Source organism: Lampetra fluviatilis, chromosome 3, assembly GCF_964198595.1.
Source record: "Lampetra fluviatilis chromosome 3, kcLamFluv1.1, whole genome shotgun sequence".
NCBI lineage: Eukaryota > Metazoa > Chordata > Hyperoartia > Petromyzontiformes > Petromyzontidae > Lampetra > Lampetra fluviatilis.
This window is the reverse complement of record NC_136277.1, coordinates 16,796,213-16,868,301: the sequence shown is the minus strand read 5'-3', so window position 1 is coordinate 16,868,301 and position 72,089 is coordinate 16,796,213. Positions and strand designations below refer to the sequence as shown.

General features: G+C 41.0%; 2 protein-coding genes across 4 annotated transcripts; one reads left to right on the top strand and one right to left on the bottom strand.

Annotated features, from left to right (window-relative positions):
- Positions 1-27,380: 27,380 nt before the first annotated feature.
- On the bottom strand, positions 27,381-33,704 carry LSM6 (LSM6 homolog, U6 small nuclear RNA and mRNA degradation associated). The gene is made up of 4 exons (XM_078879099.1): positions 33,633-33,704; positions 30,415-30,532; positions 29,142-29,255; positions 27,381-27,793 (listed from the first exon to the last, which is right to left on the bottom strand). Exons 2-4 carry the CDS (start codon positions 30,506-30,508, stop codon positions 27,759-27,761), a joined length of 243 nt encoding a protein of 80 aa, XP_078735225.1. The 5' UTR covers positions 30,509-30,532; positions 33,633-33,704; the 3' UTR covers positions 27,381-27,758.
- Positions 33,705-38,612: 4,908 nt separating this feature from the next.
- Positions 38,613-70,403, top strand: LOC144953529 (inactive tyrosine-protein kinase PEAK1-like). 3 transcript variants are annotated; one of them, XM_078884077.1, is made up of 7 exons: positions 38,613-38,896; positions 51,197-54,492; positions 58,059-58,228; positions 58,518-59,455; positions 60,797-61,153; positions 62,351-62,740; positions 66,027-70,403. In XM_078884077.1, the coding sequence occupies exons 2-7, from the start codon at positions 51,254-51,256 to the stop codon at positions 66,522-66,524; spliced, it is 5,592 nt and encodes a 1,863-aa protein (XP_078740203.1). In that variant the 5' UTR covers positions 38,613-38,896; positions 51,197-51,253; the 3' UTR covers positions 66,525-70,403. The 3 variants fall into 3 exon arrangements, with proteins under 3 accessions (XP_078740203.1, XP_078740196.1, XP_078740213.1); XM_078884070.1 differs by having other exon boundaries at positions 38,613-38,924; XM_078884087.1 differs by lacking the exons at positions 38,613-38,896; positions 51,197-54,492 and having other exon boundaries at positions 57,807-58,228.
- The last annotated feature ends 1,686 nt before the right edge of the window (positions 70,404-72,089 follow it).

Here is a 72,089-nt window from a genome sequence, read left to right as displayed (position 1 = left end):
TGAATAAGATTCTTATTTGATGTTGTGGAGATGTCTGAGGGTCTACCCCGAAGGTCCAGGGCTCATTGAATTAAAGCCAGGTGTTTTGACTGAAAATTCCTACTGAGTTCCCGTATCGTGCAGACGACAAATCACACAAGAGGTCGCTCAGACATTGACGAGGTTGAGCTCGCAGAATTCCAGGTGCAGGGTCACTCAGGCAGGTGACAAAGTTAAACTCTCGGGTGGTTCCCATATAAATTCACCCCAGGCATACATAAGCTAGGATGAGGCAAGTACGCCACAATTATCTTGTAAGTTGACACGAGTGCACCTAGAATTTCCTTTTGAAGGCTGTAAACTTTTTGTTGACGATAACAGCACTCAGACCTTCTTTAAATAATTGTATTCACTGAGGAAGATGGCAACTGCATTACACTATAAATGTAGACCACCATATTAATCAAGAAAGCACACTTTTATTTTTCCTGTGCGTGATGCCATTGAAATGTCACATGATGTGCCTCATATTAAACATATAATACTTGACTCTGTAGTTGATTTCCTTATTCGGTACCTAACTAACATGTGTAGTCAAAGATTCAGGACGGTCTGTTAACAATCTAATTATTTAATAATAATAAAGCAAATTAGATGCTCACACTTTTATTTGCACTCTAAAGTGCAAAATACATTATTTTGACCCCAGAATAAATCACATTTGATGTGCTGAATAAAAGTGGGTGGCGTCCTTTCGATGTTTAATTTTCTTTATGCAAGCCACCCACTTTTATTCAGAACGTCAAATATGATCAAATCTGGGGTGAACAGAATGTATTTTGCACTTTAGAGTGCAAATAAAAGGCTGTGCATTGAAAAATAGTTTTTTACCAAATAATGATCATGACCCTGTAGAGATAACAATGATGGCTTGCCGATGTCAATCGTTGTCCATATGTAGTGTGGGGTTTTACGAGGGTGGAGACGGACGGTTAGAGGCAACACGTTTATTAACAATTGCTACGTTACAGCACGTAGCAGACCCTAACACTTGAAGGGGTAATGGCTCCTTCAAGTGCTGCCTAAGGAGGTACTGCCTCCGGACTGACGTGCCCTACTATTGGGGCTACGGTCTCTGGGTCCTCCGGCTAAGGGTGACCTAGGGGAGGCTATTCTGACCTGACCCGGTACAGGTCCCGACCACTGGGCCGCTCGGTCCCGGCCCTTACAAGGACGTCGGGCCCCGAGGATTTCAGGGTCGCACCACTGGCCCACTCAGACCCGGCCCTTACAAGGACGGCGGGTCAGGGGAGTCCCAGGGTCCTGGCTAGCTGGTCTTCAGTCTTCAACTGGCTGCCCGACCCGTCCAGAGGTCCGGTTTTTATACACCCCCGGCCACGCCTCCCTTCCAGAGAGTTCCAAGGGGGGTCCCCTATCCCGGTCCAAGGTATTGCCCCTGGTGGACCCCGTCTGCAACTGCAAGTAAGTAGCGCGACCCATTTAGTATATATATAGCCCTATTTACAGCGCTACACATACAATAAATGAAAGCATGCGCATTGCTACACAACGGTCTACATAATGAAAGTTTGATAGCAGGCATCACCACGGCTATTACAATTAGAATAACGGTCATGCCGATTGCAAAGTCGTGAAATGACATTTAGAACAACACAATACGTTTAACGCGTTTAATTGTCGTATTTGCGATCGTACTGTACTATATGGAAGACGGCAAGACACATAGACTGCAATGCTATAACAATGCACGCATATGAACAGTGCATATCGCGAGACTGTATTCAATGTGCACAGATTCAGAACTTTCATTAAAAGCATTTATATCAACAATCATCATTAGAATGTTTTGTTAAACAAAAAAGGGATAACATAAAATTAATTGTAAAACATGATCACGGTTCTCACCTGCTCGCTCAATTTCCACATAACCATTCTGCACTCAGCGCGTCGGAACGGGCGTGGCAAAGTAAACGTTAATACTATTTATTAATAGTATAATGATATAATTATTTTAGCAATAGCAGTCATTATTATTGTAATTGTTGGTCTCGCGCTGAGAGAACTACAGCGGCCGCTCCGGCGCCATGACGAGCGGCGATGTAAATGCTCCTTTCATTGGTCAGAGGCTCCCCAACAACAGCCGCTCTGATTGGCGCAACCATTCGACATTTCAAAAAGGGGGGTAAAATGTGTGAGTGTTAATTATTAACATTAAGTAAAAAAAAGATGAAAAGGCTCAGGATCGGCGGGACCTGGACCGGTTTTTATTTCTTTATGAAATCTTGAATTGTCACGCGAGGCGAGTATGTGTACAACATTTAGCTTGTTAGGCTTCGTAGATCCGAAGATATTAAACGTCAAAGATTTGAAATAATATAAACAGACAACACGGCAAGTTCAATAAAAGTGTGTAACTAAAAGTGTGTAATAAAAATAATAAGTGTAAATACGGGAACAACAACGAAATGGCTTACTCCAAATCACACCATAGCTCCGCCCTCACCATGACAACAGATGTTAGTTATCTACACTCAGCCTTTTCTGACAGTTATATAGGCATCGATTTCAAATTAAACTAGAACTAACATTCATATTAATAGCAAAACAAATATTTCAATGCTATACACCGGCAACGTAGACCACATTATGGTGCAAAAGCACTTCTGCTTTTATTTGAACACATAGTGCTCAAGTTTTGCCAGTGGGTGGTGTTGACACTGGTATGTATGTCCAATGGTGCGGAGGGTGAAGTCTCCAGCGTAATGTCTGTAGAAATCTCCATCTCATCAACACAGCTCGTCTCCGACTGATGCTGTTGCAATGGTGTTTCAGGTGACACCTCCTCACTAGAGCTGTCGCTTTTGTCTTCTCGTCAAACTCAGTCAGGACATGCCATGTGATGTATCTGCGGTTGGCTTCTTCATTTAACTTCTCAAGGTGATATGTGTCGGCAGGCAGTGGTGACTACTTTGGTGACTATTAACGGACCTTTGTACTTGAGCTGCACGTGCATCGGCTCCCATCACATGAAAACAATATCACCCATGGCAAACTTTGTATTGCTGTGGTGACACATCATATACTGCTGTTTCTGTTCGATCTGTTGGTGCAACCACTTGAAGCTCAGCTGGTGGTTGCCAAGGCTCGACATCGTCCACGTCTGTCAAAACTTACAGGGCTCAATCGTCAAACTGCAGTATCTAGCCATGGACCAGTTGGAATGGTTCTTCCCTATTGTCTGGTTCAGAGCACAGTATAGATTGTGTTCAATGATTTTAATATTGTTGTCCCAATCATGATCATCTTCCATTTGGATCAGGTTCGCGATGAGAGGTGCAGCCATTGTATTAACACACTCCACTTGTCAATTTCCTTGTGGGTGTTTTGTCGAATTGAGCATATTCTTAATTCCATTTGTTTCGCAGAACTTGGTAAACTCCCTTGAGGTGAAACAGACAGCTCGGTTTCTGATGATGCAAGCAGGTAGTCCGTGCTCATTAATGAAATATGTCAGCGCTTTGAATACATCTTGTGATGAGGTGTCGCGGGTAAGATATAGCTGCAACACTGGTTCTTGGATAAGCACGGCTCAGAGGTCCTCGAAGGCTGCCTGTTACTCATATGTTCAGTTAAAGTCGACATTTTCCTGCATGAATCTGCTCATATTGCTCTACAAAGTGATGAAATAAGCTTGTAAGTCCAAGGAAACAACTGACTTCATGCACATTCGTAGGCTTGAAATACGCGGTGATTGCTTGGACTGTACTTGGTCCTTGCTTCAATTTTCAGGCATTTAGAATTAATCCCAACTATTGAATAGTTGTCTGGCCAAATTGGCACTTGCTGCTTTTGTAGGTTAACTTGGCATCTTGCAGCACTTACAGAAGAGCTTCTCGGTTTTCTAGCTTGTGCCGAAAATCCTTAGCTGCGATCAGAACATAATTTAAGTAGCACATAGCCACCCAGTTGCGTAATTGACCAAAGACTCAGTTCATGACCCACTGAAACTCCGCGGGACCATTGGTCAAGCTGAAAATGAGACGCTCAAATTGTCCAGTTTCATCTGGTGTAACAAAAAGTGTTTTCGCCTTTGCCTCTTCGGTTCGTGGTATCTGTAAGTAGACGTGTGCCAGATCCAGTACAGTGTACAACGTGGAGCCTGACAGTTGTTCAAGTTTATCTATATTAGGGAGAAGGTATTTATCTTCTTGAGTTTGCTGGTTTAATTCCTGGTCGTCAATTTCAAGATGGGACTCCCCAGTCTTTTTACGGATCAATAGGACAGAACTTGAATAAGGGGATCTCGTGATAATTGGTTTTTTACCCTTCTATCTGGCAACAAAACTGACACCTTTTTTACAAGGAGTCATGTTTACATAGTCAGTTTTGTTGCCAGATAGAAGGGTAAAAAACCAATTATCATATTTTTTACTGGCAAATGAGGTTCCAATGGTGTAAGGGAATGTCGTTTCTGTTATGATGACATGATCCTTCCATTCCTGGATGATGCGTGATATCGCTTGCCTTTCCCCCCCATGGTTGTGTAAAATACAGGTCCTCACATCTGTGCAACGGTGAGTGTTCACATGTGTGTGTGTGCATGGGTGTGTGCACTGGTGTGTATACACGGGTATGTGTGCGCTATTGTGTGGCAATTGTGCTGGGTGCGAGCATGCGCGTTAATTTCTAAGGCCTTGCGTGTCGTGCATGCTTAGGCCATTTTGAAGAAGGGCTTTATAAACAGTGGCAATGTCTAGTTTCCCTATTGTGATGGTGGTGGTGTAGGTGGCCTCTTCTTTAGTTGGGGGAAAGATGTTGAAATCCGTGATGGTGTTCTTCAAATATCTGGCCAGGCCATATTTCGGGTGGTAGTGGCTAGTCGTGAGGTTGTATCCAGGCTTGCAGCATTAGTGTTTAAAACTGCATCTTCAGGATCCAGGTCTAATGACCAATAATCCATCTACCTATATGCTTCACGAGAGCCTAATCAAATATTTTTACAGGCAAGGGCATACTTACATTCCATGCTTACTAACTCCCCAAAGTGTGCCTTTTATTTTCCCTCATGTATATCAGTATTTTACACAAAATCGCGACAGTCAATCCTCTGCCAGACTTGCGTAAGATGCAAATTGCAGTAAGACAGTTTAACACGCAGACTTTCGCGACCAATATCATCCATAATACAGAGGCGGAGCAGGTGGGGTTAAATAATGCATATAAATTACAATTGGTATCCATTACCGGTTGGGTTATTCATATGGTAATGAATATGAATAACCCAACCGGTAATGCACATAGATGCATTCATTTATGTGGATTAATTAACCACCCCTCCCCCTCTGGCCTTCGCACGTGAGAGGCTCACAAGTGACGCCATCACATCTATTCCTCACAAGTGACGCCATCACATCTATCCATTTAAGGAATGACACAGGAGGATTTTTCCACAAATCAGCATGTCACCTGATGATGCTAGTTGTAATTACTGGAGAAACGTCGTAATCAGATTGTAAATGTTGTGGATTTACTCTCCAACACACCAGTAACGAATTGGCGTGTTCTGTTTACGTGACAAGCCTTACTAATTGGCTGTGTCGGGTGGTGAAGGGTTTAACGACACATTTAGATTTACACGATCTAACCCAAAAAAAACCTGTATTATGAACTCGAGTGCTAGAACGGGAGGGAAGTTCTATTTGCATAAGGTGGTGCCATACGCAAATTCTCAAGGAACGGTGGCTTGTAAATTGGCAGGATGCTCCATATTGTGCCCCTAGGCCTGATGACGCTGCTTTGCTCTTCCGCACGTATGCGTATGTACAGTTTAGCTCGACAGTCTGCAGCTGCGCCAAGAACGTACGCATCATCTCTTTTGCAATGCTCTTCGCTTATTTTTGGGATCAGAATTTGCAGTCAATGGAAGCGTTTTCTATCTGCCGCGGTGTGTGGTGTATTATGGGAGCGGTTGCAAAGTGCCAATAATCCATGAATTGCAGGATTCACGAATTATTGGATCGCAAATTATTTGATGTCTGCTGTAATTGCAGCGTTGCTGACATTCCACATAACTGGAAAGGATTTCTTCCCAATTATACAGCAAAAACGTTGTTATCCGGCATTCTACCGTCTGGAATGCTCTATTAACCGGTATCTGTCATAGACGGCAATACAAATCTTATTCTTGGATGTCTCGGTAAAGTCACGTAGATAGGTTCAAAGAAAATAAAGTATTTTTTTTTATTTTAGTTTAAAATCAAACAACAAAGTAGTTTTTGTTATTTTCTTTTAACCTATCTACGTGATTTTACCGAAAGACCCAAGAATATTAATTCCTGCAGTCACGAAAGCTTTAAGTCAAGATTTAATACAAATCTTCCTTCACATATCCGTAAAAACTCCAACAGATATGTGAGAGGTGACACTCGTGGAAATCTGCACAAAGGGTACTGTACTTCTCTATAGTGTACTGTAAACGGCCCACTGCTTCTCTACAATTAACGTAGAATGTTCCACAACTGACTGGTGAGTACCTCTGTAAAGCAATACATTATTACTTTTATCGGAGTAAAAATGTAGGCTTGGTTTATTTCTTGAAAAGTGTTATGTTGCAAAAGTTGGTGAATCGTAAGTATAACTCTCCCATCACCGGCAAATTTGATTAACGGGAACCCTCCATTCCCCATGGATGCTGGATAACAAAGGTTTTGCTGTACTGTAGTTGTCAACAGTTGATTGATTTATTTTTTCTACCTGGTGGATTTTTAGTTTATTATGATTTGTGCTTTCATGGCAGTGTTTCAGAAATAAACGTTGTTTATCAATGCTTCTTTACCCAGCAATTTCAGATATAAGCTAAAGTGAATGACAAACGATCTGTGCCTGCATCCAAATAGTCGCAAACATGGCACATTTCTCGGCAATTGAAAACAGGCAACCTCATTAAAATACCTTTCAAAGCTCAAAAATGTTTGCATCACTGTTATGTTTTTTGTATGTGCATGATGACTACGTATTTCAAACCCTCATTCAGCAAGTATCTCCAAAATATGAAACTATTTCATGTTGAGGTGGAAATAAATATAATAGCCAGAACATATATATGGCCAGTTCACCAGGCTAATTACGAGAATTATGAGCCCATCTTCAAGTAAGATATCGCCACCTAATGGTGCCTTCACAATATATACTTTTGGTTTTGCTGAAAAAGAAAAGCAGTGCCTTGCAGTCTCATTTGACATGCCATGCTCAAAAAATAAATGACAAGTTTACATTAGAATGTGGCTTTCAAATACAATGAATATGACATGAAAAATAGTGAGATCATAATGGAATCTTGGGCATTGAACCAAACACATGCACAAACGACTGTTGCCCTCTCAAGGTGAATTGTGCCTCCCACTGCTTTAAAACGAGTACCATGCTTGATACGTAACCCACTGTGCCATACTTTCTGACTGTCACAATGCAATATCCCTTACAAACAATTCTAATGCCTCATCCAGCAAAATATTCTTACGATCAATAACATCTCATGAAGGACATGGTCGGGAGTTAATGTACCTGGTCATGGCTACATGAACAAAGCATCCAATGGGTCGAAAGAATATAGCAAATGAAAATAGATATTTCCAAGGTAAACAGCCCACAACATGTGGTCCCTCTTCACAAACTGTACCATCTACAACATCTCGATTAAATGTCATTTCACAGGTGAAATCAATCATAAATGGCATGAATGTTTTAGAGATGTAATGTTGGCAATAATCTTATTCTTGGTTATTTCGGTAAAGTCATGTAAATAGAAAACCAAAAATAAAAATAATAAAATAAAAATTTTTGGAAAATAATAAAAGCAAACAACCACAATTAAAATGGTAAAATTAAGTTATTTTTTTTTATAAAAAATAAAAATGTATTGAAAATACATCCACACTGCTGACGGTAGAGGTTGACAAGAAAACACAAATCAAGTCATGACCCAAAGTGGTTGATGACATCTTTCCAATGATTGCTGAGTTTAAAACCGTAGTCTCAGTTGAAATTGTGTCTGTATATATGGATAGCTTTGTGAACGAATCTTTGTTGATAGCCAGTCGGCATGCAAAGTACCATCGTCTTAGAGAAATCAATTTATTGTGAGCCAGCCGCATTAAAGTAATGATCAGCCACGGCAGAAGTATTGGTCCTGCTGTGTTTTAGATCTGCCTTATGTTCACAAACACGGTCCGAGACATGTCGTTTAGTTTTCCCACTGTAACTGCTGCCGCAGATACAGCTTAGTTTGTAGACACCGGGATATTGCATGTCAGGAATCTTGTCCTTCACAGATGGGATCAGGTCACGAATTTTATGCACTGTGTTAAATCGGACCTGGATCTTGTGTTTGTTAACACATTTTTTTTTATCTTTTTGGTTATCCCTGCTATGTAAGGGAAGGTGATGGTTCAGCAGTTCCACTGCTGGATTCTTCTTCCGCTTGAGGACGACCGCTTGTGTTGCGACCGAAACGTCGTGATATATTGTTTTTTGTTTTATTAAATTTTTCTACCTACGTGACTTTACCGAAAGAACCAAAGAGTAATTGATAAAACCAGGTGAAATGAGTTAAGAACAGAAGGTGGTCTTACCAGTGAATGGCTGCAAGGTCTCCAACAGATATCGGGCCAGTTTGTAGGTGGGTGAGCCAATGGTGGTGACGATGGAACGAAGGGGTGTACTTTCTTTATGGATTTTTGGTAAGCCATATAGTCTGACATGCGTTTTTCTGGATTTTTGTTGTTGTTATTCTGTCTCTCACTGTTCAAATAAACCTACTATTAAAATTATAGACTGATCATTTCTTTGTCAGTGGGCAAACGTACAAAATCAGCAGGGGATCAAATACTTTCTTCCCTCACTGTATATGTTCTGTGACCTCTTGTCAGTGAGCCTTCGAAACTTTACGTGGCCTCGAAGTGCACCTGGCCTCGCACAAGTGCAGTGGTGATGTCACCGCCACTTAGTGGCGAATGGCAGTTGTTGTGTGTGGACGTGAGTAATGATGGTTTAAAGGGTGGTTCGGACCAATTTATATAATTGCCTAAGTTCAGTACTCAGTTCCAGACCTGTGTGGTGATGTCAGCATGCTCACGTCACCAACAGACCAATCAGGTTACTTTTGTCTCACACACATGCTACAGTAAAGAGTAAAAATAAGTGCAGTTAAGAGTACTTTTGGAAAGCTGAACTTTATTATAAAAACTGACCTGCGAATGTGCCTAAAAAAATTAGTTTTTAAATGAATGCATATGACCCGCAATGTTCAAGTTTATGTTTATTTTGTTTAACCAGGTGAAAACACAATTGATCAGGATATCCTCATTTGGAAGGGTTACCTGGGTGAAAAGAATGAAAAATGCAAAACAAATCAAATAAAGTGCAGCAATAATTTTATCACATAAGGAATCAAATATATTTCAGACATGATTCTATGTAAAATAAAAGTTAAATATGATATCCCATGCAGTGCAAATTGTCTTTGGCAGATTACCTCCAGATTGATCATAGCACAACATCCAAAACTAGACACAGATATAGGTCAACTACAGTACTAATACATAAACAAACACGAATATGTGGCAATGACTTTGCGATTTAAATTATCGTACAGAATCAACAAGATAGTATCATATTGTAACTTAGATGGTAGAGTAACAAAGCAATTAATACAGAATTAGTGAGAGCCATATGAGGTTTTTTTTCACTTCGGTGAAATGTAGCTTCGTGATGTGGAACATTTCAGATTTTGAAAATTTTTGTCCTAAATGATTTGGATAGGTAAGGGAGTGAGTTATGTGTGTATACATTAAAGATCAACTTGGCCCAATGAATCTCTCTCTGCGTTCAAAGAGGATGATCACTGGTCTTAGAGTACATATCACATTGATGAGTGCAATAACTTGTAAGATAAAGCAGTTGATTTGTATATGTCAGCATAGTCTAGGAGAGGTATAAAGGTAGTAGTTATACAATGTGTATTTGTAGCAGATGAGAAACAGGATTGGGTTATATAAAAAGTTCCTAGGGTTTATTCTAAACATTTTATTCAAACATTTCATGCGAGTTTAGAAATTGAGATGATAATTGAGCTGGATGCCAAGATACTTCTTTGAAGAAACATTTTCAATTGCTGTATTGCAGGGAGTCGCTATTGACAAAGTGCAGTGGCTCCGATCTGTAGTAATTGGCGCTCATGTATGATCATCTTCTAAATTTAGTTGTACATTATCAAACGAAAATCCTGGGGTATTTAAATCATGTCATTGACATAAAGTTTTATTTTATAATCAGATAGATGTGATGCTATATTGTTTATATCGATTGAATAGAATAGCATTAGACTGAACACAAGACCCTGCGGAGCACCTTTCCTTAGTGGAATGAAGTCAGAGAAAATATTTCTCAGTCTTACGCACTGTTTTCTGCCATTTGAATAATTTAAAAAACAATCTGTTGCTTTTTCACAGGCCAGAATCGAAGGCTGCTGAGCAGATGTTCCTTTTGTGAAAGTGTGTATATATGTTGTCTAAAACTGTAAGGTTTGAAGCGGGATTGATGTTCTGTGAATTTTTGTTAATGCTCCAAATTAGCGGTTCTCGGCATATAGTTCATGGACCCCTGGTGGTCCACAAGCCTATTACAGGGGGTCCGCGGAAAAAAAGAATAACATCCTCACCAAGGAAATATACAATTTCGAACAGCTAGGAGCATGTGGTGGTCTGCGAAATGTTTGGAGGTTGAAAAGGGGTCCACAAACTCAAAAAGGTTGGCTCTAAGTAGTTGGTCAACTATTTATAAACTGTTTTTTTAAGTTTTAGACAATATACAGAGATTAGAGATGAGCCGGTAACTAGACGGGTTATTTTAATCCACAGTCAATGGAATATACAGTTGGAACATATTGACAAATTAAACAGATAATGTATTGAGGGTGCGAGGGCATTGGCACCTAGATTGTATTTTATTGGAGCAATGCCGTCTTGTCCAGTAATATTTTAGGGGTTATGATTTGTAATGATTGTTTCTACTTCTCTGAATCCGAATGTTCTGAAATAGACTAGAGGGGGTAACTAATTGGGGTTGGGAGTAAAAAGATGAGTGGCATGAAATGATCTCTTGTTTTAAAAGTATTCGTTGTTCGTACAGTGCCCTTGTTAAAAGTGTCAAGGATTCTAGATTTGAAGTTTTCGTGACTGCAAGGGTCCATACTCTTTGGTTTTTTCGGCAAGTAATTTTGCTGTGATGGTGCCACCTGAAGACGGAAGCTTGTGTTGCCTCCGAAACGTCGTGATTTAATTTATTTTTATTAAATTTTTTACCTACGTAACTTTACCAAAAAAACCAAAGAGTAGTGTCAAGGATGTTATTTTGACCAGAAAATTCACTTCCATCTATAAATAGACTACGAATAGTGGGGCATTTAGTTCTTAAATTCTGAAGAAATGTTAAGGAAAACCAACATTTTTTAGGATTGTCTTTGGAACCATATATTAATTGTTTAGAGTGTTCATATTTGTCTTTTTTTATTTCAGCAGTACACAAATACATGCTTTTTTACATTTATTAGTAGCTTCCGAACTTTTTGGTTTCCTTGCTATGGAAAATGCCTTGTTTCTTTTCGGAAGAGGTCACTTAGTTCAAAAGTGAGCGAGGGGTTATTTTGATTCTTTACTCTATCGTGGATATACCCTTATATTTAAATATATATAGTGTGAAGAAAGATTCCATTCTCATTGTCTCAATTATATTGTCTTTTCATATGAATCAAAATGATCGTGGAAAATTATAATTGAATAGTTAATGGTTGTTTGAGTATATATGTTCTTTTGTTAAGGAAACTTGGCACAACAGATATGAGTGTAATTGACTTAAGAGGTCTGGAAATCGAAACAAACATATATTAACTATACTCTTTGGTTCTTTCGGTAAAGTCACATAGGTATCAAATAAGATAAATCACGACGTTATGGGCGCAATACAAGCGTCCGTCATCAGGTGGGAAAGCATGGTCTGCTGCTGAGGCAGACTGTTTTAAAAGGTTTGAAATGGGTGTAGCCCAAGGGTCATATAAAGAAGTGGCCGGGGCTAGTGATGTTAATGTGAAAAATTTGCATGTAACTGTAAGATAGGAGAGCGGCCTCCTAGACGAGGGCACGGAAGTGGCTATGTTAAGGTGAGAGATTAACATGATGTTAATGTGAAAATTTTGCATGTTAATGTTAAAATTCTTGCTGTAGTTTTCCCACCTGATGATGATTGCTTGTGTTGCAATCGAAACGTCGTGATTTATTTTATTTTATTTCTAACTACGTGACTTTACCTAAAGAACCAAAGAGTATGGATTCCTGCAGTCACGAAAGCTTCAAATCAAGATTGCAATTGTACTGTAGCTGCAAGGTGCTTAAGTCATTTCAGACCATGTTTATGATTCTTACGTAAATTTCAAGGCTCCAATAGCCAACAAAAGTAACTTATGAAAGATCCTAAGGTGGGAGATACATCCTAAACTGTGCTGTAAGGCTGTATTTTTATATTGATCTATTTTTACACTTTGTTAAAAGTATTTTTAGATGCTTTTATGCAATGTCTAAAAGTTACGTCCTTATATAATGTGGAAAAGTCATTTTTAAAATATATATATATATAACTTGCATATTGTTGTATTTTTAAGAGTTGAAAAGAAATAGCAGGGCTCCAAATAAACATTTAATATCTTGAACTGATATACAGTATTGTCTAAATATTAATATGCAAAACGACAAATTATCTGAAAAACCCCACACACTATGCTATTGAGGGACATTAGTGCTCATTGCTAAAGAAACAGATGTTAATATGTATACCACAGAAAAGATTAGAGTTTTACAGAAATAATTTTTCATATGTTTTTTTAAGTTAACAATATTTCTTAATATAATCTTTCATTCTTTGGTTCTTTCGGTTAAGTCACGTCTAAAGATAAAATAATCAATTAAATAATAGCATATTACGACGTTTCGATTGCAACACAAGCAATCATCATCAGGCATAAAAGAAATAGCAACAAAAATCTAACTAGAAAACTATAGACAGACATACAAGCAGACAGACATCACAAGTGCCGATATGTGTCCTCTCTCTGTGTGTCCTTGTGATGTCTGTCTGCTTGTATGTCTGTCTATAGTTTTCTAGTTAGATTTCTGTTGCTATTTCTTTTATGCCTGATGATGATTGCTTGTGTTGCAATCGAAACGTCGTAATATGCTATTATTTAATTGATTATTTTATCTTTAGACGTGACTTAACCGAAAGAACCAAAGAATAATTCCTGCAGTCACGAAAGCTCCAAAATTAAGATATAATCTTTCATATTTACATTTAGTATTTACAATTAAACATGCAGTGCTGATTTGATAAGCAAGCACTGCACAAAAACACCACTGTGTTTTTTGTTGTTCATATAAATTAACTTTATCGAAATGTGAAGGCTAATAAGTATTTGATTACTCAATATGGGGGGGTGTAATGAAAAGGTTAATCATCACATCATCACGGGTCATTGTGATTAATTGCAGTTACCTTCAGAAGAACTAGGTTAATGGCAGGCTTTGCTCAACACGGATGGGATCAATAACCCTTTTAGCATTTCTACCATCGACTAAGACAGTGCAGTCAATTGCTGAAATGTGGATTTTGTCCCAAAAAAATCTTTAAGCAATAATTGAAAAGGAATGCATGCTACGTTTAAGTGTTTATAGAAATCATTACTGACACAAAGAGAGCTAAGACCCCTTGTGACTAGCTATTCATCTGTTGGAAAGGATCAATTTCCATCAGCCCTCAGGTTGCCTTGAACCCCAATGCAAAGTCAGACTTCCTAATCAGCTTTATACAGGAGCATTTTAATATGATGTTTGGTCATAATATATGTATGTCAAATGTAGAATTACCATTGATTTACATAAATACATAAAAATGTATGATTGGAAAGCTACTACGTAAATAACAAGGAACACTTGCGATGTTTCATTGTACAATTCCATGTTGCTCACAGATGTCTACTTCCCAGAACATCAGGGAATCCAGTGGCATTGGTTTAACAGACTACACCTTGCTGATGATTTATTGATGTAGACGCTGATTACTTTGTTTTAAAACATACTGATTAAAATGTACTTCATTGTTTTCATATTATTTCCTTTAAACAAATTAACTAACCGTTTAATGTATATATTGATTTAAGATTTAGCTTTAAATAAATCTAGGACGATTGTGATGCTTTGTTCATCTTCAGGGGTGGCCAGTGACGGATATTGGACATTACTGTGGTAGGCAATAGTCTTTGCATAGGAAAATTACTGTCGACTTAGATGTGACTAAATAACTTAAGTAGGCAAGCACAATACATATTTATGAGTGTTGGGAAAAATCGGGCAAGTTAAACTTTAGGACCTCAAAGGGTAAATGTGAGGAAAGCGTAAGGGGCTCGGCCTATCCATTTACATATTTAACTGTTAATAATGTGTATGACTGCTTATTAAGATGGTTGGCGATGTACAGGGCGAAGTATTTTTTTACATAATTACGACGATTATGTTATTATTCATAAATATATTTTTACAAGGACAATCACAGAATACACATTCCCAGAGTGATATATATATCCACTCGTCCACCAACTACCATAGTTCCAATTACAAGCTCTCAAATTTGTATGTCGCTGATGCAGATACTGGTTACACTTAGAAAAAAACACATTAAATTCAGAAGCTATCACATATGTCTCGTGCCATTTTCTATCTTATGCATTTGTGTAGCCTTTTTTGGAAATGCACATGAAATCATATCTGAATGTCAGTGCATATCTAGATAAGCAACAATATGGTTTATTTCAGAGGATTAACAAAAGTCTACGAGGCTAAAGACTGTCAGAATATGAATTATTTGAACAAAATCATGCTGACGAAAATCAGTTTTAATTAACTAAAAAATATTTGTGGGTATTGTGGGCTATTTCTTTTTACGTGCAAATCATATATGGCAGGCGTCAATGTATTCACATTTTGAATAATAGTTAAACAAAATACAATGCAAATCTAGAAAAAGAAAGTTTAACAATGTTGCACTTTGCGTGCAGTAGTAGCTGCAAGCCTTCCATGTGTCAAAATAGGTATCGTTTCACGTCACAAATGGGTGATACAAAGAGCGGAGGAAAATTACCTACAACGTCAAACAAGTCTGTTAATGCTCATACAAGTATTGGGGCAGCAAGCATTTCTGGTGGCGGCCCTGAGCCCACTCATGGGAATTCCACATTCTCATGGTGGATGCCCCGATCTGTTGAATTTCCATAAAATGCTATTTACTTCATCCACCCCAGGGGCATAATGAGCGAAGTCAATACCTCACTGGAAATTGATCTGGCAACCTATCTACTGGCAGCCCAGTGCTCTATAAACAGCACCACACAACTAGATGTTAAATTTCGATTTAAAGCTTTCGTGACTGCAGGGATTCATCTTCTTGGTTCTTTCGGTAAAGTCACGTAGAAGGGAAATAATAAAATATTAAAAATAAAACATAATAAAATACAATTCTCACGACGTTTCGGCCACAACGCAAGCAGCCGTCCTCAGGTGAAGAACAGGTCTGTCGGAAAGACAGCGTCTGAATGAGCACCACCAAGCTTTGCAGCGTATATTTAAGCTGGGTTAGGGGAGGAAGGGCGCCTTGACAAAGTAATTTGCATATCAACAGATGAATTTAGCATATTTATGGCAAATGCACCGATCTACCCCGTACTATATACTGCCATAGACAAACCCAACATTAAATTATATACTGCATTACTATACACCACCCTATACCTTAGACTATACATTGTAATATTACACTATATATTATTCTACCCACTCTACTGTATACCACACTGCTGTATATTCACTATACAATTACGATACTATATATTACCTTATACATTATATTAAACATTACACTTTTATACTATTTATTATTATACAATCTGCTATACACTATACCAACTGATTCAACCGCATTAATTGATCAAACCAAACAGTTCTCGTTGAAACCTTCTGCAGCCAGACCACCAAGATTATATGGCTTGCCAAAGATACATAAAGAAGATACACCCCTTCGTCCCATTGTCTCTACTATCAACTCCCCCAGCTACAAACTGGCTCGTTTTTTGTCTGAAATCCTGCGGCCTTTCACTGGAAAAACCACCTCTGCGGTACTAAACTCTACTCACCCCCTGAGGGGTACTTCTAAAAGTGTATCTTTAACTGGCCAGCAAGATTGAGGCAAATAGCTTGCCAGGGCAGGAGAGTAGTGTGCTGCCATAGTTATTGCACTCATGTCTGCTCTGCTTGCCCTTGTAGAAGGGAAGGAAGCCTTTCTTCCACTCTGCTGGTATTGAGCCTGTCCTCCACGTGTGCTGGAAGATACTGGTTAACGATTTGATTACAGCTGGGCATCAGGACTTCAGCATTTCAGCCAATATATTGCTATATGTGGATGCCCTGCTATTTTTTTTAAAGCAGCCCTCACTTCATCCTCAGATGGCTTGGAGCAGGAGATGTTGGGGGTTTCAGTTGTTGTTGCTGCAGCCTGCAAGAGTTCTTCAGAGGAGGATAAAAGAGGGCGAATCAGCAGCTGAGAGTAGAATTATTTCCAGCGTCATAGTTTCTGCCTCCTATCGCTGACCAGGAGGCCACTAGAGTCCATGATTGGGCTGGAAACTGTGCCTGAAGTTAGCAAATACATCCTTAACTTGGCCATTTAGCGCACTCTCGCTCGCTCTGCTGCTGCAGCGCTCTCATTTTCCCACCTCTGGCAGTCGCCCCAGATGTGGTTCTTGCATTGATTTTTCAGGTCCTTGTAGTCTTGATCAGATCCTGCTAGCCATGCTTTACGGTTTTTGCTAATTGAGTTCCATGTCTCGTTGCTGATCCGCTATTTTTTTAACATTTCTATGGTTCCAATGCAGATTTTGGCAGCGTTATTGGCTGAGTCTCGAAACCAGTCCCAATCTGCCAGCTCTTATTGGAGAGGGCGGAAAATTGGTTGTTAATGGTGACTGAATTGCTGTTCAAAAGATGGGTTTGAAAGTGTTTTGATGTTGTAGCAGGTAGATGGAGACAAAATCCTACTGGACAATCATTCAAGGTTGCAATAACCAGTCGATAATCTGTGTCGAACTCCATGCTTCGGTAAACTCTGCAATTTTGCAGATCTTTCCATCTGGAGTTAATTCGGATGTGGTCGATTTTTTTCTTCGTGTGTCCCTCATTTGAAAACATGTGAATGTCGCGGTACTGGAACCAACAGCCACCTATTCTAAGCTAATTTCCTACACAAATATGCAGGAGCCTTTCTGAGTTATCATTAAGTATGCCACTGCCATGTGGGCCGATCATAGTTTGCAGGTCATCTCTAGAAGTGCCAGAGCCTGTATTGAAATTTCCGAGGTTTAGTGACTGTTCCAGATACTGGTCGAAGTGATATTTGATGTGGTCGCAGCAATGGATAGATCACCTAGAGTGTGCCTGAATCTAGAAACCAGTAGCGTGTCATTCACTGGGTGCCATGCTATTAGGGCTAATTTTGGTGTCCGATCAAGGGAAATAGCCACCCGAGCAAGCCGGGGAGAGCCATCTGGAGGTCCCAACCACAGAACTGTGTAGTTTCCTGCAGCGGTTTCATCAGTCCCAAGCCAACGCACCCATGATGTTGATTCTTCCTCTCACGAGTTATTTTGAATGTGCATCGCACCTGGTTGGCAGGCGGTTCTGATGTTCCAGGTGCCAACGCAAATGGTTTGTGCATGTTTAGGCAATTCCGCATCAGAGGTCCACAATCCAATGGATATCTGAGCCAGTCCCAAGCCTTGATAAAAAGGAGGGTAGGGCGAAAAGGTGCTGATACTCTGACCATGAAGAAAATGTCATTGAATGCACAACGACTACAAAAGGCTTGAATGTCACCCAGTTCAACAAGGTCCACGTCTCCAATGAAGTATCCAGGATTGGGTAAAAAAGAGCTACCAGAAAGCAGCAGCAGCTACACCATCAGGAATGAAAAAATTGGGAAGGATAACATCATATGGGAACGCATCATCGACATGGAGAAAGAAATGAAAGAGGCGAGAAACTGCTAGAATTTGCTCCAAATTACATGCTAATATGTAATACTAAGTTTAAATTAAAATACTTCAGAAAATGGACAGAGAACACTGGATGGAAAACAAACATATGACAGATCTGGTAATGGTCGACAGAAGCTGGAAAAATATAAGTTTGACTATACAGAACATTCCAAGGAGCCGATGTCATCAGACCACAACTTAGTAGCATGCAACCTACAACTAAAACGTATATCCAAAACGCAATATGAGAAGAGGAACATAGATGCACTCGAGAACGAGAAGATAAGGAGGAAATATAAGGAGGAAATAGAGTAGAATCAGAGGGACAAAAATTGAACACCTTAGCATAGACAGCAAGGCATTGGCACTAAATAAGATAGTGAGGCAAGCAGTAGAAGCAGCAATAGCCTAAGCTGTAAAACCTAAAAGAAAATTATTAACTGAGATAACATTGGAACTAGCACAGGAAAATAAAAAAAATTAAGCTTAAAGGAATCGCATGAGATGGAGTACAAAAAGCTATGCAATGAGTTAAGGACATCGGCAAGAAAAGATAAACAGAAATAGCTGGAAAATCAATGAAGCGACATTGAATACTACGCTGGAGAATACAAGACCAGGGAGGTGGACAAACTAGTCAAGAACACAAATAGGAAGTGGCAACCATGGCAAACAGCAATAAAAGGCAAGGACGGTAAGATCTTGATAAAGAATAGACAAAAAAAGAGATGGACCGAGTATTGCAGAGATTTGTATAGGGATACGGATCAATAGAATAAAGAGCTGCTGGATGAACTAGAAATAATATCCCCACCACCGAGGAATGATGAATATGATATATTGTACGAAGAGGTAGAAACGTCAATAAAACATTTGAAGAAAAACAAAAGTCCAGGAGTGGACAGCATTAGGAGAGAATTTATAAAGGCTGGAGGGAAGAAACTTATCAAACAAATCCATGAGCTATGCAAGAAAGTATGGAGAGAAAGAAAAATACCAGCGAAGTCGACAAAATCCATACTTGGGACGATACCCAAGAAAGATCTGACCGATTGTAAAAATTACAGAACCATCGCACTGAGCCACATGGGAAAGATACCAATGATAGTACTATTTAATTGATTGAAAGTGCAGACTGATTATTTGGCGGATGAACAGGCAAGCTGGAGGAAAGGAACACAGTACAGCAAATCTTGAAGTTAAGGCTTAAAGTGTACATAACTGGCACCCCACCACGACACCCCGGGGAGCAGGGCTTTCGTTTGCAGTTTTTAAATTGGTTTTCTGGCGCTGGCGCGGATATTCAAGTTCAAGTTTCATTTATTAGGTATAGCCCTGTGAGCCATGCGGCTCTTGAGTCGGGTACAACCGCAACAAACAAAATATGAACAGAAAACATCTTAAAGCGACGACGCGCAACAGAAACATCCTGGATAAACCAGCAAATCTTCCAGAAAAAAAAAACCGTATTACAACGCTGTGTGCAAAAATCCCAGTGTGATGCAAGTCAAACAATAACAACCATAAGATAATTTAGATTAAAGATATCAGGCCAACTCCGCACTTCCGCAAGAAACATGGCTTAACCATGTTTTCGAAATCACCAAAATAAAGCTACAAAAACAATGTAACAACAGTAATCATAGGAACTGTGATTCAAATTTAATAATAAACTATATACATAACATGTACAACCAAACTTGCAGCCATAGTTGGCAGCATGACACTCCCAGTGTATGATGTGTGAGTGAGTCAGTGGTAGTGTGAGTCAGTGTATGTGTGAGTCAACGTATGATGAGTGAGTCAGTGTATGATGTGTGAGTGAGTCAATGGTAGTGTGAGTGTATGATGTGAGTCAGCGTATGATGAGTGAGTGTATGATGAGTGAATCAGTGTATGATGATTGAATGGGTCAGTGGTTGTGTGATTGAGAGTATGATGTGTGAGTCAGCGTATGAGTGAGTCAGTGTATGATGTGTGAGTGAGTCAGTGTAAGATGAGTGAGTGTATCACGGCATCCACCGCGCCATCACGGCCTCCTCCACGCCATGACGGATATGGCATATTCATCTCTTCATAATAGTGAAGTCTGGCGGTGGCCACCGGTTGAGCAAAACACCATATTCATCACAAACATGATTGCTCATTTATGTCTTTTCATATTATTTTACATCGAGTAATACTTGTGTAATAAAATACTCGACCACGGTATCTGGCTTGGTGTCCTTTATTCGGGTTCGTCTACTTTTCCCACACGGCTCTCTCTCTGAGACCCTCCGCTCGGCGGCCGACGCTGCCGTCGCTCCCGTAGCCTTCCTCCGTCCCCTAGCAGCCTCGCTGCTGATCTCCTCGTGCAGCCTCTCCGGCTGCTCTCGCTGCAGCCCCACCGCTGCTCTCTCTCCTCCGAACAGTCCCACTGCTGCCTCTTCGTGCAGCCTCCCCGGCTGCCCTCGCTGCAGCCTCACCGCTGCTCCTTGGGTTGGTCACCGCTGGCCGACGGTGCCGATCCGCTCTCTGTGTGTGTGTGGCGATCTCGCCACTCCTCCCAGCCTTCGCCCTGCGTGGCCTTACTCTAGCCCAGTCTCCAACAACCTCCCCTCCTCTTCCGGTTTCTCCCCTTAAAGACCCGAACCCTTCTCCCACGTGACGTAACTCCTCCCCCCCGTGACGTCACATCCGGAAGGTCGTTTACACCCGCATTACACCACCCTCCCCCGTAGAGAAAACCCAGCCGACCTCGGCTGAACAAGAACTCCGACAAGTAATGCGAGCGAAACCGACCCAGACACACTAAAGGACACGAAGCATGCAAAAAATATAACAGTAAGAACAATAACACAACATAAACAATCAACGAAACGTAAGAGATTTAGAACGTGTGCGGGTCGCCGCACACGTTCTAAATCTCTTACGTTCTTATCTTCTCGTTCTCGAGTGCATCTATGTTCCTCTTCTCATATTGCGTTTTGGATATACGTTTTAGTTGTAGGTTGCATGCTACTAAGTTGTGGTCTGATGACATCGGCTCCTTGGAATGTTCTGTATAGTCAAACTTATATTTTTCCAGCTTCTGTCGACCATTACCAGATCTGTCATATGTTTGTTTTCCATCCAGTGTTCTCTGTCCATTTTCTGAAGTATTTTAATTTAAACTTAGTATTACATATTAGCATGTAATTTGGAGCAAATTCTAGCAGTTTCTCGCCTCTTTCATTTCTGTCCTTTTTCTTGACCAAAACAACAGGCGCGCCCCATGGGCTGTTAGATGGAGATATCATGTCCGCAGCCAACATGTCATCCACTGCCCCCCGAACGTGTTCTCGCTCGGCCGGACTCATCCGGAGCGAGTTCAACCGAATAGGGGCAGCGTCCCCTGTGTCAATATGATGGTAAAGCAACGAGGTGCGTCCCAAATCCAAATCGTCGGAGCTAAACACATCCGAATAAGTCAATAACAATTTACGAATCGCACAACGTTGTTCCTCGGACAAGGAAGAATTTTCCTTACATAAGTCGGCAATCCAGCGATTATCCGAAGCTACCGGCGTGAAACACCAGCAACCACGCCCTGGCTGTGCAGGCAATTCTGTGCCGTAAATGCCGTAGTGGCATGTGCCACAACCGTACCAGCCGGGACACACACGTTCTCGGTACTCGCATTGAGCACCTGCAAAAACGGTAATTGGTCCGGCCGGACGATGGTCTGCGCCCCAACCAGCGCCAATCCGGCCGTTATGGTGGCGGACGGTGACAACAAGACCCCAACCGCACCTTGCCGATCAGGCAGGGGCTTCCGATACCGCAAAGGGATAAGCATCTGTGAGCCAGGTGGAATGTCAACAGATACTACGGATAACGCCTGCACCTGGGCGGCAGGAGCAGGTCGCCCCCAGGGCGACGGCAGAAACGAGATTTGACGGCCACCCGGCAATTCAATACAATTCTCATTAATTTTGATCAAAATGGGCATCTTAGCCAGAAAATCAGTTCCCAATAAACAAGGAACTGCCAGAGATCTTGAAATTAACACAATTCCCGAGGCCGACACTTCCCCGATAGATATTTTAGCGTCCACCTGGCCCACAATGCCCATGCTACCCCCGTTCGCAGCGACGCACGACCCGTAAACCGGACGCACGACCCCCGGTGGGATGCCCAAAAGATGGAAAATGACATCCGATATAATAGTCGCGGACGCTCCGGAATCAACCAAAATACGCACGTCCACCCCTTGTATAGACCCCGGTACAGTGGACGAACCCGTAGCGGCCGCGACGACCCTCCGTGCCAATTTACGCCACTGCGTCACCGAGCGACAAGGCCCCGTCGATGGCCTCCCATTAATAACAACACCCGGATCGCACGACAACGGTGATGGGTGAGGTGCAAAGCCTTGCCGGGTGTCTGGTGCGCACCGACTTGCCTGTCTTGGAGGTTCCTTCTTTGGCGCGTCCGTTGACGATGCCTCCTGCTGGGGCGGACCCGGGGCGCGGGCCCAGCAGTCCCTGGCGTAATGGCCCTTACGCCCGCAGCGGAAGCAGTCAACGTCGTTGCGCCGCAGCGCAGGCCCCCCGTCCCGCCGGGCCCGTGCCGGTGGTGCAGCGCGCGGGACCGGCCCACCGCGGCCCGACCATGGACCAGAGGCGGCCGTCAGCTCCTGCGGGCACCCCCCATCCGGCACGTACACCGTCTTCTTAGGGTCCCAACCCACGGCACCTCCCTCGACGATGGGCCCCCCCGTCCACGCCGCGACTTGCTTCCACCGGCGGAGGTTAAACTGTGCATCCAGACATTTTGCTGCCGCCCGGGACGTCAGCTTCTCGTGGCCACACACAGGCATGGGAATCCCCAGATCCCGGGACAGCTCGAGCATCTTACCTAAGATGAGAGGCTCGAGCAGGTCAGGCTTCGTCTCCGGATATGCGGCCATAGCCAACTCCAGTACCGCACCCCTATATGCCACCGGCGACTCCTCAGGCGCTCGCTGTCGTTGAGCAAATCGGCGATGAGCATCATCAGGTGGCTCGTAAGCATCCGCCATTTCGTCAAAAACTCCACGTAATGTTTTCTTCTTTTCGGCCGTTATAGAACGAAAGAATCTGACCGACTCGTCATCAAGAAGAGTCGGCAAAACTTCCAAAGCCTCAGCGTCAGTCCACCTAGCAGAGCGTACCGCCGCCAAAAATCTGCAGGCGAAAGCGCTCCAATCGCCCCCGATGGAGAATTCTTTGACCGTAGTAAGATGACGACTGCGACTCCTTAGAACGCCGTCCTCAAGCGATGGTTCATCCGGTGGTAGGTTCAAAATGGCGTCGAATCGCGGCGTGGTCAAGATGGCGGCTTCCCGTCGCGGAGCGCGCAAGATGGCGGCTTCGTGCCGCGTGGCTGATGGCGTCGACAGCGAAGGCAAGGCGGCGGCCTGTGGACCACCCTCGGCTCTCCCCATCGCCGTCCTCGGCGTGACGAGGTGACATAACTGCGCCAGTACGTTCTTGAGAGTCTCAAGCTGCTCCGCTATCTGTTCCCATCGGAAATCCGCGTCCGTTGGTGCCGACGGGCCCGCCGACGCGGCGACATCTTCAACTCCCGGACCCGTACTCGCTCCAGCATGGGTCTCCTCCACCAACGCAGCTGGGTCCATCGTTGGAGGAAGGTCGTCGTCGTCGGACGAATAAGCAGATGATGGCGTCAGAATATTATTTTTCTTAGTTGCTTTGACATGCCGTTACACTTCCAACACCAGTGTAATAAAAGACTCGACCACGGTATCTGGCTTGGTGTCCTTTATTCGGGTTCGTCTACTTTTCCCACACGGCTCTCTCTCTGAGACCCTCCGCTCGGCGGCCGACGCTGCCGTCGCTCCCGTAGCCTTCCTCCGTCCCCTAGCAGCCTCGCTGCTGATCTCCTCGTGCAGCCTCTCCGGCTGCTCTCGCTGCAGCCCCACCGCTGCTCTCTCTCCTCCGAACAGTCCCACTGCTGCCTCTTCGTGCAGCCTCCCCGGCTGCCCTCGCTGCAGCCTCACCGCTGCTCCTTGGGTTGGTCACCGCTGGCCGACGGTGCCGATCCGCTCTCTGTGTGTGTGTGGCGATCTCGCCACTCCTCCCAGCCTTCGCCCTGCGTGGCCTTACTCTAGCCCAGTCTCCAACAACCTCCCCTCCTCTTCCGGTTTCTCCCCTTAAAGACCCGAACCCTTCTCCCACGTGACGTAACTCCTCCCCCCCGTGACGTCACATCCGGAAGGTCGTTTACACCCGCATTACACCACCCTCCCCCGTAGAGAAAACCCAGCCGACCTCTGCTGAACAAGAACTCCGACAAGTAATGCGAGCGAAACCGACCCAGACACACTAAAGGACACGAAGCATGCAAAAAATATAACAGTAAGAACAATAACACAACATAAACAATCAACGAAACGTAAGAGATTTAGAACGTGTGCGGGTCGCCGCACACGTTCTAAATCTCTTACGTCCTTATCTTCTCGTTCTCGAGTGCATCTATGTTCCTCTTCTCATATTGCGTTTTGGATATACGTTTTAGTTGTAGGTTGCATGCTACTAAGTTGTGGTCTGATGACATCGGCTCCTTGGAATGTTCTGTATAGTCAAACTTATATTTTTCCAGCTTCTGTCGACCATTACCAGATCTGTCATATGTTTGTTTTCCATCCAGTGTTCTCTGTCCATTTTCTGAAGTATTTTAATTTAAACTTAGTATTACATATTAGCATGTAATTTGGAGCAAATTCTAGCAGTTTCTCGCCTCTTTCATTTCTGTCCTTTTTCTTGACCAAAACAACAGGCGCGCCCCATGGGCTGTTAGATGGAGATATCATGTCCGCAGCCAACATGTCATCCACTGCCCCCCCGAACGTGTTCTCGCTCGGCCGGACTCATCCGGAGCGAGTTCAACCGAATAGGGGCTGCGTCCCCTGTGTCAATATGATGGTAAAGCAACGAGGTGCGTCCCAAATCCAAATCGTCGGAGCTAAACACATCCGAATAAGTCAATAACAATTTACGAATCGCACAACGTTGTTCCTCGGACAAGGAAGAATTTTCCTTACATAAGTCGGCAATCCAGCGATTATCCGAAGCTACCGGCTCCGAAACACCAGCAACCACGCCCTGGCTGTGCAGGCAATTCTGTGCCGTAAATGCCGTAGTGGCATGTGCCACAACCGTACCAGCCGGGACACACACGTTCTCGGTACTCGCATTGAGCACCTGCAAAAACGGTAATTGGTCCGGCCGGACGATGGTCTGCGCCCCAACCAGCGCCAATCCGGCCGTTATGGTGGCGGACGGTGACAACAAGACCCCAACCGCACCTTGCCGATCAGGCAGGGGCTTCCGATACCGCAAAGGGATAAGCATCTGTGAGCCAGGTGGAATGTCAACAGATACTACGGATAACGCCTGCACCTGGGCGGCAGGAGCAGGTCGCCCCCAGGGCGACGGCAGAAACGAGATTTGACGGCCACCCGGCAATTCAATACAATTCTCATTAATTTTGATCAAAATGGGCATCTTAGCCAGAAAATCAGTTCCCAATAAACAAGGAACTGCCAGAGATCTTGAAATTAACACAATTCCCGAGGCCGACACTTCCCCGATAGATATTTTAGCGTCCACCTGGCCCACAATGCCCATGCTACCCCCGTTCGCAGCGACGCACGACCCGTAAACCGGACGCACGGCCCCCGGTGGGATGCCCAAAAGATGGAAAATGACATCCGATATAATAGTCGCGGACGCTCCGGAATCAACCAAAATACGCACGTCCACCCCTTGTATAGACTCTCTCTCCTCCGAACAGTCCCACTGCTGCCTCTTCGTGCAGCCTCCCCGGCTGCCCTCGCTGCAGCCTCACCGCTGCTCCTTGGGTTGGTCACCGCTGGCCGACGGTGCCGATCCGCTCTCTGTGTGTGTGTGGCGATCTCGCCACTCCTCCCAGCCTTCGCCCTGCGTGGCCTTACTCTAGCCCAGTCTCCAACAACCTCCCCTCCTCTTCCGGTTTCTCCCCTTAAAGACCCGAACCCTTCTCCCACGTGACGTAACTCCTCCCCCCCGTGACATCACATCCGGAAGGTCGTTTACGCCCGCATTACACTTGTGTAAAACCTAATTCGGTTTCAAATCCTAAGCTAAAGTTTGGAATTGATTCGGCTCCCAATGGATTAGTCCCGTTTCTAATACCTTTAGCCTTTATCATTCAAGTTCATTATGTACAGCATACAGTGTCACCCGTAGCTAGAGGCACTTCAGTTGTTGAAAGCAAGATGATTAAATTGGACATGTCATTCAAGCATAAAGTTGTGATCAAATACCTCGTAAAATAAAGTGAAGGCACTTGAGATGCAGATTGCGTGGTCTTTAGAAGGATAGCTGTATGTGTAAAAAATGTCAGCTAGTTGACCAAGTGATTGCGAGTGAAATACATAAGACTTTATCTCCAAAAATATAAAAGGTAAAGTTGTGAATGTGTCTGTTCAAAAGGTTTAGCTACTTCTCGACATGCAACAAACTGGAAATTTGCCATGTGAATACTTTCCAGACTGTACACCATGCAAAAATTATTTAAAAAATACACTTTTGATTTTATTTTAGGGGGGGGAAGCTCAATAATATATATATTTTGCACGGCAAGTGAGCTGACGTCAAATCTGTCATGTGACCCACACATGTGGAAGCGTAACGCATTGTAGTGTAGTGGTTAGCGCGCTGCGCTACGAACCTGGTGACCCGAGTTCGATTCCCGCTCACGGCCACCACCAGTGACGATTATTTGAACTGGTCCTGGGCCTCGCCGAGGTCGAATCAGCCTCCAACGAGTAACTGCTGTGGTGTGTGAACATCGCCACTGGGGGGACAAAGGCGGCCGGGCGTGCTGCTGTCACCTACCCCCTCGTAACTGTATATAGAGGAAATTATTTTGATCAGTGAGCGAGGAACATGGTGGGTGCAGATTGGCCCCGAGCAGTGCAAGATGTCCGAATACCACGGATGTGTGCACAATTGGTACAAATTGTATGCTAAATTGGTACTAAATAGGAAGTGCGACAATGTAATTTTTAAGTTGGAGTTTAAATGGCACCAGTGTCATTGTGGTGATTAGGTGGAGAAATTACCATGGCCTAATGGATTGCATTGACAGATCCAGGCCCTGTCATTGTAAATAAAGAGACGTAAAATACTTTTGGTACTCTCAATTCTTGTATTTACTGATCAATCAACAAAGTCATAGTTATCCAACAGTTGTACTTGTATGAGACACTCTCCAGTTGCAAAAGTCATATGCCAGGGGTATAAAATCCCCCAAAAGTTACACATCAAAAAGCAAAGACAAAAACAAGAAATGGTAGATACATTTAAATTAGTATTTTTTTCCATTTAGATTGACAAAAAATGGTTTGACTTTAGATGCAGTAAATAACTACCTTGCACTTTTACAAAGAATATAAAAATACTAAATTCTTGATATTTTTCAAAAAGTAAAATACAGGTGATGCACATCAGAGCACAGATTTGATCCTTTTCTTTTTTCACTGCTGGATCTTGTTGTAACTTGCACCTCATATTCTCCTCTTCTGGGTGCTAATGTAAAGGACTGTTAACACACAACATGCAATACATAACAAAATGATCGTTAAAAAACATTTTTGTTTAACCAGATGAAAACTGATTTGCAAAAATGACCTGGAGAATTCTGCTGCCAGCAGAGATGATGATTGCTGTTGACACTGTAATAAGTAATTAAAAAATTTGGACCCTGACACCTGCAACTAACGGCCTACTCTTGCGAATGATGTGAGATCTTTTAACGTCCACTGTGAAATAGATGGCGCATATTGTGCTCATTACACCCACAGTAATAATCAGTGTAGTCGCTGGATTAAAACCTGAGCCTCTGCAAAAAAAGCAGCGAACATACTACCGCTTGACCATATATCACCGCCAAAAATTTAAATAGCATAGACAATGTATTGTTAATTGTCCTTTACATGAATTGGTAATTAATTAGACCAACGAATGCAATAACAAAATAGATAAGCAGAGAAAATGTATATATATATGTCAAAAAATATATAATTATTTCTTACACAACCAATCGGCCTTATGGCAGTGCATCATTTCAGCAACAAAAGAAAACTCTTAACTGGTTTCGACAGTGTCTCATCAGCAGTCAAGCTTGTTTGCATCAACACTTATGAACTGCCAGATGTTATAGGCAAGGACTGTCTTTTTAAGATGGGTCCTAGTTCAAAATGTGTATATAATCACACAAAATAGTAATGAGTGTCATTGTGGAGAATATAAATAACATTAATAAGCAGACAATCTCCTTCATATCTGTCTCTCCACGTAACATGTCAGTATTTCTTCCAATCCATTGGTAATTTCTGGAATAGTTAATTAGGATATACAAATTTAAACTATATGTATATGACAATATCTTAATGTGAATCATTGTTTTAAAAGAAGTGCTGCCATGACTCACATCAGCAGCGAGTGATATCTATAATCTGTTTCGGTCCAGGGTCCTCACCAACAGACACTGACCAGAATTGGTAAAGTATGACTTAAAAAAACTCCCATGATTAAATTACCCATGCAAAGGTCTTCATCGAGCAGTGGATTGACATAAGGGTGATGAAAAGTGTGAATTTATTATTTATATCACCAATTCCCACTAGATCTTGACCACTTTTATTGCAATCGAAACGTCATAGTTTTTTGCTATTTTTTGTTATTTTCTTTGAACCTATCTACGTGACTTTACCAAAAAACCCAAGAATATCAATTCCTACTACTTTGGCCAATTTACAATTTAAGTTAATAAAACTGCTTCCAACAGCATGTATAGCAGGTCAACGTCTCCTTTCTAATAATACACATGAGGTATAAAATAATGTGATCACATCGGCTAAACAAAAAACAATTTTAAGTAAACTGACCATTGTTTCCTCTGATGAAGGCATCACCATATTTGTTCTTTAGTTGTCCATTCACATACTCTTCCGTTTGCTCCAGGGCGATGTTCATGTAGCCATCAAGGCAGGCCAGAACCCCTAGAAACGACAGTTTCACCACATGCACCTCAGGCCAAATATACTTCTTACAAACACATGCAGTACATTTCAAACAAGTATGCACTTATAATTGATGAGTATTTAGTTGTATAATGTGCATCTAATCACGGAGATAACTTAGTAATTAGTATTTCAGTGTTCATGGTAATTTGACATAAAACCGACATATATAAAAGATACATATACAGTATGAAGTGAATCTTTGATCTATTATTCAGGGGACAGGAAACACTCAACATTAGCTCTGGGAAAATGTTGGCATTTTAGATCAAATGTTGTTGAAATATGTATTATAAACAAAATTATAGAAATAAGCGAGTAATGCCAGGAGTAAGTCTATTCATGTTATGAAATAAAAGAACGTTTTCGTCCATTAGCTGATGGGTCTCCTAGATAAATGTTAACCCACAATATTTGCTAAGCAGGCAAACTGTCCTATTTACAACATTCTGATTCTCATCAGCAGTCACGTGCTCGTCACGCCTTTGCTTACTATTGTACTTTTAATATATAACGAGCAATATAGAGCACCTGAGAAGGCAATACAAAAAATAATTAACAAACAAAACACATTGAGTGTATTCAACTGTGAAAGTTAATAAAATACCTTAACAGTTTGCTTAATGAGGAAAAAAGATTAGGCTTTAAAATGTCTGCCAATAACACAGGTGTTAAGATGTTCAAACACTAAATAGACAACTATTGCAAGTTATTACGTCTATTAATGCTCTGATATTTTCACTGCCTTATGCTGTTCACCTTTTGGTGTTCCCTGGTCTAACAAAGGCGAGACAATGCCATAAAGAAGGCTGTCTCTGACATAGGCCAATCAGTTTCAAAGACAATGATATATTATCAGAACATGTTTGTGTGGATCGTGTCCCCTTGTTGCCTTAGAATAGGTGTCTATTTGGTGTTTGAACACCTTAACACATGTTTTATTGTCAGACAGGGTAAAGTCTATTCTCTTTTCATTATTTTGCTACTAGAAAAAAAGTTCCCAAATGTAAATCATCAAATGCCTAGTTTGCAATACTCCATGTTAAATGTAATCGTTTTAATCTGAGTTCAATGCATTTATGCCAATTTCTATAACATAGGTATGTTTAAAATGTAAGGGCATTAAGTGAAGTGTTACCTCTGTAATCCACCCCTGAGTTGAGTTTCACCACCACAGGGCGACCGATGATCTGCTTCAGAAAATCGCTTGGGGTTTGTTTCCGCAAACTCATTGTGGTCAGAAGTCTTGGTAGGTTCTGAAATGAATGGTAAACAAAAAGAAAACATAGAAAATATGTATTTATCAAAGCAGTGTACTTGTTAATATGAATATATATGCATTCTGTGAAGAATCTTTGCATAAGCAAAGTTAACTTTCTGCACACTGACCAGATTAGAAAGCTAAACAGAGTTAACAGCCAACTAAGAGCCCACATGAGTAGTAGGAAGGCTCAGCTGTGAAGATGGAAGGTTGAGAGTCCTGACAGACATTGAGTGGCCTAATAGCAAGATAACTTACTGGGATCATTTGGTGGTCCATTTCGGAAAGATCAAAGAGGAAGCGGAGTGATGCATGGGAACAATGTTTTTCTATCGGTAAAGTCACGTAATAATACAAATAAAACAGAATGAAATCTGTCGGGGAGACACACCTGGTCTTCACCTGAGGACGGCTGCTTGCGTTGTGGCCGAAACGTCGTGAGAATTGTTTTATTATGTTTTATTTTTATTATTTCCCTTCACGAAAGCTTTAAATCGAAATTTAATGTTTTTCTACTCTGCAAAAACTAAATATTCACCAGCTCATGCGGAGTACAAATTGGTGAATCAAACAAGAATGCAATGTCACTTTCATTTTTATACATATATATAAAATAACTGTGAAACCAAACAAGAGTTGTTTTACAAGATATGGTAACAGAATACCGATTTGTGTTCATGCAAAAATAGACGTGTCTAATTTATTTTTTCAGAAATCACCAAGTAAAATTGTTGTGTAACTCATTTGTTCTTAATGTCATGCAGGGAGATGGTGGAGGTTATGGGCGATAATGGTGTTGTCAAACAGCCATTGGCACTCCTCAAAGTGCAATTAACCTGGCACAAGCGCAGTGATGAAAACACCACCACCTCGTGGCAAATGGTAGCAGCTGTGCATGTATTTATGCTTGCAATTGCCAACAACCACAGTTCACCACGAAGTGGCGGTGGCGTCACTACGGCGCTTGTACTTTGAGGCCACGTGAAGTATCGAATACCCGCTGACAGGTCACGGAATAGACCCAAGTGCCATGGGTTGACTGACTGAGATGACTGGCGAAGCACTAATTGTGCTCCCCACTTTGCTAAATCTTTGCGTTTTAGCCGGCCAGCGCTGTTGTGAGCATCGCTCCTCTATACTCCGTTGTGAATGTACATTATGGTAGTTTATCTACATGCGATTTATTGTACATTTACCAAACATGTGTATTTTTCCTGTTTATGTGCGTGCAAACGTATGCTTTTACAATATACAATATATTGTTAATATGTAGGAACATAAAATACAGGTCTTTGTCTATGTTTCAAGGTCAATTTAGTTTTGTGAAAGTGTAATATATATGTGCATGTTAAATGAATAATATTTTACACGCATGAATATATCTCCGTATAGTGTGTATAAGTATATCGGCAGTGTGAGGTAAATAGTGAGTTTGGCGAGTGGTGAGTGTAGTGTTTACGGAGTAATGCAGACGATTCCTGTAGGAATTTGATTCCATTTGTTCTCTCCGGGTAATTCCAATTTCAAAATCTTCATTCGGGTGTGATTATAGCAAGGTTCGTATGCCACCTAGTGGAAATAGTTGGAAGCGCCACTATACTATTCATTTAGAGTAGTAACAACAATTGAATAGCGATTATTTTACAGCCTACGATTCGTCCGTGAAAAAAAAAAAGTATGCATCGCCATTAAATTCCTGCACCTTCATTCAAATGAATGTAATTATATTGAAAATAGCAGTGCTCCGTTGCCACGAAAAAGACAAGCTTTGACAATTTCACATAGTACATACTGTATATTGAATGTAATGACGCATCCAGTCATCGATTCAAAATGATTACAGGCATGAAATCGTTCACGTGGGTAAGAATATTTACATTTAGACAAATTTAGTTAAAACCGTGCAAAATAACAATCGAGAAGTAACACGAAATTGATTCTTGAATAATATTGTGACCGCAAATTGTGATTCCACAATTCAAAGATCCCAATATCATGGTAATTACAATGATCACATTTCAATGCTGAATTGGAAATCGTGAGAATCTCCCAGCACTATAAGTGGAGCGTATTGAGTGTATTGTTAGTATAGTGTGTGTATTGTGATTAGACCGAGTGTATAGTGAATGTGTGTTGTATATAATAAGTGTATTTAGTTTCGTGTGTGGTGGTCATGTGTCGAGTATCGTGAGTATGTTTTACTGTATTGCTAGTATTTGTGAGTGTACTGTATTGCGAGTATAGTGTATTGAGTACTGTACACGATTTAGTTAGCACGTGTTGAGTAGTGAGTGTGTTGTGATTACAGTGTGTCGTGAATTGAACACAGTAAGTGTATAGTGAGTACGATGTGCAGTGAGCTTGTGTTGAGTATTGTGAGTATCGCAAGTGTATTGTGAATAGCGAGTATATTGCATGTGTGTTGAACTTCTTTCACACCGCACGTAGCCAACCGTGCTAATCGGAGGTGCGGAGTGTAGTGATTGCATTGTGAGTATAGTAAGTGCGTAGTGAGCGTGTTGAGTATATTTAGTATATTGCGAGTGGAGTGAGTGCATTGTGGGTGTATTGTAAGTATACTGAGTATGGTGGGTGTATTATGAGTATTGAGCACGTGTTGAATATAATGAGTGTTGAATATAGTGAGTGTATTGAATAGTGAGTGCAGTAAGCGTGTGTTGAGTAGTGAGTATACTGTGTGCATTGTGAATATCGTGAGTACAATAGACTGTGGAGAGAGCGTGTTTGGCATAGTGTGCATTGCGAGTACGAATAATGAGTGTATTTAATGTATTCTGAGTATAGTCAGTATACTGTCAGTAGAGTGGGTTATTGTCAGTAAAGTGTGGATGAGCAATGAGCATGTGTTGAGTACAGTGAGTGCATTGAGTACAGTGCGTGTATTGCGAGTACAGTGCGTGTATTGCGAGTACAGTGCGTGTATTGCGAGCACAGTGCGTGTATTGTGAGCGTGTGTTGAGTAAAGCGACATTAGTGCGAGTATATATCGAGTGCATTGTGATTATAGAGTACGACTGAGTGTGTTGCGAGCACAGCTGAGTGTATTGTGAGTACAGCGAGTGGCAAAGCCTCACTTCGTCGCGATGTCGGGGCCTGCGGATGGCGGGGATGGCGGGGACGGTGCGCGACGAGGCTCACGGGGGGCGACGGGGGGGAGGGCGGAGCGCGATTTTTAAATCGTCCACCCAACGGTAAGCCCAGGGGGAGGGGCTTCGCGCTCTGTGCTGTGACTCCTCCCCCCCCTGTGACAACGCGAGCGTCATCACTGGCGAGGTGAACAAAACTTGATTTGAAGCTTTCGTGACTGCAGGAATCACGTAGAAAGAAAATACATTAAGTAGAATACGACGTTTCGATTGCAACACAAGCAATCGTCATCAGGTAGAACTACATTTGAGAGAGAGACAAAACACAGACACGGAGACACACAGACAGACACACAAGCAGAGAGAGACAACAGAGAGACAGAGAGAGACACACAGAGACCCAATGCCTCTGTGTCGTGGCATTAAATAGAGAGAGAGGGGGGGGCAAAGGGAGAGGCATTGGGTCTCTGTGTGTCTATGTTGTGTGTCTCTCTCTGTGTTGTCTGTGCTGTCTCTCTCTGTGTTGTCTCTCTCTACTTGTGAATCTGTCTGTGTGTCTCCGTGTCTGTATTTTGTCTCTCTCAAATTTAGTTATACCTGATGACGGTTGCTTGTGTTGCAATCGAAACGTCGTATTCTATTATTTAATTTATTTTATTCTACGTGACTTTGCCGAACAAACCGGAGAGTGACCAAACCTCTCAACCCCTTATCAGTGCCCCATCTTATTACACACCAATTCAGACCTTATTGGTCAACCCGAGCTCCTTTATAAATCTCAACGTTCATCCTATACACTACACTATACACTATACTATAAACCTGCCAACCCCTTATCAGTGTCTACCATATTACAGACTAATTCAGACCTTGTTGGTCACCCCGTTCCCATTTATAGGGAGAAACACAAACAAATAGACAAAAAACATGTTTTTGTCCATATTGAAACGGCTGTACGCTGTATGGACCTGAAAACTCAACATCCCTGCACAAGAATACGGGTTAAACCGTGTATGGGTTGACAGCTATGGGTGACGAATGGTCAAACAAACAGAGGGGGAGGCATCAGCGAAACGACGCGGGGAGACATGGATTTAAAAAAAGAGGAAATATGAAAAGAAGTCTGCTTCACCGTCGGAATAACTAAGTTGGACTGTCCTGAAATTAGAGGGTTTGTAAATGAGGGAAACAGTCATTCAAGCGCGCCATCATAGCGCTCCAGTGATCTCACCTAATTTGGGGAGTATATATTGCTGTGCAAATGTTTTTGTTAGTTATCGTAAGGATTTTGTTATATTATATCCGACGTAGCACTGCAAGGCAGAGAGCAGTGACTATTTTTGCCCCTTTCCACGTGACAAACCGCTGGGGACCACTCCAGCATCAATGGTAACAAAACTCATCCGCCTGCATAGACATACATAGGCCAGTGACCACAGCTAGCGAGTGACGACTCTTTCCAGACTATTTTTGTGGCAGAATTTCAATCAAAATTCTCCACTATCATGGAACCCCCAGAAAGTCCCCACTGCTGGTTGAAGGCCTCCTGCGATGCAACAATCAATTTCCTACGATGCAAGCATCCAACTGACCTGATTGCTCCATCTTGACAGTCAGCATTCTCACGGGCCTATTCTCTACTTTGGCTGCTATTCATTCACGAGTGTTCTCCATCAGTGATCATCCCTTCAACCAATATGTTACATGTTTTATAATGTCTATTTGCATATTTTCCCTGATCCATGCGTTCCTTATTCTGTTTTAGTGTAATTCCAGACATGCATTATTCTGAGTATCCACTGGTAGAATGTCAATTGGCATGAAGAGCATGTTGATATAACGTCCAAAACTGAATTGGAGAAAAATATAAACATAAATGCAGAATGTCAATCATCTCAGATTTGCTCATTATTATAATAACAAATGACAATGAATTAGAGGAAATAATTTAATAACTTGATTTTTAAAAGTCTGCAAACAGTGCCATAGCAAGGGTTGGCATGGGCCATGCTGCAAGGAATTAAATGAGAGAAAGAGAACAAATGCAAATTAGAGGTGGCCTCTTGATTCGTTAATAAAGTAAGTGGGCTTGGGAAGGCCGTGTCACTATAATATAGATGATGGGTGATGGATGATATCACAGCCCTGCATAAAATAAATGCATGAACGTTAAGGTTCCATCTCTGTGTGAGCCAACCTTGCCTCCAAATAATTGTATTTGTGGTATGCAACACTATATTGTACATGAATTTGACCATTTTAAGCCACCCTATTGAGATTCTACTTGATTTTAATGACAGTATATTTTGGCCTATGCCACCGCACAACCTGACCGTTCTAATTGCACCACCAGGGCAAATCTTTTCTAATGAGACAGGCTCAAAAGCGAACGAATACATTTTGCGGATTTTACAAAATGAAGGTCAAAATTATAATTTGCTCATATAAAGAGATGTATTCCCCCCCCCCCCCGAGCATTAAAAGGTTATTCTAACTCTAAAGAGTGCAGATAGCAGATGCATATTCATCTAGAAATAGGCATAATCGTCAAGTCATGGTGTATCCACTGCTCCTGACAATGTACATATACATTTGATAAGAAGCTCATGGGTTTTTAATTATTCAAGCCAGTTTTGTCTCCCTTTTGAATAGATGAATAATTTAGGTGTCAATCACAAACAAGATACTCATTTTCTGTGGATACATTATTAAATATGTATCACTGGGTTTGTTCCAACTGCTGGTCCCACTTCTTTAATGATGGTGCAAGAATAGATTTCCCCTTGTCATACTTCTACTTCTTCTAGTACGACATGTGGAATTTCCTTGTCTTCATTTGGAACATTGTTGATTCCTAGGATACGGTATATGGATTTGTTTTGCTATAGATATCTGTATAAGTCTTCCGCAAACCATAAGATTATGTTTTTGTCATGTTATGTTTCCATCTTTTTCCCCTGAGGGTTAAGAATTACCCATCATAAACCAAAACTTTTCTGAATGTTCAGATGCTGTCTTTCCGACAGACCTGGTCCGACAGACCTATTCTTCACCTGCGTTGTGGCCGAAACGTCGTGAGAATTATTTTATTATGTTTTATTTTTATTATTTTATTATTTCCCTTTTACGTGACTTTACCGAAAGAACCAAGAAGATGAATCCCTGCAGTCACGAAAGCTTTAAATCGAAAAAAATCATGTATTTTGTCATGTCAGATAACTTATTTGTTTGCTTTTTAGCTTGCTTTACATATTTACTTTGCTCTCCACTTTAAGCAGTCCTTTACTATGAAGGTTATTGTGTAGTGCACATCGATTGTGTTTAGCCTCAAAAATAACTCCTGTCATGTGCGTTGCCATGGAGGGTGCTATGGGCAGACTAAAGTCTGGTTTCATAATCAACGTTTTTGGGTTTAGATCGCGTTATTTATAAATGTGTCGTAACCCTCCACCACCCGACACGGCCAATCAGTAAAAAAGTGTCACGTTGATAAAAGACAAATAGTTCACTGCATTAGCCCACCGGTGTGTTGAAGCATGAAACCACAACATTTACAATTTGAGTACGTTTCACGCTTCAACACACCGGTGGGCTAAAGCAGTGAACTATTTGTCTTTTGTCAACGTGACACTTTTTTACTGATTGGCCGTGTCGGGTGCTGGAGGGTTACGCCACATTTATAAATAACGCGATCTAAACCCAAAAACGTTGATTATGAATAATATTGGTCGCGAAAGCCTACGTGTTAAACTAAAGTCTGGTTTATCCTCAAAATAACTTTTTCACAGGTACATGCAGATAATTTTATACATTTGCCAGAATTTACGGGTAATACCTCTTATTTGAAAATATTATTGTATAATTGATCTCATTTATCACTCGTTTATCCTGGGTGTGCGTCTTGTCTGGAAATAAACACAGGCGATAGGATGAATTTGCTTTGTAATTCCACGTATCCAAAAAACCGCAGAATTAGCCAACTACAGTGAATATAAAATATATTCTTAAAACTGAAGTGACAATTCCTGGACAAAACAAACATCACAATCTGGTCATCAGCAGAATTATCATCATTATCCACATCGCCATCATCTTCCAACAATAATTCGTCAATCATTAACATCAGCTGCAAGGTCATAAACAGCATGATTATGATGGACATCCATCCATCATCATCAGCAGCATTATTAACCGTGTACACACTACAGAAATTTGGTGAATTGTCATGATTAAATGTCTTGTTTGATCTAGCGTGTTCTTGGTATTTTTAATCGGATGTGCGAATCTCACATTTACATCGTACCGTATTTACATAAAATGTGCGCACATCGAAAATAATTCTCACACGCACAATTCAACAATGCTTGTTTTTGGTTAGCATAATAATAATAAAGGTGGTACCCAACATGCCTCGACACGCAACAACGTAAACTACTCGAGAGAAAAGCCACGCGCCTCGCTGACCAGCAGCAACATTGCTGTGACGAACAACACAGACCAGAATGGGAGTATACACTTTCAAGTGAGACAAACGGTGGAAAAAAACCAAACAAACGGAACAAAGTTTGTTTTAAAATCTGGTTTTGTTTTCCAATCCTCTTCCAGAATCGCGACAATCCCATCCCATCTTCTTGGTTCTTTCAGTAAAGTCACGTAGAATGAATAAAATAATAAAAATAAAACATAATAAAATAATTTTCACGACGTTTCGGCCACAACGCAAGCAGCCGTCCTCAGGTGGAGAACAGGTCTGTCGAGAATACAGACTCTGTCTTCTCGACAGACCTGTTCTACGTGACTTTACCGAAAGATCCAAGAAGATGAATCCCTGCAGTCACGAAAGCTTTAAATCGAAATCCCATCCCAGTGATGGCGATGGGCGTGGTCAATACTCGCGGTGGCTCCTCCCCCCCCGCCCCCAGGCACCGCCCCCCGCCCCCAGGCACCGCCCCCCACCACCCCCTCGTGGCGGCAGCGAGGCAGAGGAACGATCCCCCCGTGTGGCGGCGTCTCTTCGCCCAGCGTCCGTCCTCCGGGGGTCCTTTTGGCGCTTTTTACTCCGGCAACCGCAGTCTCTCTCCGCCTTCGTCTCTCCTTCGCCGACGTCTCTTGACGAGGGCTCGTCGGCGAGACGTCTCGGCTGGCGCCCGGCGCCGCCGATGGAGCGGGCCTAGGCCGCCGCATGGAGTGGAAACTTCGGCCGAGAATAAGAATCTTTCACCCACAACTTTACTCCAGCATCGGAGGCACAGGCAGGACGCACAGATTACACGGGCACAGGCAAGCAGGGGGGTTGTTGGTGCTGGCTACACACACACAGACAACACACACACAGACTGCCCGGTCTCGCAGGGAGGCGCGGGCACTCGAGGAGGGGGTCTCCATCACGGCGCCACAACTTTCAACAGAAGCACCACGTTGCTCTCTCACTCTGTTGTTGTTTTTGTTGTTGGTCCTGTACGTGTTGCTTTAGTTGTTAGCCCTGTAATTTGTACTTTTTCTTGACGTTTTGGGGTCTTATCGTGCCCGCGCGCCGCTCTTGTTTCGTTATTGTTTCTGTGCGTGTCACTGGGGAGACAAAGACGGCGGGCGTGGTGTTGCCCCCCCTCACCACACCACCACCCTCGTGTGCCACAGTGCCGGCCTTGATAGGTGCTCGCTAACCCCACTTGCCCCCCACAGTCTGTTACGGGGGGGGGGTCTTTGTTGTTTTCTGTGGCGGCTTTGGTGGTGGTGGTGGGTCCCGTTGCGTTCTCGTCCGTCTCTTGATGCTTATTTTGGTTCTTCCCTTTGTCGCTATTTTAGTTTCTTCTGCTTTTGCTGACGTTGCTTTCTTCATCTTCTTCTGTGGTCACCGCTGCTGTTGCCTCTACGACGCTTCGGTGTTTATTGTTGCTCTGTAAACTTTGTTGCTTTGCAAGCCCCCGTGCGCGGTCTTTGTTCTGGTGTTATTGTTGTTGTGGCTTTACAGACACTTTTTTTTTAAATTAAAATTAAATTAATAGCAAATGTTATTGCTTCCGTTGTAATCACAGTTTTGTTTGTCGGAGTTTGTGTTCTTATAGTTAAGTCGTTTTGTGTCGCCTGCTGGAGGCGTCTGGGCCTGGCTTCTTGGGCAGCTGGTTTTTTCGGCTTAATTACAGCTCCTAGAATACGAGCCGACGTTAAGATTTTATTGTTTAGAGCAGTGGCCACCACGATAACATTCCAGATCTCACGCGTCGATTGTGTGGATCGTGTCGGCGTGTTTCTGCTGATGTCCTCTGGTGAGTGACGACGACTTTATCTCCAGGTGATATGAGACTTGTCAACAAGTGAAGCGAATGTGTTCAAGTACCCAAGTACAAAACGTACAATGAGCAAGTCGTTCGTAACTTGTCACAACGGTACAGCAATATCTTCTTGGTTCTTTCGGTAAAGTCACGTAGAAGGGAAATAATACAATAATAAAACATACAATAATCATATAATAACATTCTCACGACGTTTCGGCCACAACACAAGCAGCCGTCCTCAGGTAAAAACAGAGCTGTCTGAAAGACAGCGCTCCAATGTGACTTTACCGAAAGAACCAAGAAGATGAATCCCTGCAGGTACAGCAATATTTTAAAGTTCTTTGTCACTCCACTGTTGGATTAAAGCCTCTTCACGGCATTTCGATCATGAGGTTTCATGACCCCAAATTCACTGCTGGTTGTTAAAGGATGTTAGCTCTGGCCCGGAATCGAACTCGGAACGCCAGGTTAAAGAGTGCAAATCGCTGACCACAATCGATTATCCACGGCGTGTTTGTCTTGATTATGTTATGGTAATTCAGACTTGAACATAAAGGTTTATATCTCTTCATATGTTTTTGCTTTACCCAAAAATACAGCACTTATATAAAGTACCTTTCCAGAAGGTGCCTGTGACTATAAACTATCATCTCTGGCTTGGTGTAGTCAGCACAATATATTCAACAACATACTAAATATTGACTTAAAGCTGTCGTGACTGCAGTCATTCATATTCTTTGTGGTTCTTTCGGTAAAGTCACGTTTCGATCACAACACAAGCAATCGTCATCAGGACGTCCTGATGACGATCGCTTGTGTTGTGATCGAAACGTCTAAGTTATTTGTTTATTTTATAATTTGTATTAATTTGTAGCTATCTTACGTGACTTTACCAAAAGACACAAACAATATCAACAACATACTGTTGAACGATGTCCCTGTGGTGCATATAATGCATTGTTTATATACGGATTGGTCATGCATAGAAAAGTCATGTGAGCCAGAATAAATACTATCACTGAACCGTGATTTTGGTTGTTGCCAATAGTGATGTCTACGAAGTTTCGTAGGACAAGCTACAGAGAAGCCAAATTCCCAAATGAATTGCCTCATCTCTCCAACATGCACGCGAGGGAGATTAGGCGAAGTGTTCTGCTGTCTTCGGTACCATAGTCCACTTTCTTTGAATTGTAAACGCTTTCTTTAATGCCCAGTTATGGTACAATTATACTGTCATCATATCGTGAGACGCTCAGTGAAGAAGCATATAACATCACGCCAGGGAACGGCCTCGGAAGTTAATGCCACAGCACTGCTTTTGAATTCCCTTTTAAAAAAAGCCCCTCTTGTAGCAAACAATACAAAAGCCATCTTTATGACGATGAAACGTATTGAATGACAAACGCAGAATAGTAGTCTGAAGGACTTGAACATTTAAAAATGAACTTTCCACTTTACTTTTTGTTGTCATTAATCACTTGGTTGAGACCAGCAAGTCACTGCTTAAAAACGCAGTTGCCAAGATTCCAACCCACGATTGGAGTGGTTGCTGGCTCAGTGTCCTGTCGAGAGGATGTTTGTTAACCCCTAATCCGTCTGGCCACTGCTGTGTAACAGTATTCGTCTGTTTACTGCGACTGGTAGGCACAATACACATCCACACTTAAGTGGCCGGGATACCCAACACTGCAAGACGACACAACTGTTAATGAATCTGGAGTCTCGTCTGAGAGTGATCATGTTCTTTTAACGAAAAGGTTGACATTGTGGACAAACGTATTCTTTTTTAAAACTTTCGAACGAAAGCTAAACGTCTGTAATGCTCTGTCCATATGTAACAGGGGTATGGTAACTTGTAAAAATGTTGCAGTATGAGACAACTTTCATATAAAGTTGTGTTGATATTACTGAAGCACAAATGCTTCATTTTTCCGGTAATGGTTTGTGAGTCAGATAGAGTCATCGTCCATGTTGTGCAGTGTCTGTCGTGTTTGGTTATTTTAATGTATGGACGCCACTCATCGTGCTACGTGTGGCATGTGACACAGTGTATAGGGCACTCCAGAAAGCACAGGGACGAAGCACTCAAGGTGAATAGACCTTGGGTAATTTTAGTTGCCCAGAGGGAACTACTAAATACTTAAAATAATTGACAGCCCTTGCCAATCCGATGTTGAAGGCATCCCAACACTATCGGCCATGGGGATTGTTTGTACCATGCTTCACCATGGCTGGTCTGTGCAAGTTGGTAAAGTGGGAGAATCAGGAACGGTTCGGACACGATTCTTCAGTAATGTTTGCCATGGCTTGTATGAGCTCAGGTTACAGGAGTTTATGAATTCGTTCCATGACCCTGCTTCCCTGTCATGGATAACAACAGCTTAACTGTACTGTATTTTTCTTTTTATTCTAATTTATAGGGTGCTTTTTTATATTGCCTCAATGTTTAACTCTTGTCAGAGCGATATAGCATCCATAAATATATTTTTGGCTTTAATCCAGTTGTACTAGGTGGTTTTGCTAACTCCTATAAATATTGTACTGATTCTGCTCTTGGAACGTAACGTTTTAATAGTGATAAAAAGATACACACTGCAAATGCTTAAAAAAAGTTAGATTTGACCTGGTTATTTTTTTTATCCTAAGCTTTTTACAAATGATGTAGTGTGTAGGAGACATCTGCCTGTGCTTGTTATCAAATAGGTCTGCTGTAGAACACTTTCACATTTCAATTCAAAACTTTTTATTTGTAAACTTTCTTAGAATGGCCCAGTTTTCGCAGGGTCTAAAATGGAAGGTGGAATTTCCAAATACAGTGAGCCGGATTTCGAATAGCTGCCATAGGTCGGCTAAATAACATCGAGTGGAAGCAGTTCTTGCCTCCCCCCACTTCCACTATGCTCGCCATGTGTTGCCAGTGTCTTGTATCTCCCTTCAAAGCAGCTATGTTTGTGATATCGTGTCGACTTTCAAGCTTCGAATTTAGTTGGAATTTATTATTTTATTGAAGTCGGGTGGTCGTGTGTATTGTTTGCTTCAGGATACTATTTGGTTTACGACGTGGATGGCAACACAATACAACGAGTTGGCCTGTGGCCGAAATTGCAGCACTAAAGGAATGCTGCCTGCTGCACTTACTTATTGTATCCTATTACCTTAAATCAAAAGGGAATTTTGTAGGCCCCGCCTTTTCCTCTTTCGGCCCAATGTCCTCTTTTGGTTCCGTGCCTTTTCTTTTTAGGCCCTGCCCCTTATTCTTTAGGCCCCTGGCCCCTCCTCTTTCTGTTTACCTCCCCCCCCCCCTGTCAAGGGGTTGGGCCTGTTTGGAGAGGGGGGGACTGCAGGTATGGCTGGAGAAACTTTACAAGTGCTCTATATAGCCACACCATATTGCCCAAATAAATAAACTATAAACTAAACTTTTTTTATTTTACTAGGTAAGGCCTACTGGTCTATATAGCTCTTTTTCATAAGCGTCCTGGCTACAAATGATAGCTAAACAAAATGCTTATTACCTGGAAATGCATAGCAGCCAAATACTCAAAATGCATATTGATTCTAAATGTGGAGGGAAAAACTGGAGGACCCGGAGAAAAATCCAAGCGACCACGGGGAGAGACACATGCACATCCAAATATACAAGCGTCGGGGTCGGGATCGGGATCGAACCCAAAACTTGTACACCAGGCGAGGAGTTAACATCTCACCACAATTGTTTTACCACATTTTTGAAAATTTTAATTACAATAAATAGATGTTTCTAATAATAGGTATCATGCAGAGTGTTGTTCGTATTGGTTTCATTATTGTAGCAGCTAGCCAGACCAGTGCTGCCTAAGTCTGGCTTGCCAATGTTTTACTGTGCAAGTCAGTCAATCTCTCTGCCCTGAAGAAGACATTGCCCAAAAATTACGTATTTTAGTTGCAAGGCAGTACTGTTGAAATATAGGTTTATGCTTGTGCATTACTGCCAAAACAGTCCCTTTGTATCTTGTAATGAGTGGTTTGTTAGGAATGTTTCTTCGGACATCTTACGTACGATAGTTACTGTTTTAGAATCGAGGGAAGCTATTTTTTTATCATCCTCATATCCATGAATACTGTTATCCACTGCAACCAAGGGGTCTACATTTTCACGGTATCTATACATCCTTTAGGATTTGCTAAAAAAACTGCCAATGCCTAACATTCCATGACAACCGCAGCATTGTAGATGTATTGGAGTTTGTGTTATTTAAGGGCCGCTGGTGACGTGTATCCCCTCTTATGCAGCAGTCCCACAGTCACTGAACAAACCGTGCAAATGGGCAGAACCCGGTTTTTCTCGGCAGCCTTAACCATGCCAATTGCGCTGTAGCCAAACCATGCGGTCTGGTTTTACTCGGCCACGTACCTTTGCTTGTCCAATGATGTTACTCATTTTCGCTGGGATTTTCTTAAACTTTTGACTTCACAAGGTCAGTGCTCGAGGCACGTGCCATCAATAGTGTCTTACATAAGTCAACTGCAGAGCCATGTAAAAAAAGAAATATATTAGCTTGGGATAGTGTAGGCTAATCCAAACATGCATTAAACCTTGTTAAAATCGTTTAAAATTTATGATTACTTCCTTCCGGCCTCAGGATAGGAATGGGGAGGGGGCCTGGGGGACAGGGATGGGGGCCGAGCACATGAAGCTGTGCTTCGGGTCAGATTGTTTTCATGCTTTTGGAATTCAGTATGAGACTTAAATGCTTTTAATGTGGGGAAATCATTAAAATAATTACAATCAAAGCAGCTGTTCCCTAGGCACAACGGCTCACTTCCATTAACACTCCTGTGTGTATAAGAGGAGGTGGAGCCGTGAACGTTGTGCTCCGCAGTAAGATTTGTGATGGTCACTTGAGTGTTGTGTTTATGGTGCTTACTTGTCATAATAAACAAGGAATGGGGGCTCTCTCTCATACCTGAACAATGTCCCTACTATGTTACACTCCCTCAACTAATATTCTTCATGTGTGAAAGATATAAGTTGATATCTATATCAAGTTAAGGATAAATACTTACAAAATTCAAGATAGCTCAGGCTGAATAAAAATCCTGGTTTCCTGGTGTGATGTATCAGTTTGTCAATATTAAGTTTTAATTTTCAACATAAATGTCAACCTTTTCAGGTTAATCCACCTTTTGGCAGGTGTGTGTCGCATACGGGGTGAACTAAGGATTGCTGGTGGTAAAGGTGACAACAGCCTTCATATTAGCCCTTCGAACAAGAAGGAAAATACTGATTAGAAATGTAGGTCCATTGATTTCTCAAATCTTTTCATGTTTAATGAGATTAACACGTTTATTTTAAAACATTACAAATTCCAACTCTCCTCAAAGATATGTATATTTAAATTAAAAAACACATGTTTAAAACATTTGCTTTAATCATATTTATTATCATACATCTCATATAACGCATCATCCACAAATTAACTTATCGTGACACAATTTTGAAGATTATTGTGGAAAATAATAATGTAATTAATAAGCTTGCTGTGTTTTATCATTTTGTGAGGATCCAATTATTTAATGACCCATAGGCATCCCAACTTTAGGAATAGTATTTGACTTTTAAACGATTTGCATTTTTATGCTGATAGTGTCACATGCCCCAGTTCTGCAGGCTTTGTTTATGGTCCAAAGAATAAGTGCTATTACTGGGCATGCCTGGGCATGTACCACAGTCCCAAGCATATGGAAAATACAATTGGGTTTAGGAATGAGATCTGTATTGGGATACATTCAAAATAACACAATGATTAGATTTAAACGATATCAACTGTATATAAATATTGGTTTGGAAGACATTTTACATATTTTAAGAATACAAATTAATCTCGATAAAATAGACGAATACCAAATCACTTGGAATTTGGCTGATCCCATCAGAAATCACTAACCAAGTAGACCTAAGCCTTGATCATGCTTGGGTGGGTGACCTCCAATCATAAAACAGGTGTTTTAGGCATATAGGACAGTGCAGAAAAATATAGGCGATGTAGGTCAAGACCGATTAATTATATTACCCCAGATAAACAATGGTTAATAGGTTACATTCCTGACCAAGGGTCCGATATGCAACTTTTTATAGATATAGCAATCCCTCACCAACCACGGGGGTTACATTCCTGGAGTTGGTAAAGTACAGGGAATTACTAAGATCATGGAGGTCTGGGAGTTCTTCTCTAATAATGACCCAGATTGGCAGCGCAGCAGCTCCTCCATCGCTGCCATGTAGGAGGAGTACATAATACTCATATAATACCTTATTTTTATTTATGAAATAATCTTTACCATCTGTATTATTATTAACGCTGTTTTTGATATCCCAATGAAGCTCTTATATTGCTCATGCGAAATTAATAATGCTGTCGGGAACACATTCCCATATAATGACCGCTTTTAGCGCTAGTTCAATTCACGCTCACTTCTCCAGGAACGCATCTTGAGCACTAAATAAGGTTTGCCTGTATAGTGGCTTTGCAAGAGTGACAGTCTGCCAGAAGGGGGCGATAATTGATATGTATAATCCCAATTAATTACTTTTCAAATTTGCCAAATGTCCTTTTTACAATGTCGGGGAATCTTTAATGTCCATTGTGAAGCAGACGGTGAATATCATTGTCTATTACACCTATGGGTAATAATCAGGGCGACAACTGCATTCGAACTGTGAACTGCTGCAATGAGCAGAAAACGCGCTACTGCTGGGCTCATATCACCACCCGTTAGTGTTAAAACACTACTTTTTATATCGCTTACTGTGGAATGCTCCATATTGGGCTTTTTATAATACTTTTAAACTATGTAAGGATTGCGATTTAACTGCTGTAGATATCTTTGTGTACTGCTGTTTTGTTATACTATTGTGGCTCAATGGATAAGAATACATTATATTTAATTTTGACCGTGGTAGGAACATTTTAACATTTTTGAAAGAGGCAAATATATGGCTTTTGTAATGTTGTTTTGTACTAACTGTAATAGAAAATATTTCCTTCACACGAACTATTTCCAGATGTGTGAATTTAAATTATTGCAAACATTTCATTACAATACAAAAACATTGCGTTATATTTTTTTGGCGAACAAAAAGCATTTTTTTTCGGAATGTTGGATAGGGCATCCTGTCCAGACATTTTTTGTGCTGAGAATGATCATGAAGTGGGAAAAAAATGCGACCCTGAAATGAAATATCAGTTCATATTATAGGAAAGATCATTAGGGAACACTATTATCCTCATTAAAAAATATATGTCTATGCAAGGCCATCAAAATACGTGCATCATATGTTCTTTTAAAATATGAAAGTATAAAAACAATGTACCAACCGATATTTCAAATGAAAATATCTGAATCAGAATATTTATTTATACTGGAGAAATCTGATGAGCGAAAAGCTCGTTCACAGATGTAGGATATCTGGGAAAACAGTAGGACATCTTTGTTCATTCAATATATGATTTAATGAACAAAGTGAGTAAGCTTTAAATGCTTTGCTAAATGTGTTGTTATTTTGGACTTACCCTATTCAAAAGCAGCCAAATTAAGTCACGAGTTTCCAATGTGTTACTGCGTGTGACATAATTTCCCATGTGTCATTGCAAGTGACATAACTTCACAACATGGCGTGTCAAGCCTTTTTATTTTCTATCTCATAGCATTCCGTAGCCTTGCAGACTACTGCTATCCATATGCCTGATGTGAGCACTACCATTATTATTGGAATTATGAAATGCTTACGAGGACAAACATGTTGGAAATCATGTATAACATTTTCATTCTGGCTCATACTTTTGTCAAGTTCTGATGAATTTTTGTTAGCGTTTTGAAGGATATTTGAAAAAACAACAGGGTCATACTGAGATATGCAAAATAACGGCTTATTTGACCTCCTTAATTAGATCAGTGGAGCAGCAGGTACACTAGTCAGTTGCTACATAATGCACTGTTCTAGTTGCAGTCTAAAGTAAGGTTGTTAGAATCGTTTTTTGCATAGTATGTCTATTAAACATCTTTCACACCTTACGTAGTCAACCGTGCTAATCGTAGGTGCGTTATTTATAACATAAAGAAATGTCTTGCAAAAAACATAGTATTTCAACTTCTAACCGATAAATGATAAGAGCTGCTATGGTGTAATGTTCTGGCTCACTGTATTTGGAATCCAGATATCTCTGGTTTGATTATATCTCCCGGCTCAGCAGTGGAAACAATGGAGTAAGGTTATTAAATTCCCCTGCCTGTCCACCCATTGAGCATAAATGGGTACACTATAGTTAAGTCGATTGGCGGGTCGTGTGTGTTGGGGTAAATTATGGGTGCGCCCACCGCTTCCAATACGCCTAGTTAGCATTGAAGAGTAGACCAAATACCGATAATTGTTTTTTTACCCTTTTAACTGGCAACAAAACTGACACCTTTTTTTACATGGAGTCGTGTTTGCATTGACCACAATACCTGCGGTCGGAATGCAAACAAAAAACACAACTCTGATAATGTATGCACTGTCCTTGAAATTGATTGGTCCTCACCCGAGACAGCTTTTCTTGGAGCCTAGTCTCGGGTGTGGACCAATCAATTTCAAGGACAGTGCATACATTATCAGAGTTGTGTTTTTTGTTTGCATTCCGACCGCAGGTATTGTGGTCAATGCAAACATGACTCCTTGTAAAAAAGGTGTCAGTTTTGTTGCCAGATAAAAGGGTGAAACAACAATTATCATATTTTGCTACTGGCAAAGGAGGTTCCAATGGTAGACCAAATACCCTCTAGAGCTCCCTCTGCTGGAAGCCTTTCTGCAAAACAGCATTATCAACAAATTTTGGCAATTGATGTATTCACTATTAAAATTCCACTGGAATCGATTACATATTCCTGACTTTTGGAATCAGTCGATTTAAAAAACGGTTATGGGTTTACCGATTATCTTTTCACAACCATAAAAACAACACAATACATTTTTGAAATACAAAAATCCCTAGCCAACCGCGGGGGGTTAGGTTCCGGGAAAATGCCGCGGTAGGCAAATCTTTATGCCAAACATAATTTTTATACTAATTCTGTGCTTTGGGCCATGGTTTATGTAAATATTAATATTTGATACATTTAACATTTTATCTAGGTTTCACAGCCTTAAACTAAAAGTAATTCGTGAAATACAGCTGTGCATTATAAAAGCAAAAAAATCAAAGTGCATCCTCCATACATTTCAAAATCAATTGTCGCGTTATGAAACACTATATTTGTACATCAAAAGATGCAATGAAGTCACATTTTATGCTCCTACCCAGAAAATGAAAATGTTTTCCTCTCATGTAGAATATAAAATGGTTCTGTGCAGGAATCCTGCATACAGCGCTTTGTAACAGTGTTTTGCTACCATGTGCCGCTGCACACCAGTGTGCCACGGCAAAGTCGCAGGTGTACCGTGGTATTTTTGGACTTAACGGAAAAGCGAGAACCTCACTTCACAAGCCAGGACAGACAAACTCGCTGTGCCATTCAGTGGCTGATTCGGCCCCCCAGCTTCCACCCTCCCCTCTTCACTGGTCGCAGCGCAGTACGGCAGACAGCCATTAGCCTCTCAACTCACTTTGTCGGGCATGCACAGTTGCGATTTCTTGGTTCGGCATGCCACTAACATTTAGCAAACTCATATACGAGTTTAAAGGTTGGCTGTTATAACGCTATTTTGTTATCACGCTTTTTATCCTAGAGGAATATTCCCGCACGGATCAGCCCATATTATATGGAAGAAAGCAGAGATGGCGTTACCCGTAAGGGCATGTCTTTGCCAATATATGGTCTATTGTATTAATTCTGCTCATAGTCGATCCGACAGCCACGTTAAAGTATCGATTTAGCGATGGTTAATTACTGCATCGATTCATTGGCAACCCATGGATTGAGCAATCCCATTGGTTAGTATAGCTTCCCGTGGAACGTGCGTTTATGGCAGATGGTGGTTAATCTTACATAAGCACAGACTGAATGCACTAGTGGGGTACATAATTGATTGTATTTTTTATATCATTAAAAGTTATTTTTATTTCTAAAATTATTTAAATACATTTATCTTGTGTACCAATAACATTATTAAGATTATGACCGATACCTCAATAGAGCCTTAATATTTTGCTCTGGTTAAACATTGCGCTGTCAGAATGCAATTTCATTGCAATCATGTTATAGTGACCTCCTATAGCGCTGTTTCATATAGCCCTCCATTTACCAAGAACACATCCTGAGTGCCATAAGCGGTATGCCTGTATATCAGTGCCCGGGGAGGGGTCCAGGGCTCGGGAAGGATGTGTGAAGGGAGTGGAACCTTGAGGAGCTGTAGGTGAGGGGGCGGGGGTGCAGGGCAAATATTGCGATGAGTTCCCGTGCACGTGAGAGGGGGGGGGAAGCACCTGGAGGTGACATGTTGGTGGGGGTGAACCATCGTTCGATGACGACAACTTTCACTAGCTTTACCATAAATGTTTTAATGTGCTGCGCAATGCACAATGCAAACTCTGTGAAGTTTTTAATGAGTGCATCTGCAGATATAATTGTGGAGTTGCAATTATAATTGCAGAGCTGCAAAGGTATGTGAAATGCATATTTTCTATTTTCCATCTGCACAGATCAGCTGTGCTGATGTTATTTATTTACAAGAGAATTCATAATTTTTCTTTTAGACTTCAATATTAAGTAAAAATAAATCCTTGACTTTAGACCCATATTGCAGATTTGTACCATTTGGTTTCTCATAAAAAGAACTTGTAGCTAGATAGATTGAGCTGCTAGTCACATGCTGCTGTTCCCCTGTAATCGCATGTTTTTACGTGAATGAATAGAATTGCGCAGCTCATTGCTCCAGTAATATTTGCCACACTGCGACTGAACATTTTTTTGTGGATGTTAGGGCTAACATCAACAGTGCACTGCGATATGGTGCTCCCATATCACCACAATATATTGGAGTTATGCTATATATTAAATTATAAACTTTTTTTCTTTTGATGTATGCAATTCTTGATTATATATAAAAAAAAAAATTACAATATTCAAAAATGCATAAAAAATCTATATATTTAGAAAATACAATGTCTGAAAATAATTCCATATTACAGTTAACTGGAATATTGGGGTTTAAAACTGTTTTATATTGACAAATAGTTACATAAACATGCCGTCAAATATTTAAAAACATTTGATTGTGAATAGTAATATTATTCCCTAAATACAACTTTTGTTTTACAGGTTTAACGCAGGCTGCAAAGAAAAGAAGTACAGTGCTGGATGGAACTTTAACCAAAGATGTCTGCCTGTCACTCATTTACCGAGCACGCATGGAAGCCAGGCGCATGCAAGAACTGTTTTAAATCAAAGACCCTCCATACGGCCGTGACGGATTCAGAACGAATTGCATTTTCCCGTTCTAACAGATCTGACGTGACCAAAGCTGGAAGTAACAGATTTGCGGTAGTTTTTGAAAGTGGGAGGCAGCCTCCTTCAATTTCTAGTGTAGCTGCAGAAGGCATCAAAATGCATTCTTCAGGTCAGGGTAATATTGGGCTGGAGTCATTAAAAACAGCTTCTGTAAATAAACCTACCATTGCTGTAAGGCCTACTCGTATGTCTTCTGAAGGGAAAGACCTGGGGATGGGTGAAGAACGAGAACAGTCACATTCTGATCAAAGAAGGCCGCTATTTGTATCACCGGTAATTGCAGTTCAGGAAGATGAATTACACCCAGAAAGCAGAGGCGGTACTGGTGGTGTAGGTTCAAGAGCTACTGAATTGCAAGCAGGTGCTCTAGCTTCTGAGCAACGTGGAGCTGGTTCACAAAGTAAGCATAGACAGACACAAGATTTACAAGGACCTTGTTTATGCCATAGTGGACAAGAACAGCAGGGCTGGAGACAAGCGAGAATGTATAAAGAGACAGGATTTTTGGCCCCGGTGTTGTCAACACATGGCATTGAGAACACTAGGACTACTGAACTAATGTATTCAAACCCAGATGGCTTAAGAGGTTCGCATTTTCAGCATGTGAGTCCAACGCACAGCTCCGAGAGTTCAAAAACGTCACAGTCTACAAGATGTAACCTTCAGGTTGCCAATCAAGAGAAAGACAATCTTAAGGGCCAAGGGATAGTGCAACATATTCATGTGGCGGAGGGTTGGGAAGACAGCTATTGTGAATCCATTTCACGAATGCCTGTGACAAGTTCTCAGCTTCAGCTGCCTGATTTCCAAGAAGGAGATTTACCAGAGGGTGAACAAGGCAGTGGATTCAGCAAAAAATGGAATACTGTGCCTATGGGCAGAAAGTCAATGGAGCGAGTTTGTGTTTTGGAATACGATGACAGCTATGATGAAATTCTAGAATGTGACCCTCGGAATCCTGCATTAGCTATGTTGTATCCAGAGTTTGGACACAGCCAGGGGACCTTTGAGGCCTCAGACACATCCTCTGATTCTGAGTCCTCTTCATCAGATTTTGCAGAACTGTACCCATACAGCCAGCCAAAAGACTCTTTACAAGCAAATCCAAGCAAACAACCTCCAACTGTTGAAACTGAAAAAGTATGTGAAAAGATAGAAAATAGTCGTGACTTTGAGCCAGATTATGCCACAATTAGTGATGAAGAGAATGCAGAAATACAATTCCACGAGGGTATGAAAGACAATTTAATAACAAAAAAGGCAGAAAAACAGAAGGTTGTCCTTACAATTCATTTGGAAGGCAGGAGTCGCCAGTTGAGTATGGAAGATGATAAAACACAAACTGATAATGCTGTCCAGTCACCAAGAGATCAGTTATTGAAGCCATATAGAGTTGTTAGATCTGAGCCTGTTACAGTTTGCAAGCCTTACACGGTTGTTGATGTGTCATCTGTAGTGAACGAAAAAGATTCAGAAAATTCAGAAACCAACCAAATGCCAAATTCAGATCCAAAATCAACTACTACATTGCAACCGACTACTGTGTATGCCACACCGCAAGTTATGCCATCCTCGCAGACTGAGAATAAACATGGGGGTAAATTCTATCATGAAATGTGGACTGCCTGCTCTCACAATCCACTAGTTTTGAAAGATAATGGTTCATGTGAAGGATTTCATAGCATAGTCAAGGACACTGCATCAGATGTGGAAAATGCACCCATTCCTCCAGAAGATAATGCAGAATTGCAGAATTCTGGCAGTGAAAAGTCAACTGGCTCAAAAGTGACTACGAAAATTATGGATATCTCATCACCAAAAACATGCGAGATCAAATTTAATAGCTACAACAATGCAGGGATGCCCCCATTTCCTATAATCATTCATGACGAGCCATATTACTCACAAAGCTGCAAGAGGAAAGCAGTGAAGGTTCCCATAGTAATAAATCCAGGCGCATATGACAACCTTTCCTGTTATGAAAGTTTTGTTGGACCAGGAAATGTTCTGAAAAGGGGTAAGGCTAAACTGCCCAAAAATCATCCTTATGAAGAAATTAAAACACCAGCTCTTAGTAGCTTTGAAATCATGAGCAAAGGTAGCTTTAATAATTCGAATAAAAATGTTTCAGAATTAAAACATACACATGATTACAAACGTCCTGAAGATACTGTGAAGAGTCTTCTTTCTGAGAGACCACATGTTGTTGAAGATTCCAAAAAGTCTTGCACAAGTCAAAGAACAGACTTACAAAAATGTATGTATGATGAACCAGAAGTTATCCAAGCCAAACTACCGATGGAACCAAAACTGATTCACAATCAACAACCAGATAGCCCATCTGCAGAATCGCCCTCCCATGCTATGCAAGTTGTACGTTCAAAATCATTTAACTTTCAGGTAGCCAGGCCACAAAACTTGTCCTTTTCCAAAATGGATAATGGTAAAACTAATGCTCATACCGCAAAGGGGGCAACCATAAGGGAAAGGATTGAAGCCCTTTCGAGCGCATTCACTACCCAGCCATCACATGGATGCTCCCGTAAAAAGTCTCGTGAGGACAGTTCTTCATATTCACCCCCACCTTACAGTACACCTAAGGCACAGGTGAGCAGCAAGAGGAAAGTGATATCTCCACCTCAATCACCAGAGAAAGATGTGCCCACTTTGATACTGGAACCACAGCCACATGTCGCAAGACAGAAGCCCAAGCGAAAGATATCTCTGAAAAGCCTCTTTAAGTGGCGTAAAGCAGATGATGATGAGGATGACAAGGATAATAAGAGCATTGAGCAGCAGGTTGCTGTAACTCAGTACTTGGAAATTGAAGTAAATCCAGCAAATGAGCATGTTAAAAGTTCAGATGCTGGAGCAGATCGTAAAGAGGACGGTGATGTTTTATGGAAATCACAGCATCTACCTCACAGCAGCAATAAGCAAGCCATCAAAATTGCCACGGTGGATGTTGATTTGTTGAATGAAGCTAGAAGTGGTGTAAAAGTTCACCGAGCTGAAGTTGACGTTAAAAAAACTGAGAGTGGAAACGTTATCAGTGCTGCAGTGGAAAAATCGGAAGACGGCATCAACATTTCAAAACATTTCACTTTGTAAGTTATTTTTCTTCTTCCATTCACTTTGCCATTTACTGTCTGTAGTTCAAAGACAATTTAATGTTTTACAGGCAACTGTACCACTACCACATACTGTCCAATACTCTTAGCCATAGAGATGTTTTTTTTTAAAATCATGTCCTTCATTAAATATTTCATCTTATACAATTTGTATTAAAATATTACAAACATACTTTTTGGGTCTTTCGGTAAAGTCACGTCGATAAAAAAATAATAATAAAATCACGTTTCCATCGCAACACAAGCAATTGGAAATATGCACATAATCTAGTGTGGTTTATTAGAAAGCAGTGGTTCCCAACCTGTGCTCCGCAGACCACTGATAGTGTGCAAGGCTGTGTTAAGTCATCTGCAGAATTTTCAAGATGTGATTTGTTTTTTCACAAAACACCATATTTTTTTACTGCATGGTGGTGGTCTGTGAAAAGGATGTTGAGGTTCAACAGTAGGTCAGTGGTCCAGAAAGTCAGGGGACCACTGTTGTAGAGCATAATCAATTAGATAAAATACCATCTGGTCTTGACACATGCTAGAGCTGTTGGAACTATGACACTGGATTTTATTCAAGCAGTTTTGCATATTCTTGGGTCTTTCGGTAAAAGTCACGTAGATATGATCAAGAAAATAATAAAATATAACAGAAAACTACGACGTTTCGATCGCAACGCAAGCGGTCGTCAGGAAAAAAAGGCTTTTTTTTCGTAGTTTTCTGTTATTTTTTATTATTTTATTTGAACCTATCTACGTGACTTTACCGAAAGACCAAAGAATATAAATTCCCGCAGTCATGAAAGCTTTAAGTCAATATTCAGTTTTGTATACCTGCTCAATGAAAGACGCAACCCGAAAAAAACGAATCGTTTAATGCTTGCAAGTTTACACCGAGGCAATTTGTCCCAAGCTATCGTACTTGGGATTTAGGATTCGTAAATGATAAAAAAGGACTTTACAATCTTAGTTCAGTCCATCATAGCACTCTCGTGACATAATTGCACTGATGTATTAAAATGCATGGAAGTGATTACAGTGACACCACTGGAACACATAATGGAGCACCTTATCGTAAATTTAATGTATTTTTGTTTATCATTAAACACATACCCTTGTTTGATGTACAGGCCAAGAAAAATAGCCTATTTAATTACTACAAAGTAAGAGTTACATGTTTGTTACGTTGTATTTTTAAGATAAGTTGTATGCCTGCAATGGCTGATGGCTGTTCTGGTGTTGGTGGTTTTCACAGCTAGATTTCACATTGCTTGTCTTATTCTTTGGGTCTTTCGGTCAAGTCACGTCGATAGGTTAAAAGAAAATAACAAAAACTACGATGTTTCGATTGCAACACAAGCAGTCACGAAAGCTTTAAGTCAAGATTTTATGCTTGTCTTCTTTAGAAAATATAATCAGGCCTCATGTGGGCACAGAAAATCCGTTTTTGACCTAACAATTATTTAGTTTGTTGGGTGATACTGAAACGGTGTTAGACCAGAGGACGACAAAAGGCGTTGTCCTTTTGGCGTCCTCTGGTCTAAGGTGTTGTCCTCTGGTCTAACACCGTTTTGAGACGAGGCTCAAAAGAAAGCTGTCTCTGGTGTGGACCAATCAGTTTCAAAGACAATGCACATATTATCAGAGTATGTTTTTTGTTTGCATTCTGACCACAAGTATTGTGGTTAATGCAGACATGATTCCTTGTAAAAGGTTTCAGTTTGGTGTTTTAACATCTCAACACCTGTTTTGTTGCCAGAAAAAAGGGGAAAACCTATTTTCACGAGAAGTTACAATGTTTCAAAATATTGTGCAAAAATGGCACAAGACAGTTTTGTGCCCACCTAAATCAAACACTCAAGCATAATTACAACACGACATGTAAGGTGGCATTACCCATAACTAAAATGAATGGAACTGAAATATAAACATAAAATAAAAGCTCTTTGTGGTCATGTTTAGTGACCCAGAGAACTCAAATATAGTCATTTTAAGGCATACAGCGTTTAGGTGCACAGAAATGCTGCGTGAATGATGGCATTCAAGTGAAGAATACAAATAGGGAGTTCCATCAACAGGAAGTGTGCTTAGAAAACGTCATCAGTCTAGCGAAGCAGTGGATGACACTGTTTTTAGTGCACCCATACAATCCTCGCAGGTGAGATGGGACCACGTTCCTGCTCGGGACACGGTTGAGCAAGCTTTTGCTATCCTCTAAACCAGCATTTTGAGTTTGAGAGTAAACCATCAGTGTGATCTTGTAGGTGGTATGTGCTTATGACGAAAACTTTAGGTGTACAAGATGGACAGTAAATAGTGCATTTATTTACCATCTGAGCGATTGAGTGTTATCTCCCAACATTGTTGTTTTCTGGATAGCCCAGTTTCCTTCCACGTGCTAAGGAGTTTACTAACCGTTCAACACAAACCTCTTGGGGAAATAAAGAGCTTTGAAACATGTTTCCTTCTAGAGAACTACAACTGCAACTTTCCTCTCACGTGGATATCTCTTTTTACACAAACTTGTGCATAACATGAAAGAAAGATGCATGGCTGACAGAAAATATCGAAGATTGTTTGAGTTAATTGGGTAGCCTACTGATGTTACCTGTATGGTCTGTCCAGTCATCTGAGTCAATCCATGGCAGTTAGGGTCTGTCGCTCGACCTGCCAGCGAGCCTTCGACATTTTACATGGCTTCAGTACACGTCACCCGGCACAGCGTCGTGGTGACAGCACCGCCACTTAGTGGCAAATGGTGGTTGTTGTTGGTTTGTCCATGATATGAAATCCAACAAATCAATCCCATACTCTTTGGTTCTTTATTTTTCTACCTACGTGACTTTACTGATAGAACCAAAGAGTATGGATTCCTGCAGTCACGAAAGCTTCAAATCAAAATCAATCCCAGTTTAATGTGCTTTGGAAACGGGAATTGAATTCCCAATTTTGAGCAAAGAGAAATTATGTATGCACACATCTGCTATACAGTGCTTTGTGTATCCCTGATGGTAGGGATGTTGATGATAATTAATGTGTTTATAATGTAACGTAGGGAAAACAAACATTAACCTTACCATTTGCCACGTTTGATGTAGTAATGTTTAATACCCGTGAAAGCTCCCATTGAAAGTGGATACTTACTGAAATAGAGATTTTTAAAAAATGCCTTTTTGTAGTGTTTTTACATGTATACACAGTACAGTGTATGTATGGGGTGAGTTGCAGGAAGTCGCAAGCCTCATGGGTATTGTGTTAGTGTTTTTTACCTCAGCACAATGGGGAGACAGTAGTGAGAAAACAAATCAAATGCACCTTCCTGTATATGCGCTTGGCCGTTTCATATCCTGTCTGAACGTTAGTGCACGCACGTAACTTTATTATGCATTGCTTTAGTGCCTGGCTAGGATTCTCTCTGATGTATTACATACATTTGTTTCATATGTGTATCAGTGCTACGTTACTCTTGGAAGAAAATAAGGTATGGGAATAATTCTGTCCAGAGGCATCTCAGGATTAATATTGTGGTGTTGTAACCCACTTACTTTGTGCAGTACATCTACAAAGGAGGCATATGGTGAAGAGTCGCTCGATCCTGCCAGTACAGTGTCAAGCATATCATCGAAAGGGTCTGCACGCACTCCGGAGCCTAAGGACATCGTGTGCCATCAGGACACGGGGATGGCTCAGGCTGTCGGCCATGCAGCCACTTACAGCAACTTGGGTAAGTATCATGACTCTTCACCGAACTGCGACATCACAGTGAATGAAGGTGTTGCAATGTTTATCTAATAGCTAACAACACATTATTAACTGTATTTAATATTTTTCTGAACTAAAATTAAACCTGTTATTATTTTGAATAATCAACTAGATGCAAATAATACCTCTTCTACGGTGCGGATTGAAGTTTGTTAAATTGTGATAAAATAATCTGATAAAAATTTAAAACACCTAACATGGTCACGCCACTTAAACGTGTGTTCACAATAACATGCATCTGTTTCTTTCAGGCTCTTCAAGGGCCAACGTAATCCCAGTCAAGCAGGGGCGCCAGCATAAAGGGGCCATAACTGACGCCATTGCTTTTGTTGCTGTGGCGAAGGAGAAGTCGGAAGTGCATGACACCCCTCCGCCCCTGCCCAAGAAACAGCGTGCCAAAGCTGTCTTGACTGCAGACCCAGCAGGAGCATCGATTTCTGCAGATAATGCAGACCTCAAATCTATTTTTAACCCCCTCTATATTGTTGAGGAAGAACGAAAAGCTTGCAGCACACAGTCTTTTGTTTCTAATGGCGCAGATGAAAATGCATCAAAGGGAAAATGTATGACAATCTTAGAGGGTCCAGTTTCTGAAACCACTCGCATAAAAGATCATGTTCCCTGTACAGATCAGAAGAAAGGTATAGTTTACACAGTATCAGAAAGAGATACACTACTAAAGGTTGATGATGACCCGTCATGCATATATACCAAAGTTCGTGACAAATCGAAATCCATTAAAGGGAATGTATACTCTAAGCCACAAAATAAATCCCTTCTTGGCAGTGCTAGTGCTGTTCAGCTTGCGATTGCTGAAGATATATTGGAAAAGACAGCCCAGAGCTTGGAGAGTGGAAGCAAACCTGCAAACTTCCTATTGACCACTAAAGGACAGGAGCAGAAAGATACAGGAGTGGGTACAACAGTGCCAGCTATGTTGTATGAAGGACTGGAAAGCTCTGAAGAGGTGTTTGCCCGGATTGGTAGCCTGCATGCAGAGACTCTGCATGTGTTGTGTGCAAAGTGTGAAGACAACTTCATGCGTGGCCAGAAGGAACATCTTCGCTTTGGCGTAGAGAGCTGGTCCAATTTCAAGCTAACCAGTGACAAGCCCTGCTGTGATGCCGGCGATGCTGTTTATTATACAGCTTCCTATGCCAAAGATCATGGGCATTTGTACGCAGTTAAGGTAAGTTCATTCTTAACTTGTGATGTTTTTAAAAAGTCTTGCAGTAATAATGTATGTCCCTTTGCCAATCTATTGCTAGATTAATGTGTTGCTATGCCGTATTGCTTATATAAATGTTGTTTGGCAGCAAGTAGCCACGCTGGTCAATGCAGATTGATGAAGGGTAGGCCCAGCACAGATATCGCTCGGCAATTAAGCTAGCCATGGCTGAGAATGAAATTCAGATTACTGGGTTTATAAAGCACAACTGCACAACCTCTACACCCCTTGCAGTAATATACCCATCATAATAAATACTAATTAAAGAGGAATTTGGTTAATTGTTGTGATCTTCAATTAATCCAAACAGTAAAACCTATTAAGACTCGACAGTAGTCAGCCAGAATTTGTGCAAGCTCAAAAGGTGACCTGAAAATAGTTAAATATATTTTTTATATATAAACCAAACTCTGACGCGCCATGCTAATGATGGTGAGGAGATTCGAGAGATGCGTTTCTTACATGAGGAAGTGTAAGTCGATTTTTCCCCAGCTACAGAGAACTGCATTTTGCACCGGAATTTATAAATGTTTTACACATTTCTGTTTGTAAGGAGTTTGATGAACCCATTTCCTTTGGATGATATGTGCTCTGAGTGCTCTCATCATTTCATTCATTTAGCAAGTATACATTACATACGTGCCCAAAGAGAAATTTTTCAGCCTTCCACATCAAATGAACCTCAGCCTGCCATCTGCTTCATTGTGATAGTGACTTGGATATGGTTAAGGTGTTAACTTTTTAATCTTGCTAGTTGAGAACGTATTTGCTTTGCAACAGAAATGAGAGACGAACGTCATGTTCATACTCTTCTCACAATCCTGGACTCGGAGCCCTAAGAGTAATTTACCTTTTAAAATAATAAAATGTTACATGGTGAGTTTTTTTTTATATAATCCAGGATTTAAAGAATATTTTGGTGGAACAATTACATTTATAGGACGATAGATTGGAACACAGCAATGTAAAATTAACCGTGTCTTCCAATCTTCTTCTGCCAATTCAACTGATTGATTATTTGTTCCACAGAAAATCCCATTTAGTCCATAATCCTGCTAGTTTCGATGGCAACGGCCTGCAGTCACTCACAATACAGTTGTTGTTGAGTTGCAGAGGAGTCCAGCCAGCCAAGGAAACCCGTGACATAGATAATAGTACAATTATATTGACTCCTCTTTTCAGGTTGTATGCCCTGAGCAGGTTGAAATTTGACCAGCCTTGGTTTTGGTTACTAATGATATTTTTTTAAAGTTTTGAAGCTATTGTGTAATTATAATGGTATATATATATTGTTGTTTTCAGATTTGTAAGATCGAGGGGAAAGACTCTCAACAGCAATACTATCACAGCCTGGCTGTGCGGCAGAGCCTCCCCGTGCACTTCAATGTGCAGCAGGACTGCGGGCACTTTGTGGCCGATGTCCCGGAAAGGCTGCTGCCATGTGACTGTGCTGCTGCCAGTCTTCGAGATGGGAACCCAGTGTGTACTCAGACGGCGGATCAAGCGAACTCTCAGCCACCGGACCTATCCTCGGTAGACTCGTCTGGTCAGAGCAGGGTGGTGGTGATCACAAGAGAGGTACCTTGCAGCAATGTGGCTGATCTGATCCGAGGCTCGGTGAACCTGCACCGCTCCCAGCCAGAGCTCTACGAAAGGCAGGTCAGTGTCATCTGCTGGTACTTTGTAAGGTTGAAAAAAGGTTAATATGTTAAATGTTTACATTCCTACTTAATTTGTCTCCTAATTTATTTCAATGTCAGGCCCTTTATGTCCACCTGAGCCATAGGTGGACATGTGACAATGCTATAGAGCCTGCCATTTTGTGTGATCGCTTCGCAGGTACGAGGTAGAAATAGTGTAAGGTGATAGATAAACAAATGTACAGAGGGCTCAGAAAGTGCACCATGCACAGTAAATGATGTTGGTGCCTCTGGCAAGAAAAGTCAAAGGGAAGAGTATTGATCTAGAGCTTAAATTATAAGTCTTAAAGCATTTTGAAGCAGTTAAGGCAGTTAATATTGCCAGAATGCTTGTCCTAGCCACGACCTCGGTGACAATTTTTCGAGTTAATGCAGGAACAATTCTAGAACATCCTCAAAAGATGGCACCTTTAACTGCTACTAAAATAACTCGTATAGCAGATGTAGCATTCTAGAAAATATGGAAGGACTTTTAATTGTCTGGATTGAAGATTTAAATGAGTGTATTTCTTATGAGTTAAAATGTAAGCCAACTTATAATTATATCCATTTTTGTAGCCTTCGTGACATTTTTTCACACGTTTATTTTTACAGAAATGTCAGCTAGGAATGCAACCCCTGATTTGAACATTGTCTGAGAAATTAGAGTTTGCTTTAAGAAATTTCGAGTGAAGTAGCATTTCCCATTAACGCATCCCTTACCTACAATGGGTTATTACGATATTTTCTTCTTTTTGAAGTGATGTTCTCGGCTGCATAACATGATTTTTATTTATATTATTGCCTCTCTTATCCAATATACAGGGTGCTTCAAAATGTTAACACATATACGGGGCTATCGTTTCTAATGGAAAAAGAACGGATAATACACTCACATGATAACAAATGTATGTTAATAGCTTCAAAAAGTCAGTCTTCACTTGTTTGCCATCATTGTCAACACATGCCTGGAATCTTCTCCAGGTGGTCTCCAGAGCCTAGAGGCACATTTCTCGTGGTATTGTTGCAAATTCTCCTAAGTGTTAACATTTTTTTGAAGCATCCTGTAAATCTCCCAGTATGACTATGTATGAATGCATTGCATGAATTCCCTGGTAAGGTGTACATTTTCATCAACATCTGAATGAGTCTAAGCACTAGCTTGTCTCTCCTACAGGTATGTCTTCTACTGCTTCAGCTGTGCTATGCACTTGAGCACTTAAAACGGCATCATGTGAGCCATAGTGACCTACGAATGGAAAATCTATTGCTGGTGAGCGGACACAGTGCTGGGCCACCAGGACACAAGGGCATCGAGTCTCTTGGTGCAGAGCTGCCCCGACTCATCGTCAGCAATTTCTCCCAGGCTAAGCAGCAGTTGCGCGTGGGGGCACTGGCACCAGAAATGCTACGAGCAGAGTCGCGCCTCGCGCCCGAGCTCACTACCGCAAGCCAGTACCGAAAATGTGACGAGTTCCAGACTGGCATCCTGGTCTACGAAATGCTGCACCTTCAAAATCCATTTGCTGAGCGGCCTGAGCTGCGTGAGAGAGACTACAACCCGAAGGTTAGTCATGGCTTGACATGGAACAATGGATCACGTGATTTTGTTTAACTTTACATGTTACACCATATACCAGAGCTGCACCCAGCAACAAGGACTTCAGTGTTTTTCAGTCCACAACCAATTTTTTTTGCTTTTTATTGTATAATTAAAGGTTTAAAATGTCTTAAAGTAAAAAATATCTTAAGATCCAGAAAAAAAACATTCCTTTTTTGTATCCGCAATATTGGCAGAGCCGAGGTACAAAATCACCACCACCTCTCTTTCCCTGTCAGCTTTTCAGGGGGTAAAATGCTAAATTAGTCTTAAGTTATGAGTCATTTTCATAACTATTGTACACTTTATAATGGTAACATATGGAGTATACATTAACTAGCACCTTACATATTAAGGGCAGTGCTACCTTGAATTACTGTACAAGAATAGTTTTTGTAATAAAAAACGGCTAAAAAGGAAGACAGTGTTTGAGTTTCTCATTGAGAACTTCTCATAAACCTTTCATTCTAACAGATACAAAAACTACAAATACTACTTTAGTTTAGCCGTGCATATTACTGGACAACCCATCACTGGCTCCAAGGATCATGTGACCGCTCCTTCACCATGTCAACTCAAACTGTGCAGTAGATTATTGTACATTGTCTTGCATCTCAGATTATCACGGTTGGCTGTGCGGTGCGAATGAAGTTCATCATACATACATGCATAATTAATATAAATGCCTAGTACACAGCTTATCTGCAATGAGGATTTCGTGTCAGTTTCCATTATAAGGGTGGTTCAAGGTTAACCTGCTGTTATTCTACAAAATTGGAGTGTGAAGTGAATAAAACATACCCTTTTTTCCCAACGTACAATCAAACTCAGTTTATCCGTGATCCGATTATCTGATTTTGTTTTTTATTCTACAAAAAAGCCAGTTCTCGCTTCCAAATATCTGGGGTTATCCAGGGTTATCCGTGGTAAAGTGGGTGAACAGACTAGGACAATTCAGGTACAGATGCTATTGTCGATGCAGCGATTTCTACACCGCATTGTTGAGGTGTGCTAGCTCCCTTCCCATACCCATCACTCAGAAGCAATTGCTCAATTGTAGCAGCACTTGCAATGCCTGCAAGTCAGTGTTGCATTCACTGTTAGCCACCAGTGAATGGGAAGGGAGCCTGCTTGCCATCATGTTAGAGACCCTTTTTAAGACTGGTGCATGAGAGGTAAGCACCTAATGATTGTGACATTGATCTATGATGTAAATTTTGTCACAAAGTTCCTTGAGTCCCCACGTCCTTGCCTGCTGGCCACACTCCATTTCGTGACATTTTTGTCACGTGTCAAAGGTGATTGGGGCTTTTCCAAATATCTTTGGTCGGGACCATGGATAAATGGAGTTATTTGGAAAATTCTTTCAATTATCCGGGATTGTCCGTGGTCATGCACCCCAGATAAACGAGTTAATCTCCAGTTGGAGCCTCTGGAAATGTGGAACCAGTGTACCCATCCCATTTATCCTGGATAAGCTAAGTTTGACTGTGTGCCCCTGTTACATGTATACATTAGTCTCAGCGGTGTTTTACTGCCTTCATGCTAGAAACATGTAATTCTTAAGGACATAGACTTCAGCCATTTCAAGACATCTGCTTTCACGTTAATTTTTGTTGAGCCTTTTGTATCTCTCAAACACTTAATTGTGAGAAATGTGTGTCACTTAACTTACAACTAACCTCTAACTTTCGGCTGATATCAAAGTTTCCATTCGACGACGCTGTCTCACGGCATGTAACACACTACCTGTTGCCTTTTGGAAAAACCCAAACTGCTTTGGGCAGCAGTGACATAACTTCACACGCGAGTTTCTAGATCGTTCCACTTCCTCTCCATAAAACTTTCAGTGATGTAAATCTTTTAGGGTTGCACATTAACCTTAAATCGCCTGATTTTTTGAACTAGCACCTGTGGTAATTGCCTTTGACACCACTAAAGGTGTTTTTGTTGTATTATAGAAGCAGTTGTGAACAAGGCACTTAATTTTGATTTAAAGCTTTCGTGACTACAGGCATTCATATTCTTGGTTCTTTCAGTAAAGTCACGTGGAAGGGAAATAATAAAATAATAAAAATATAAAACAATAACATTCTCACGACGTTTCGACTACGTGACTTTACCGAAAGAACCAAAAATATAAGGCACTTAATATCAAGGGACATTGTAACACATACTACGATCTTAGGCTGTTACCGCCTGGTCTATTAGACCAAGTAAACATCTGTGTTAGAGTTCAGTTGCATCATGTGTCATGAGGCAGAGGTCAGGCATGGCTTGAGTGTTCCCAGGCTCGACTTGGGATTTTGCTTCAAGGGTTCAGGGTTTGTGTCATCAGCAAAATTAGCCCACTCACTGTCTGTTGGCCGAGCAACGCTGAGCGTGGCTCCATGCCTCAAGAGTCATGGTCATTTATGTCTGCAAAACGTTGCGCGCATTACACATTCCATTATAATTACTGCCCCTGAAGAGCACTTCTTGGAGGATGCAAAACATCTTATTTGCAAATTAAAGATAATGGGTTTCCAGCAATGAAGGCTCACAGCCTGAAGAGGTTGAAAGGGAGTGTGTTAACTTCTGTAGTGTGTTGTTTTTTTTGAAGCTCTGGAATTTTGAAAGGCGCATTCCATACCTTAGGTACCTACTCCATAGGTAGTTGTAGCAGCCGTTCCTTGTACAAGTGGATATGAGTGGCACATGGATCAATCCCAGTGTTTTTAAAGCCCGTTGCAGGCTTCACAAAGCTGCTGTATGTACGTAGCCAACTGTGCTAATCAGAGGTACGGGGGAAGAACAAACTAAAAACAAAACCGTTCAAAATAAATTAGTTTTCAATCTTGATTTAAAAATGGATAGTTCCAGTGGCTTCCTTCTTGTGGGCTTCACTTTGGTAGAAATATCCTCAGTGCATTCATTAGCCTGCCAATTGTTAATTTGATGATCACCACTTAAAGATTAGTTAGCTCTTGTAGTTTATTAAACATTTTGGTAAAAATGTTGGTGTTGACGGTTGTGATGTAAAGTGTTACAAAATTAACGTTATGTAGTGTATTTCCATAATACTAGTATTATCTTATCTCAAACGGTGTTAGACCAGAGGACGCCTTGGTAATCTAATTTGTATATTGGTGACAATGCCATTATTTTATATTAAGACGGAATAACCGTAGCTGAACATATGTGTTGATAAAAATCCAACTGACATTGACCTGTATTAAGAAGTGTATTTTGTTTTGTGTCATGTGTCTGTCAGGACCTGCCTGCGATGCCCACACTGTCAGTGTATTCCTATGGTCTGGAGCAGCTAGCTCACTTGCTACTCCTTCCCAACCCCATGGAGCGCATCCACATCTCACAAGGCCGCGGCTTGTTGCAGTGTCTGCTGTGGGGGCCCCGGTACCAACTCCTCAACAAAATAATGTTGAGCACAAGCGACCCATGCACACTGGAAGAACCCAGTGAGCAGCATAGCCTAGCAGAAGGCAGTGGCACGGGTAGACCAGCCCGGCAAGTGCATTTGGTGGGAAGCAAAGCGGCGCACGAGCAGCAGTCCACAGGGCTCGTGAACAGAGAGGTTGTTCTGCAAAACTGGCTGGAGTTGAAACGTACACTTCTCACCATCTGTTTTGCTGAGAAATATCTAGAACATGAGCATATCATCCGGCTTGAAGACTGGTTGTGTTGCCAGTACTTTGCATTTGCCACCCCAGCCTCAGTCTACCAAGCCCTCAGGCTAATGCAAGCAGAATGAGCATTCATAAACATTGACATTTAGTGTTTTTAATGGACTGTATTGGTTTCTTTAACTTAGCCCATGATCTGTGTTAAAAGGGGTGGAATACAGTTTTGTTTTGTTTCTCATTGATGAATACACTCCATTTGCCTCAATTTCCTGATCAACCTAAAAAACAGAACTGCTCTTATCCACAACAGCTGTAGAATCTGCAAAAAACTCATTATCCATGGCCCTCCTCTTCCTGTTATCATAAACTTTTCTCATAAGTATTTGCAAAACGGCATCTTATTATCCTCGATTATTTTTTTCATGGATAAGAGAAATTGCATGGCAAACATACCATATTGTCCATGGGTTATCCGTGATTTTTCATTTCATAAAATATGCTATGATCAAAGCAAGTTCATTGGTGGCATTTGCGATGATGACGCATTGCACGACACAACCCAGACACACACAGGCAAATAAACTCAGACACGGAGACATGCAGACCGAGGCATACAGACACAGACCCTCGCAGACATGAACAGCATTTATATGCTGCTCTGCTTTAACAAAAGGTCCTTGGCTGCATTTTTTTCAATCTTCTGCTCTCTGCTCTCTTCATTTCTACAAACAACCCTCCCTTCAGCTCTTCCATCTAAATCCTTAGCCTTCTCTTCTTTTTAATTCCATTCTTCCTTCTATAATGTCCTTCCTCAAACCATCCCTTCATGGAATGTCTAATTCAGATAATTCTCCTTCTGATGACTTCCATTACAATTATTTTTGATGATGCCATTCAATATTTCTTCATTGGTATTATTTTATATACAGCTGACTTTCACTAAATCCTTCTCCACACCCACACCTCAAAAGCTTCCAACCGTCTCAATCCTTTCTCAGTGTCCTCATTTCCATGCCATGCAAAGCTATGCTCCACATCATCGTATTAACTATCTTGTTAAGTAAACAATCTTCCGTCTTGCCGAATGGTTCTGCCACCAAGCCTTGATCATATTTCCGCTGCACACTGTTCATCTTCTGTGATTAATGCACCGAAGTTCCTGAATATGTTCACATGTTCTCGCAGTTGCCCTTCAATTATAATATACGTTGTTCCTACACCTTCCCATTATATTCTCATTACTTGTTTTGTTTATGTTAATATTTATACTGTTTTCCTTTGCATGTTGTTTAACCCATCCATCAACCTTTAAAGTCTTTGTTTGCCACCATCCCTTAATCATTCGCAAACCGTACATCCTTTCAGGTATGACCTTGATTTTTTTGTATTCTGTTGCCTCAATTATAATTTTTGCATTAACAGCAAGGCCGGTGATAATGAGCACTCATGCTCGATTACTGTACTAATAATGCCTGGTTTCATGTCTGCTACCATGATAACTGATTCCTGTTCCTTACACGATCGACATATTAATCTCCAGTCTGCCTAGTCCGCCCCTATCTTCTTAAGTATCTCCATCAATTTTACCCTTTTTCCATAATAGAGGATTTTGGGTGAGATCGCGTAAATATATAAACGTGTCGTTAATACCCGCCACCACCCGACACAGCCAACTAGTAAGGGTTGTCACGTAAACAGAACGTGCCAATTCGTCACTAGTACAGCACACCCGGTGTGTTGGAGAGCCAAGCCACAACATTTGCAAACTAAGTATGACGTTTCGCCAGTAATTACAAATAGCTTCAAACCTCTTATGGATGATATTGGTCACGAAAGCCTCCTGTCAAAGGCCTACTCGAAATCCACAAAGCACACATACAACTAATATCCGAGTTCTATGCCCCTTTCATACAGCATTCTCATTAACACTATCACTTCGCATGTCCCGCATATTTTCCTGAAACCGAATTGGTTTCTTACAATAACATTTTTGTCTTTGTATTTATTCTTCTGATGAGCAGTCTTAGCATGATCTCGGATGCATGTGAAACAAGGATATTTGTTCTATGGTCTCCGCACTCCATTGCATTTCTGCTTTTTTTCTAAAGTACCACGGCTATTTTTGTAAACGCTTCTGGACGTTTACCTTGCTAGTACTTGCTTTTAAAGAGGAAATGTAGTTCCTTGGTCATGTTATTTCCAAGGTATTTCAGAAACTTCTGGCAACCCATCTATACCTGCAACTTTCCTCTTCTTGGGCTTAATGGCTGTTTTTATTCTCTTTATGTTGGGCCCTTTTTATCCATGTCTACTTCTGCTTTCTCTAAACTAATGTCATCCAGCTTTGGCTTTCCTTCCTCATAAAGTTTATATATGTACCTCTTTAATCTACTTTAAATGCCTTCTGGCTCTTGTCAATATTTCCTCATTCTTCTTTATTTTACTGCTCCCGTCTTAGATATTTCTGACATCTATAACTTTTGCGTACATCAGCTCTGTTCATTCTTTCCTGTCAAGCTCTTCAAGTTTTTTAAGAGACACGCACAAACACACAGACATTGAAAGACACACAGAGACGGACATGGAGGCGCACACGTGGACAAAGGCAGACACCCACAGAGACATGGATAAACATACAGACATTGATACAAAAAGAGAGACGTGGAGACATGGAGACATTCACAGAAACAAGAGACACGCAAAACAAAGAGAGATGCACAAAGACCGACCTCCCCCACAGCTACTGGTAGTATCTGTGCTATTTCGGGGATAAGAGTCACCAGTGTAGCAAATTCATCCTATTATCTGAATTTAACCCAAGGATAAGCAGAGTAAATTTACGGATAATAGAATCCATGATTCGAGTCTCCTACATTACCACGGATAAGAGGTGTTATCTCATATTTAATTGCAGTTATTTCACATCCAGAGAGTTATAATTTAAGATGATTACATTTTAGTTATTTTTATTTGCTTATTATAGAGTGGGTTGTGGGAAAGGGCCTCTTAGTCTATCTGGTCTAGCACTGATAGTGGTCTGCATTAGCAACTATAACTTGAATTAGCCTCTAGCTGCACTCTTCCCTCAGCCCCTCAATGTGAACCAGTTAAAGTATTAGTCATAAATATTTCTCAAGTCCTAAGTAAAAATGTTTGCAGTACTATATAAGAAGGATTTTAGGAATAAAATGTATTGGACAATCTTTACTATAGAAACTAAGATGTGGGGACATTGTTGGTTTATATTTATACTATGAAGTAGGTTGTGATAGGGTTGTAACAAGAAATGTGATAACAGTATTTTGCATTTTAGTGATTTTTTTACAATTTTCAACATTATCTCATAATGTTGATATATTTTCAACATGAACCAAATCAATGAAAATCAATTCGGCAGTTTTAAATGTTTTATTGTGCCACACGTTTTACTTTGGCTGTGGCAAGTGTGCCAATTAAAAAAATAAACAATGACTAAATCTCAAGGTTGGTTTCCTGGAGTGCTAAAATCAGTAGAAATGCAATTAGAAAGTTTGAGTTGCAATATGATTTAAAGCACATGTGTGCTTTACCAAACAAAAATGTGCCTTGGGCTAATGCATTTGATTGCACATTTGAGAGGTAGGATTTTTGTGTAGGATGTGTGACCTGCAGTTCTACCAGATGGTTAATGTTGCCTTTATGCATTGGTTTTACACCAATATGTACTTTTGCTTTTATACATAAACAGAGCTTGTGCCTTTGAGAACATATACTGTGTTAACCAAAAATATAACCTTCCTTGAAGCAATAACTGATTTTTTTTATATATCAATTAGGATATGCTGCTGTTTCATTGTTTAATAGCAATATTTCAGTTAAGTAGTGTAATTTTAGATACTACAGTCCTCTGGTAGTTATCCTTTTTGGTGCTATAAATAAGCCACATATGAAGTGTCTTATGTACATTGTTTTACTGCATTGTTACTTGATATTTCCAAAAGCTTTTTGTATTAAACTTGCACCTTATATGGATTGCGTGAGAGTATTTTGAAGTGTAATGTTTGCTGGTAATATTTGAATTTATATATTCATATCGGTCTTGTTCTTTATGATTTGTGAAGTTAAGTTTCACATTTGCTTCCCTTGTGTAGTGCGATGTTTGGAAACAATACATTAATTACATAGTTTGAGTCAAACAATAAGTCAAAATGTTATAACTGTAATTTGTATGGTTCCACCATTTAACACATCACGCGTTTTTGCAAACCTAATTTCAACTGTTCAGAATGTTTTTAAATCCTCATTTATATTTAATTGGGTGAACTGTTTAGAGTGCTAAAAATGTATTACCCTTTTTATGGACTGCTCACAGTTCATTCATTTTAGTTAGAACTAGTCACTTAATTTGGCCACTTGCATTCAACACTAACATGCAAGTCTTTAGCATATAGAGAGTGCTACATGATATCTTCGACAACATTTTATTGTTCATGTACAGCAGGTGTTTTGCCCAAGACATTGGATAGGCAATGATTTGGCAGTTTTAAATATGGAAGCTTGACAGTGGGCCATTCAGCTAAGCATTTCAAAAAGTTGATATCCATGTGCAGGGATGGGCCTTGTGTACCCAAATCACAGATGTCAGTAGAAAATATTGAGGTAGATCTATGTTTAGGTAACGTGCTCTATAATGCTTAATGTATCGCTGGAGTTAACACACTCCATATATGCTGGCAAGGTAATGCCATGGGGGAGTATTACCTTTTTCAAGCTCTGCAACAACTGTTCCCGGCAGCTTTACGCAAAAAGAGGGACACATTATTGTCTTCAGTTAACAGGACGTATGGTAAGAGGAGGGTTCGATAAACAGCATTAAAATAATTTTATTTTTAACAGTGGTTTCTACTATTTAGAGAAGATATGAAGTATTTTGCAGTAACCAATTTATGTTAGATATAGGAGCTGCAAGACTCAAAAGGCAGAAAATACTTAAGAGTTGCGTAAACAAGTAACGCTCTAAAAAGATAGATTAAAGTTACTGGCTGAAACATGATATAATGGCAGGGAGTTTTCTATTGAAAGATGCTGAACAAATATTTAAAGTCCATGGGCCACAGCAAAAATCGGTACCACCTATGGTTGAAAAGCTGCTTAACCCAAGATCTTAATGCTTTGGTGTTTGCATCGTCCTTGTACTGTTTGCCTTTTGGTGTCCTTTGGTCTAGCACTGGTGAGACCAAGCCATAATTAAAGAGGTTATCGAGGCCAATCAGTTTCATGGACAATGAACACAAAGCATATTTTGCATGTTTTACCACAAGTATGTGGTTAATGCAGAATTGATGCCTTGTCATAGGTGTCTATTTAATGTTTGAACTTAACACCTGTATTTATTAAAGCCTCTCTTCAATCAAAATTTAACACTATTTTAGTCACATCTGATTACATTTCAGCACAAGTTGAGAATGATTTCCACATTTGGCACGAGGATTGAAACACTTGGAAGTGCTGCAGGTGATTTTGCAGCTCGTAGAATTCCTACCCCGAACACGAAACTAAAGTATCGTAAAGCCATCATTCGTGACCTACCTGACAGGCAATTTAAACGCATTGTGCTTCAGCATGAATGACCAAGGCTGAGGAAATCATAGCAATGTATCTGTAAGATGTTTTTGGTTTCCGGAAACTTCTTCAGGAGCCGAATTCAGTTCCAC

Coding starts and splice junctions, on each gene's coding strand:
- LSM6 (XM_078879099.1), bottom strand. CDS start 30,508: ATGAGTTTGCGGAAACAAACCCCAAGCGATTTTCTGAAGCAGATCATC. Junction 29,256..30,414: donor CTCAGGGGTGGATTACAGAG/GTAACACTTCAC, acceptor TGTCGTTTCTAG/GGGTTCTGGCCTGCCTTGAT. Junction 27,794..29,141: donor CTTCATCAGAGGAAACAATG/GTCAGTTTACTT, acceptor GTGTGTTAACAG/TCCTTTACATTAGCACCCAG.
- LOC144953529 (XM_078884077.1), top strand. CDS start 51,254: ATGTCTGCCTGTCACTCATTTACCGAGCACGCATGGAAGCCAGGCGCA. Junction 54,493..58,058: donor ATTTCAAAACATTTCACTTT/GTAAGTTATTTT, acceptor TACTTTGTGCAG/TACATCTACAAAGGAGGCAT. Junction 62,741..66,026: donor AGAGAGACTACAACCCGAAG/GTTAGTCATGGC, acceptor TGTGTCTGTCAG/GACCTGCCTGCGATGCCCAC.